At 44.0% G+C, this 71,384-nt stretch overlaps 1 protein-coding gene across 2 annotated transcripts; it reads left to right on the top strand.

The window, feature by feature from the left end:
- Positions 1-27,131: 27,131 nt before the first annotated feature.
- PRKCQ (protein kinase C theta) lies at positions 27,132-66,982 on the top strand. 2 transcript variants are annotated; one of them, XM_059472643.1, is made up of 18 exons: positions 27,132-27,518; positions 28,686-28,811; positions 33,009-33,208; positions 34,416-34,476; positions 36,148-36,310; positions 36,952-36,983; positions 37,080-37,165; positions 38,234-38,363; positions 39,624-39,733; positions 39,854-39,971; positions 40,989-41,164; positions 44,622-44,795; positions 55,726-55,817; positions 57,223-57,285; positions 60,938-61,076; positions 63,614-63,802; positions 64,337-64,465; positions 65,087-66,982. In XM_059472643.1, the coding sequence occupies exons 2-18, from the start codon at positions 28,694-28,696 to the stop codon at positions 65,240-65,242; spliced, it is 2,136 nt and encodes a 711-aa protein (XP_059328626.1). In that variant the 5' UTR covers positions 27,132-27,518; positions 28,686-28,693; the 3' UTR covers positions 65,243-66,982. The 2 variants fall into 2 exon arrangements, with proteins under 2 accessions (XP_059328626.1, XP_059328627.1); XM_059472644.1 differs by lacking the exon at positions 27,132-27,518 and adding an exon at positions 28,466-28,561.
- The last annotated feature ends 4,402 nt before the right edge of the window (positions 66,983-71,384 follow it).

Raw genomic sequence — 71,384 nt, 5'->3', positions numbered from 1 at the left:
AGTTCTCACCATGTGCCTTACGGATGTGCCCAAGTGCAAAAGACACCTGGGAATAAAATTTAGCAATATACAGCAAATAATGTAGCAAAAATACAGCACTAATCTGGCCTTAATTTCTTTCCCTTTTTTCCTCCTCCTGGTCTCCTAACAGGAGTGTGGAGATTTCAGTGCTTCTGTCCACACTTCACTAAATTTTTCGCTGTATATTGCTAAATTTTATTTCCAGGTGTCTTTTGCACTGGGACATGCCTGCAAGGCACGTGGTGACAACTGACAGGCCAGGCCTGACAGGAGAAAGGTGGAACTTGTCCCACTGGAGAGTCTTTCCTGAGGTGTGGTGTAAGTTAATGACAGAATCCCAGAATGGTTTGGGTTGGAAAGGACCTTAAAGATCTTTCCAACCCCTCTGCCATGGACAGGGACACCTTCCACTGTCCCAGGTTGCTCCAAGCCCTGTCCCACCTGGCCTTGGACACTTTCAGGAATGGGACAGCTTCTCTGGGAACTTGCACCAGGGCCTCACTGCTTAAAGAATGAGAGAAACTGCTGCAGATGGTGAAGATTTAGGCAAAGGAAGAGCTGATTTAGCAAGGGAAAAGCTTGAGGAAATGTATCAGGAGGTAGTAGATGTGCACACAGCACTGATGAAGATGTAAGCACCAAACCCTTCACCAAAATGGCATCAGGCGCTTTAGAGGCCTTCACACTCAGTAGTGCTTTTTCCAAGAAAGGCTTTGAGACAAGTCATCAGCAGTTTAGGAAATGGTAGCTGTGCACACAGCACTGATGAAGATGTAAGCACCAAACTGACCTCTTCACCAAATTGTGCTGTCAGTTCTCACCACATGCTTTACAGATGTGTCCAAGTGCAAAAGACGCCTGGGAATAAAATGTCCTGGGATTTTTATGTAATGTGCCTGATTGCCCGAGAGCCAGAGATTGCCCTTCTGTTTCCCAAGGCTTTGATCTCTTATCTCTAAAGGAGGGGAAGGTGATCCTTTTCAGGAGAAGTAAGGATAAATGCATTAAAAACTAGGAGATAGTAATATAGTGGTTGTGAAAACCTTTGGTCCTGCCTTAAACATCTTGTTCTCTCTGGCTTTCCCCATCCAGATTATTTGCTGTCAGAAGCAAACAGCAATAACAAGTGTCCCTTTTAGGACCCAGTACGAGAGGTTTCTGTATTGGACACAGCATTTCCCAATTAATGAGTGATAAACTGCTTTGATTTACTACAGTGTATAGCCCAGAATCAAAGTTATCAGGCAAATCCTCCTACCTCCTCACCATTACATGAGATGGGCAGGCATCTGAGATCCAAATTTGGTGTCTTACTGCTCTTTCTGGCAAACTCTTTCAACTGTGTGCCTACTGAAATTGTACAGATTAAACAAAAAAAAAAATTGATTCCTAGGAGGAGTTTTCAAACCTGCTGTGAGTGCACACTCACTACATCAAATGCAAGAGCCTTTAACAGCTTTTCTTTTGAAGGAGGTGACTCCAAGAACCTCTGTCCCACCTCTGCAAGCATCAGCAGCATCTTCCAGCCATGATGTCCATTTCAGATTCCACTTATGCTGCAGATTCAATCTTAATACAGACCTCAGACATGGGAGGACACAATGGTGAGGGCTGTTGGCAGAAAGGAACAAAATTCAGACATCCAAATCTAAAACTGAAAACTAAAAAAAAAGTCAGCCTCACAGTCATCTTGCCTTTAGAGTACCCTCTAGAGGAGTGAAAAGGATAACAAAGATAAATGCAAGCATACTGGAAATCCTGGTGATCTCTTAACTTCTGTGACCTCCCTGGGCAGTGCCTTCTACTGATTCCAAATGAAACCAACCAAAAAGTCTTTCAATTGGCAAGACAGAGGATGTATAAATACACAACAAAAAGATCCCAATGTCATTGAGATGGATTCTCCATCCTTGGAACCATTCAGAAGCTGCCTGGACATGGTGCTGGGCACTCAGGTCTCTGTGGCCCTGCTTGTGCAAAGAGTTTGGACAAGGTGACTTCCAGAGGTGCCTTCCCAGCTCAGAGGTTCTGTGTCTCTGTGATTTCTAAGCTGATTTTTGTCTGTTGATTTTGCTTCAGGTTTTCCCTGTGCTATTAATTAATGTCACCAAAAGGGACAGAAGTGGTCCTGCAGCCCTCCAGGAGCAGGCACTTTGTCTCCAGTTGTGGTTAAGAATAATTGGAGTGGCTTTGGAGTGGCTTTCCATGGTCCCCATTTTAGGGGGAATTATCAGGGGTGGTGTCTCTGCAGGAGTCAGAGGGGGGATATTGATTTCACACAAACAATGGGAGACTGTTCTCCAGGACAGCAGAGGAGCTTCCAATCACAAGGGACTTTGCATTTTCCCAGCAGTTCCAAAGCAGCTCACCTCTCATGCAGTGTCACCCGGAGGCATGCTCACACACCACGAACCTTTTGTGGATGTCTTCACCCACTCCCACCCCTCAGCCTCTTTGCCCCCATCACTCTGATCACTCAGCCCTTCACAGGGCCATTTCCTATGAAAATGATTCCTCTTACAGGCAAAGGGCAACCCTATTTTTTTTGTTGTCTTTTCATTTGTCGGTTTGTTTGTTTTTTTTTTCCTTTTCATTTTTGCTTTGCTTGTGTTTCTTACATGCAGGCTGTTGTGCTGCTCTGGCTGAGAGCACTGAGGTGATGGGTTGAGTCAGCAAAGTGAGGAAACCATAGCCTGGAGTGACAGGCAGAGGGTACCTTTTCTGGGAAAAATAAGCCCGAAAAAGGACCCACATTAACAGAGGATTAACCCTTAAAAACCAATAACCTGTTGCATATTCATACACCGCATACATGATGCATAAATTCCATTCACACACAGGATTCTGTCTGGTCAGTGTCAGCTTCTTCCTCCTAATCCTGACAGTGTCTTCAGAGCTGAGCAAGGTGGGAAGAAGTTAATTTCTGATAATGGAGCAATAAATTCCCTTTCTCTGAAAGAGTCAGGTGCCCTGTGACTGCTATCTCAGAGACAGGAGACAGGCAGAAGGTGGAAACCAGCAGGTGACGGCAGGCAGAGGCTTTGCCTCCCTCAACCTGTGCCCTAAAATGCATTTTATACACATGCTTAAATTAATTATCTTGAGTGCTGCTGACAAACCAGAGCATTGAGCCCAAAATGACACATAAAAAACGTTGAAACTTTATAAAATCAGAGATGAGCAAACTTTATGGGCTGGGAACACATTTAACATCATATATTCAGCTGATCCTCAACATGAGACTAACAGCCTGAAGGATTTTTTAACACCAGCCCCACAGCTGATTTATTTCTCTTTATGGCTTGAAAGGGACAACACAAATCTCCAGTCAAGGAGTTCCCAGGAAGTCAAGTCAGGCTGGACCCTGTGGAAAGATTTACTCAACGTTTTCTGGTGAAGCCTGGCAGATGGGCATCGTCACACAGCATTTTGCAAGCGGTTTGATTTGCTCACTGCATTTCCTGTCCTCTTCTGGGCATTGTGTAACCTCCAGCTGGGCAGACATCTCATGGAACAGAGATTTGGGAGTGCTGGACCTGCTCTATGGTAAAAGGGATGAAGTGCTCTCCGCTCCTTTCTAAGCAGTTTTGTTTTTTATCACTGCTAGAAGAGACTGAAATGTAAATTAAACCTCATGGTAACATGCAGTGCACTCTTGTGGAAGAAGTAGAAACCTTTGAGGATAGAACCAAAAAATACAAACATCTCTGAAAATAACTTGACCTGCTATATTTTTTCTTTATTCTTCAAACACATTAATTAATTCATTTCAATTAATTCATTTCAATGAATTCAAAGCACAGACCAAGAAGAATATTATATCTGCTTTCACAGCAGTTATTAATTATGTTCCCTTATTATTTCCCCTACCACCTCCTCTAAATTAAGAATAAATTACAAACAACTACCCTTAAAAAACAAACAACAGAGCCCAAATATTTTGAGAATGAAACTCTTCAGAAAGGCCCACTGCCCAGGCAAAATGCTCAATCAGTTTTGGATTTTTTTTTTTTTTTTGTTCTTACTGCAAATGTGGGTGGTTTTCAAATACAGGAAAGAAAACACGATGGCTTGTGGTGATATTTTCCACCAGAAAGATGCAGCTTTAAGGGCGTTTGGTTTCCAGATACCTCCACCCACAGGAGTGGCCTCACCTACTGTAGAACCTGATTAGTTGTAGAGTCGAGTTAAATGACAATAACAATGCTCAGCAGTCATGGTGTGGTTCAGTGGAAGCTCTGTGTAGCTGGGTAATTATCCTGAGTGTGGGTAATTAATATGGCAGCTGCCTCCCAGACCACAGAGCTTTAAAATGATATGCTGTGGGAAAAAAAAGAAAAAAAAAAAAAAAGGAGTGGAAAGAAGTGGAGAATCTGTTCTCTGTATCCCTGGTGGACCGGATGGAGTTGAAGATGTCCCTGCTCATTGCAGGGGGTGTGGACTTTACAGCCTTAAAAGATCCTTTCCAAATCCAACCCATGCTCTGCTTCTGTGATCTCATAAGGAGAAATGGGTTTAAATCCCACCAGGGAAAGTTTAGGCTACACACGAAGAGCAGTGAGGGACAACTTTGGGACAGACAGGTGTGGACCTCACCAGAGGTCTGGAGTGACAAGATGGGTGAATGTCCCTTCAGAAAGCGCTCCTGCTGATTTATTTTCCCTTGCAGCAGGTGTTGGAATCCTTGGCTTGTCTTGCCAACAATTTTCCCTGATCTGAGATCTTGTTCTTGCACAGTCAGATGTTTTGCTGGGGGAGGATGCAGGATCAAACCTTCTGCCAGATTGGAGGTGTGAAAAATGCGTATTTCATGATTGGCTTTTCACAAATATTAAAATGAATGTTATATGTGTTGTGTTAGAAAGTTATGCTGTATTAATTCTCTTAAGTAGTCTGTTAAATATAGTTTTAGGTAATAACAAAATGTTAAAATAGAAACTATGCTATGTAGGATAATTTTTTTCTAAAGAAAGGACTCACAGTGAGACAGCAGCCACAGGACACCTGAATCTTTCAGAGGAAGAGAATTTGTTGCTCCATTATCAGGAGAAACGAACTTCTTCCCACCTTGCTCAGCTCTGAAGATGCTGTTAGGATTAAGAGGAAGAAGTTGACACTGCCCAGACAGAATCCTGTGTTTGAATGGAATTTATGCATCATGTATGAGGTGTATGAATATACAACAGGTTATTGTTTTTAAAGGTTAATCCTCTGTTAACGTGGGTCCTTTTTGGGCTTATGCTGCCCAGAAAAAGGTACCCGGACGTCCATAACTCTTTGTTTCTATTGTCTCATATTGTCCTAAGTTGAATTGTCCAAATTATTATTACTCTAATTATATTACTATTGTTATAACCATTTTATTACTATTAAACTTTAAAAATTTTATAAGCAAGTGATTGGCATTTTTCACAGAGATAAGTGGCCTGGTGCACTGTCTTGTGTGTGATGCATGGACAGTAACTCTGAGCCTAAATATTTGCACACCTGCCAAGTTGCTAAAGGCAAAGGGATCCTCATGGAGCCACCTGCTGTGTCGCGCTCTGACCCCCAGATCATGGAATCACAGAATCCCAGAATGGTTTGGGTTGGAAAGGACCTTAAAAACCATCTCATTCCAACCCCCTGCCATGGTCAGGGACACTTTCCACTAGACCAGGTTACTCAGAGCCCCATCCAGCCTGGTCCTCAGCATTTCCAGGGATGGGATGTGACCCATGTGAGAGAAGCAATGGGGTCAGGGAATGGGGGACACACCGTGGGGCTGCATCCCAGCTGGGGATAGGCCAGTACAGCACCCAAAGCTTGCACCCAGCCCAAGGGCAGGAGATATGCTCCTCTAAACATCAGATTCCTGTGCAAATTTCAGCAACCGCATCAGCCACCAACAGAGCTGAAAACTGAAGCTTGGGATGGGTATACATGGAGTTTTGATTATCTACAACTTGCCTTCAGCTGAGGTGAAAGAATCTATTCTTTTTGTATACTTTTGGTATCAACAGCCCAATATAATGGACTCTGATGCAGACAGGAAGGATGATGTGTAAGTTAATGGGGTGTGAGCAATTAAAATGCAAAATCATCTGCCTCACTAAATGTCTTTTTCTCTCCTGCCAGTGACAGGAATAGGTGTTACAGACTAATTGTCTCAGAAAATAGGAAAGAACCACTCTTTGAAAGCAATTCACTTCCCCTGATTTCCAAAATCCCAACAGCCTTTCCCTTTGCCTCACCTCCCTTTTCTTTATTTTAATGCATAATTTACATTTTAGAGACCAGCATCAAGGGCAAAATAATCACAATTATACTCAAAGGGCCATCCCAGCCTGCTCAAAGTGAACACTTACAGACCCTAAAGTTTCTAAATGATCTCAGACAAAACATCTTTCACAGAACTGGCATGTGTGGTGTTCTGTACATCAGCCTTGTAGAGAAACACTATTTGAGATTCTTCACTGAAGCCTTTGGAGCCACAGAAGGCGGCTGAACATGGCCTCATGTTTTCTGTGGGTACACCAGGGAGCTGAAGGACATTTTTAGGTCTCCTTGCTATAGCTGTGATCAAATTGATCTGTCTCTCAGCAAAGCCCACGGGTCTCACAGAGCTGGTGTGGCCTGTAGGATAGGGAAATTTCCCACTCTCTTCTCCAGAATCCCTTGCCACCACATTTCTGGGGTTTCCTTTCCTTCCCGTGGCTCCTCTCCCATGTTCCTGGACCAGTTTCCTGCTCCAGATCCGCCCATCCATGACCTCCAGCATCCCACCTGTTCTGACAGCACAGGAGGACACCAGGATTCCTGGGGAGCTCAGAAGGTCTCCTAGGGAACATCTTGAGCAAAACTCACTTTTGACACCCTCAGCCCCTGAAAGGGATGCACCAAACAGGTACCACCCATCCTTCTTCCCCACAACAACCTGGTCTGAGGTTCCTAACAGAGCCAAGGACATAACACAGTGGGAGAGATGAATGAAGAAAGGACTTCTCTGCAGACACTCCCTCTGCACCCCTGTGGAAAACGCCACTTGTTTTTAAAATTTTAAAAGTTTAATTGTAATAAAATGGTTATAAAAATAGTAATATAATTAGAGTAATAATAATTTGGACAATTTGAATTAGGACAATATGAGACAATAGAAACAAAGAGTTATGGACAGTCCGAGTACCTTTTTCTGGGCAGCATAAGCCTCAAAAAGGACCCAATTAACAAAGCATTAACCCTTAAAAACCAATAACCTGTTGCATATTCCTACACCTCATACATGATGCATAAATTCCATTCAAACACAGGATTCTGTCTGGGCAGTGTCAGCTTCTTCCTCTGAATCCTAATGGTGTTGTCCTGGCTGAGCCAGGCAGGAAGAAGTTCATTTCTCCTGATAATGGAGCAATAAATTCTTTTTCTCTGAAAGATTCAGGTGTCCTGTGGCTGCTATCTCGCTGTAAGTCCTTTCTTTAGGAAAAAAATTATCCTACATAGCATAGCTTCTATTATAACATTTTGTTGTAACCTAAAACTACATTTACCACACTACTTAAGAGAATTAATACAGCATAACTTCCTAACACAACTCATATAACATTCATTTTAATATTTGCGAAAAACCAATCATAAAATACGCGCATTTTTCACACAACCCCTCAGCAACCCCCCCTGCCAGTCACGACAACAACGCTTTGCAGCCTGGACAAAAAAAAAAAAAAAAAAAAAAAAAGAAAAAAAAGAAAAAAAAATCAGATTGTCCTGTTTGATTATTTTGGGAAAGATCACTGCAGGCAACAGGGACCCCAGCCCTAAGGGACATCGCGCCCAAACAGAGGACACCGGGGGCGTGGAGGGGGTGGTGCCGAGGACGAGGAGGAGGAGGAGGAGGAGGAGGAGGAGGAAGAAGAAGGGCGGCCAGGGCAGCCCCCGTGGTGGCTGCGGGCGGCCCGGAGAGCGCTGCTTCCTTGCGGGGGCGGCGGGAGCGCTGAGCCGGGCTGGGCTGGGCTGGGCTGTGCTGAGCCGGGCTGTGCTGAGCCGGGCCGGGCTGGGCTGTGCTGAGCCGGGCCGGGCTGGGCTGAGCCGGGCCGGGCCGGGCTGGGCTGTGCTGTGCTGGGCTGGGCTGGGCTGTGCTGAGCCGGGCTGGGCTGTGCTGAGCCGGGTTGGGCCGGGCTGGGCTGGGCTGTGCTGAGCCGAGCCGGGCTGTGCTGAGCCGGGCCGGGCCGGGCTGTGCTGTGCTGGGCTGTGCTGAACCGGGCTGTGCTGAGCCGGGCTGGGCTGTGCTGAACCGGGCTGTGCTGAGCCGGGCTGGGCTGTGCTGAGCCGGGCTGGGCTGTGCTGAGCCGTGCCGGGCTGGGCTGTGCTGAGCCGTGCCGGGCTGGGCTGGGCTGTGCCGGGCCGGGCTGGGCTGGGCTGAGCTGAGCTGAGCCGGGCCGGGCCGGGCTGGGCTGTGCTGAGCCGGGCTGGGCTGGGCTGTGCTGAGCCGGGCTGGGCTGTGCTGAGCCGGGCTGGGCTGTGCTGAGCCGGGCGGGGCTGGGCTGTGCTGTGCTGTGCTGTGCAGAGCCGGGCTGGGCTGTGCTGAGCCGGGCTGGGCTGGGCTGTGCTGGGCGGAGCTCTGCCGAGCCGGGCTGGGCTGGGCTGTGCCGAGCCGAGCTAAGTTTGTCTGTGCCGGGCTGAGCCGAGCCGGGCTGTGCGGGCAGGACTGGGTTCAAGCCAAGCCAAGCAGAACTGAGCCGAACAGGACTGATCCGAGCCGAAAGGGCTGATCCGAGCCGAGCCGCGCTGCCCGGGCAGCAGGTACCGCGGGCGGAGCGGGATGCGCGGGGGATGCAGGGCCGGGCCGGGCAGGGTGTCCCGCTGCAGGGCGATGTGCCAGGGCCGAGAGCACATCTCCGAGAACAGGAGAACCTGTGCAGCAGCACCGGGAAAGTTGAGGGCGCTGCTTGGTGCATTTCAGCGTCCCTTGCTCCGCTGCAGCCATGGGCGCTGCTGTTTCGGGGTTTTAAAGGTGATCACTTGGCGTTTGTCCGGAGAGCTGTGTTTTATTTATCATTTTACCTTTAAATAAGAGTTTAAATTGCTTTCGGCTTCTCCACCTGGTGCATCTTGCGAGTGTTTGTGGTTTCGCCATCGCATTTTCCTGCCTTTAAAAGAGAGCGTTGTTCTCTCCCGTGTAGCTTCGTGTAACAGAGAGAAGGGGAAAGTGAGAAACATAATGAAACAACTACAATGAAACAACGAGTACAAACAGCTTTAGTCAACAGAGTGAACCAACTGGGGAAGATATAGAGGGAAAACCCTTTCTCCTGCTGGGCTCAGCGATGATTTGTTGGTGTTTCACGGTTACAGCAGTGTGTGATAGGACAGACAGACAGAAAAGTAGTTTTAGAGGCTTTGCTGCAGTTCAGCGGCTGGGTATGTATCACTTTGGGGTCGAGTTTGTAATGTTCTTGCGATAAGTTTGAGGGCAGATTTGGGCAGTTTAAGAGGAATGAAGCCTCCTTCCCTCCTGCACCGCTCGGGCTGCGTTTCCTTTCGGAGGAGGGACTGAAACCCAGCCCGACTGAATTCTCTGCTACACACTGAACTCGAGCACAGCTACTCTTGGGTGTAATCAGAGCCTTTCTACCAGGCAAGTAATCAGCTTCTCAGCTACACTTTAATCTCCAGGAGTGTGATACTTTTCAGAGAAGAAAGCTTTTTTTTTTTTTTTTTTTTTTTTTCCATTTGTGCCGATGAAAGAACAGTAGCAAAAAAAAAAAAAAAAAAAAAAAAAACCAAACCGACTTCAGCAGCTGAAAGCCACTCAATTGAGTCATGCTAACAGCAGATTATTTAGTAGGGTTACTAGGACAGGAAGAGATAAAGTTTCACTGAACTTGTTATTAAAAAAAAAAAACCAACAAAGGCGGGGGGAGCAGCAGAACTATTTGCAGTGAAAAGGGCAATGTTCAAACTTTTGTGTTCTTGAACAGCCAAGTCCTTGAGGCCCTGCATGTGTGGGGTTCTTTTGTATTTCTCTTTTTATCCTTCTTTCCAATTGAAGAAAGGACTCCACATCTCTGTTGAGGCCACCAGGCACTGTGAGTTTCTGGGGAATGAGCTTTAGGAGCAGAGTTGAGGGAGTAGCAAGGAGCTCCTGCTCCAAGGAGGTTCTTGTCCCACCTGGATGTGGTGGAGCAGGACTGCATCCAGCTGGAAGTACCAGGATGCTCCTAGGATGCTGCTTGCCTGGAGTTCACCAGGGAGCTGCCCTTCCTGAACTCCTGACATCAGAATTGAATCTGAATCCCAGCATTGTTGCCTCTGCCTCTTTTTTGCTGTCTCGGCTGGACATGAGACTTTGGTGTCTGCCAGACACCACTTTGGTGTCTCTTTACTTTCCAAGGCCCCCTGAGCCCTGCTGGACCCCTCATTTCCCTCACATGCCTCTTTACCCAAGCCCTGTGTGGACATGAGGTGAATTAAGCAAGTGATGCTCAGCCTGTGCAGAGGTTTTGGCCTGGAAGGAGAATCCCTGCCTTAAAATGATGCCACAGTTGCACTGGTACAGGCAACACAAAGTTTACTTGGACTTTCCCCTCACTTTTACATGTATTTTATTATTTGTTTTTTAAGGCCTTATTGAAGATTTAGATCTCCCTCCTGAACCTCTACCCTGCAGTTCAGCAGCCCCCTGTGCCCAGGCTGGTTTTGTGCTCATGTTGCTACACTGGGGAAACCTTTTCATTTTCTTTTTCCACCTCGAGGTTATTACACTGCCAGGGTGGAGCTAACTAAGCTCTTTTGTCCCTGCCTCAAGTGTGTTTCCTCTCAAAGAAAGTTACTTGCTTGACTCTCAGAGCTTCTCACAGGAGCAACATGTGCCTCAGTATCCCGTCAGAGATGGAGAGCTCAAAGGAAAGAGGGAGAGGCAGGGAAGGAGGGATGGAGGGAACAAGAGAAGCAGCTTAGCTTTCCCAACCTGCCAAATTTTTATTTTTCTTCATTGGGATATTTTGCAGCTTAGTCTCTGTTTCCACGTGCTCTGAAGGAAGTGATGTGGTGAATATAACTTCTGATGGCAACTTTTTTGGTTTCTTCTCTTATTACCTGAGTTTAATAGCAGAGAGCTCTGTAGCAGCTTAGGAGGGAGGTGAAGGATGAAGCATTTTCCAGGGTTTGGCCAGGAGAGCTGTTCTGCTCTTGGCTTTTTTAATGCATGTGCTTGTGGATCCAAGTTATAACACTTGGCTGCAAGTTCTGCTGTTGCTTCCCATTTTGCTGAAGCCAGGATTTGTGTAAACAGAGTGTTGTTCTTTGCTCAAGCTTTGAGAAAGTGACTCCTAAACTAGAAAAGGAAGAGAAAGTCAATACAGGAATATGAACATCCTAAACCTGTGTGTGTGAAACCATGGAAAGGATTAATCAGAGCCTTGTGCCTGTGGTCACAGGTACCAGGAGCTCTGCACAGCTCCCTCCCAGGGCTGCTCACGGGCCTGTTCTCACACAGAAACGTTCCCCAGGTCACTCTGGTGATTGACATTGGAAGCAGCCAGCAAACACGCACTGACAGTGTGTTTCCATCCCGTGCTGTTGTTCTCTCTTTGCCTCCTTGCCTTGCATCCAGCTCCTGCTTGGGAGGAAAACATTGGCAAAGGCAGCCCAAGCAGCAAACCCTTCTCTGTAGCCAACTGCACGGTGTTTTTATTGTATCATGGCTTGTTTGTGTCAATTTTGTGATTTATCTGCATCGTTGCTTCCTTGTGTTAATATTGTTATTTATCGGGCCTGTTGGAGATTTTTCATCTCTCCCCACCAGCCAGATCACATCCAACAGAGATAACATTTATTAACTGTGATGGTGAGGGTGGAAGGGACCCAAATTACTTTGCAAATCACACCCAGCTGTGTTAGCAATGGACAATTCCTCTGGTTGCTATCATACCTTTTAGCAACACCATTGCTTAGGAGTGGTTTTCTGGGCAGAGTGGTGAAATCCCTTTTGGGGGTGTTTTTATTTCTACCTATGTGTAAGAACATGTGCTGTGTTTGGGGCAGAAATGCTGAGTGGAGTAAATGTGCAGTTTTAAAGGATGTACCCAGGGTGAGATGAAAAGAAGCTGGTGCAGCTTTCACTAAACTGTGCCCCGTCTCTGTCACCACATGTGTAGTGAGGATGTAGGGCTCAATTATCTCTCCAGTGAATTTCCTGATATTTATATGAACTGTAAAGACCCATGAGATGTCCAGGGGATGAGCTCAATGTGACATATTTCTGGTTTGTTTCTTTTTTTAATGGTCATTTCCACCTCACATTTGACCCATTTTGGGCTGGATTATTTCTCAGTAATCAGCTGCATTAATTGTTACAGCATTTAATTTGCTTGGCATTCATTGTGGAGCAGCGTATCCTCCTTTCCTGATCATCCCACTTATCTGCAGGAAATAAAAATAGCCAGAGCATTTGTGTAGGAAATACCAGTGCTAAAAGACAAAAATGTTTCTGGTTGATAAACAAGTGAGGAGAGGGAGGTGATGGATCTTGGGCCATCATGATCATGGATGATATTCAGCCTGATTCTGTTAGAATCATAGATCACAGAATGGTTTGGGTCAGAAGGGTCCTTAAGTTCATCCAGTTTTCCCCCTGCCACAGGCAGGGACACCTCCCACTATCCCAGGTTTTCCAAACCCTGCTCAGCCTGGCCTTGGACACTTCCAGGGGTTCTTAATGAGAAATCTGCATCCATTTACCAAAATATCACCTCCTGACATAGGCAGGGAACCCACAGACATGAAAAAGATCCGTTTTCATCCAAGGTTACCAGACCATGGAGAGTTAAAGGAAAGTATTTGATGTGACATCTAGAGGAGGAAGTTAGAACATCTTCCATGATACTTAAAAAAATCTTAAAGATACTTAAAAAAATGGCATTTAAAAAGTTTTTGTACTTTTCACACGATAATTATCAATACATTTGTCAGTGGGAGGACTGTTCCTAGAATTAAAACTGCCCTGAGAGGAGAGAGGGATGAGATCACACATGAATCCATAAAAATAATTCTATATACATCTACATTCTTACCTACAATGTGTATGAGTGAAAGCAAACTTAGCACAGATAATGGTACATATAGAAGTAGAAAAGGTGAAAGGAGGAGATGGGAAGAAGGAGGAGGTGTTGCAGCCTTGTGTGTAGCCAAATTCCAGCTCTTCTTGGGCACACTGAGCTGCTCCCTGGTGAAGTGTTACAACAGCAGGATCTAAGCTGGAAGCATCAGGGTTTACAGACTCAGATGGCTTTGGAGGACAAGAGAAATTGAGGAGTTTTCCTTTCCAAAACACTGAAGATGGTCAGTTTTGGGGGTTTTTTTTTTAGGTTTTTTAATGGAAAATATTTTGTTCCACAACAAAGATGTTTTGATTCTGAGCTGTTATTGTGTCTTGTAGGAATTTAGTTAAAGATGATGGGTGCATTTCCATTCAGTTGTTTCCTGCAAAGTGCAAGGTGACATCTTCATGTGGTGCAGAAAGGTGTTGGCTCTGTCTCCAGTGTCCATGGCAATAGTGATCAGGGAAGATGTGGATCTGTGGATAAATCTGGTTGGCAGAAAGAATGAGGATATGTGGGAACCTTAGGGATGAGTCATTATGATTAATTTGCTTTGTCAAAATATTCAGACCCTACAGCAAAACCCATCATTTTCCTTCAGAAAATACCCATATTTTTAGTTGGAAAAAGGAAAGTCCTTATGCTTGCCAGAATTTTCTATGGCAACCAAAAGCACTTCTCACCACCTGCTGCCCATGGGTTTCACCATTTAGAAAGGCAGGAAAATGATGTTTGGAAAGGTGATCCCAGACATTGGTAGTAACTTGGGAGAAGGTGTGAGTGTGCCTGCAGAAGTGAACCCTGAGCTGAGGAGGTGATCTAGACCTCACATTTGTCAGGAATGCAATCAGAGGCAGGAAAACACCTGAGTGGAAAAAAAAAAAAAAAAAAAAAACCCTGAGAAAAAGGTGTAAGGAGGTGGGTATAAGATAAGTCTGTGGTGAGAGGAGTGTGTGGGGCTGGAACAGCTCGTACAGGCTGTTCCAGCCCCACACACTCCTGCAGAAACATGAAGGTTTAAGGTATAGATTCAGCTGTGTTCATGTTGGAATTCAGGACATTCCTCTGGCTGTCCTGGACTGCCAAGACCCTGCCAGGGGGCTCAGAGACCCTGGCACAGAGCCCAGCATGCCTGTGATTTTTATTATGACCCACGGAGCAAATTACCAACCTTAAATGAAGATCTGCAGGCCACGACAGTTTAAGTAGAATGATAGTGAATTTATCATGGGGTGAAAAATAGATTTTTTGGCATTTTTAGAATGAGGGTTCGGGGTCAAGATGGAGGAATCTCAGCGTGTCCAGCCTTTCTCCTTCTTCTTCTTCTTGGCCTCCATCTTCTGGGTGATGTTGGCACTTTTGGATTGGTTTAAGGTAGAAGCTCACTGTCTAACATAGTTGATAGGTATTGGTAAATTATTGTAAATAATGTACACATAGTTTTTAGTATAAAAAGATAACACCACCCCAAGGCAGGCAGAATGCCTCTGACTGTCTTGCTGAGTGGACCTTAGCTGGACAGTAGCAAGAATTTTATAGATAAGAAACAATATACAACCTTGAGACTGAGAAATGAAGTGCTCTGACTCCTTCTTCGACCTTTGGGCTGGGAAAAGAGACTTTCTAACACATCTTGGGGTCACTCTGAGCAGCAGAAGCCCCAAGATGTTTAGGTCTGGCACATGTTACCGAAGGGCTTTGGTGGTAAAGATATGGCTGATGAAGCAGTGGAGGATCAGAGCAATGTACAGGAGCAACCTGCTCTAGTCCAAAGTGTCCCTGCCCATGGCAAGTGATCTTTAAGATCCTTTCCAATCCAAACCATTCTATGATTCTGTGACGTGTGAGGCATTTGGAAGATCCAGGAAGAGCACAGCAGGCAGCTTAAACCCTGAAGATCATCACTAAACCAAGCACAGATTCCTCCTCTGTCATCACACTGGGGTGTTTTACTGCAGAGCAGCCACCCACCCAGGCCAGGAAGTGCAATTCCTGCCTCAAATGTCATTGCACCACGTATTTCTGGACAAGCAAATAAACCCAGTCCATCCCAACAAGCAGAAGGGCTGTCCCACCACTGTCAATGCCCCCATTTATGGATATGTGTATGGATTTGGTGTAGCTCATCTCAGGGATGCAGGGATGGAGCGTGGAAGAGGATTCTCAAAGCAGACTAGTCATAGGGCTTTGGCTGAGTTGTTTTGTGAAGTTGTTCTGGGGTTTTCTGTGAGTGAGGAACCCTTCTGACAAATGTTCTCCCAGCTCTGGGCTGACAGCAAGGTTTTTCTTGGGTTTAGTAGGGGGATATTTTATCTCTGTCTGTCCTCATTGGTGCAGTAACTCATCACTTTGTACTCAGTTCTTTGGGATTAAACACACAACAGCGGTTGCCTCATTTGGGCTAAATGACTGTTGGAGAGGCCCTAATCTATACAAACTGCCCAGATATGCGGCCTTAATTTTATTTTTTAACCCAAAAAACCCCCAAAAAAGTAAAACAGAGAGAATTGCTAGAGCGTGGCAGCATAACTGTCATAGAATCATTGAATCACAGAATGGTTTGGGTTGGAAGGCTTCTTCAGGACTGTTCCAACCCCCCTGCCATGGTCAAGGACACCTTCCAGTAGACCAGGTTGCTCAGATCCTGGCCTGGAACCCTTCCAGGGATGGGGAAGGAGGTCACACACTCTCACATAATTTCCTGAGCCATGCAGGTGTGTCAAGGCTTTGTCTTGGTACAAGTGAAGACCAGATTCAGCTGAGTGTTTTAATGACCTTTTTAATGATTTTGTAAATAGCAGATATATATATATATATAAATAATATGACTATATATATAACTATATATATAAAACTATATATAACTATACACACACACACACACACATATATATATATAATATAACAATCCCCAGGGATACTCAGGGACACCAGACCCAGCAGCAGGATGGGTGTCACCTTCCCATAAGGGCCAAAATTTTGGGATCACCCAGTGCCATAAATCCCCAGGAACCTGACTCTAGATTGTTCTTGGAGCAGAAGTTTAACTTCTATTTTGTTTTAAATCTAAACTTATACATGATTAATTTTACACTTGGATCTGAGCATTTTCTTCTGAGGAGGTTTTTGATGTGGTGGTTTCACTTTGCTGTGCAGTTTCTGTGTGCTGATGAGGCTGCTCCTCTTCCTCACTAAATCAGGAGCAAAATCAGGGACAGCTGAGGTGGGAGGAGAGCCTGGGTGAGAGGGGAGGCATTTTGGGGCTATGTCCAGAACAGAAAGAGCAGCTGAGGCTTGTGGAGATCTGCTCTGACTTGTGAATGGGATTTGAAGAAGGTTATCCATGGAAAACAGAGACAAGTGCAGCTGTGGGAGTCACTGCTGCTTGTCTTGAAGGATTTTGCATGTGCTGAGGGCTGAATTTACCCAGGTTTTCCCCTCCCACCCTTACAGTAACACTTGCTATTTATGTTTTGATTTACAACATGGGTGAAATAGTAAAAATGTGCATCCTCCAGCTTCCGTTTTCAGCTGCCCTGTCCCTCTTCCCCCTCATGCCAGGGGAGGCTGTCAGCTACAGACATTGTTATTAAAACAATTAAAACATTGGTTGAGCCAATAAAATTCCAGAGAACAGCCCTTTTTCTCCCTGTCCCCCTCCATCAAAATGAGGTGATTCTCTGCAATGTATTTTGCAGTGAAATTGGAAAGGATGGTGCTTTTACCAAATATCTTCATTAGAAAATTCAATTATACAGCTTCTGTCAGTTTTCCCAGTTCCTGGTCATTAGCATTGTCCTTCTGCCTTATTTATAGACCAGATTCAAACCCCGTGGAAAGTAAATAAAGGTTTCAGAGCATTTTGGTTGTACTTAGGGATAACTGTAAACCATCCTGTTGTTTTGGTTTTTTTTTAACTCCTGGGGGTTTCAATGCAGAAAAAACAGCCACGAGCTGATCCCTGAATTAACTGAGCTTATGGCAGGTGAGAGCCATCCCCTCTGGTGTCAGGAGTGGGATTCTGTGTGAGGACACACACCTCCACCTGAACCAGGCTTCCCCCAGCCCTGGGGGAAGGAGGCATTTGAAGTCACCAGGTATTTGACCCGTTTCTTCATTAGAAAATTCAATTATACAGCTTCTGTCAGTTTTCATAGTTCCTGGTCATTAGCATTGTCCTCCTGCCTTATTTATAGACCAGATTCAAACCCCGTGGAAAGTAAATAAAGGTTTCAGAGCATTTTGGTTGTATTTTGGTTGTACTTAGGGAGAACTGTAAACCATCCTGTCCTCAGCTTTTTTTTTTTTTTTTTTTTTTTTTTCTTTTTTTTTTTTTTTTTTTGTCTCTGTTTGCAATACCTGGGAGTTTCAATGCAGAAAAAACACCCATGAACTGATCCCTGAATTAACTGAGCTTGTAGCAGGTGAGAGCCATCCCCTCTGGTGTCAGAAGCTGGGGTATCAGATACACACCTCCACCTGAACCAGGCTTCCCCCAGCCCTGGGGAAGGAGGCATCTGAGGTCACCAGGCATCCGACCCATTTCAGTCAGCGAGATGGAGACAATGGAAACTGAAAACCCAGCAGATCTCTCTCTTTCTGCTGTTTGTGGAGGGGCCTGGGGTGAACAGAACTCATGCAAATGTGCATGGAGGAGGTGGGAGGGTGAATGTCCAAAGCTGGGGGTCAGGAACTGGTTGGTTTGGGTGAAGAGCAGAGGGAAGGGACCCCCAGTGTGTCCCAGTTTGGGATTTTGTGAGTGCAGCTGGATGTCTGGGTGTGTGACTGAGCTTTTGTGTGGCCTGTGAGGAGGAGCAGCACATTGCTGTGCTCTGCACTGCTGAGGTGAAGCAGATATTGTCTGCATGTCCATGATTTCCCTTTTCTCACAGCGTGAAGATGAACTCACAAAGGTTTGCTTAAGCAGCCATATGGTGATATAAAAAAAAAAAAACAAAACAAAAACCCCAGAAACTAAATTGGAAACTAAAACAACAGCAACAAAACAGCCCCAAAACCTGATTCTCGCCACTTTGGTCTAAAATTAATTTTCTCTGTGTTTTATATTTCCTTCTTCATCCCACTGTGTGTGCTGTATCCCTCCCAGTCAGGGAGATAGCTAAGGGCAGAAGCACAGAAAGAAACTGGTGGGTAAATGATAAAGTTGATGTGAGTTAAATGGTGAGTGAAGTGGGAAGATATGGAGAGCTGGAAAGTCTCCCAGGAACTGATCTGGAGCTCTGACACTGAGAATAGGACACCAAAATATAAATGGGGAGAGGACTTTCAGCATAACTGGAGCCAGGGCTTCTTTATTTAAGTAGAAGTGCTGTTTTAAATTTAAATTTAAATTGAATGTGACTGAAGAAGAGGAAATGGTATATCAGAGTTTATTAAAGGAGGTGGCTGGAGTCCAGAGGCATTGGAGGGAGTGGGAAGAACACAGGAGGTGGAGTTGGGATGGTGCTGACAAGAGATGGCACAGATGTGGCACCTGAAATTGATGGGAGCAACACCAACAACAAATTGAGGGTGATTGTGGTGAAGCCATGGCAGCAAAAATTGATGGAGCAGAGAATAAAGGCAGACACTGTAGCTCTACAAACATCTGCTATGCGAAAGAAAGATTTCCGATTCTGATATATATTTATTTATATATAATTTCTAGATAATCTTTTTGCAGTTCCTATCTGCTGAGCTTGATAAAAAAACATCCACTGCTGCAGAGGAGTGAGGAGGAAACAGTGATTTTCTTTAAATAATGGTGAAAACTCTGGAGAAACATGGGACAATCCTAGATCAAAATTAGTTTCCTAAAATACATACAATTATAGAATGGTTTGGCTTGGGAGGCACCTTAAAGATCATCTCATTCCAAACCCCTGCCATGGGCAGGGACACCTTCCATGGTGAAAAACACCAATCACTTGTTTTTAAAATTTTAAAAGTTTAATAGTAATAAAATGGTGATAAAAATAGTAATGCAATTAGAGTAATAATAATTTGGACAATTTGGATTAGGGCAATATGAGACAATAGAAACAAAGAGTTATGGACAGTCTGAGTACCTTTTCTGGGCAAAATAAGCCCAAAAAAGGACCCACATTAACAGAGGATTAACCCTTAAAAGCAATAACCTGTTGCATATTCATACACCTCATACATGATGCATAAATTTCATTCAAACACAGGATTCTGTCTGGTCAGTGTCAGCTTCTTCCTCTGAATCCTGACAGCATCTTTGAGGCAGGAAGAAGTTCATTTCTCCTGATAATGGAGCAATACAATCTCTTTCTCTGAAAGATTCATGTGTCCTGTGGCTGCTGTCTCACTGTGAGTCCTTTCTTTAAAAAAAGTATCCTACATAGCACAGTTTCTATTACAACATTTTGTTATAACCTAGAACTATATTTAACACACTACTTGAGAAAGTTAATACAGCATCACTTTCTAACACAATACATATAATATTCATTTTAATATTTGCAAAAAGCAAATAATAAAATATGCATTTTTCACATACTATCCCAGGGTGCTCCAAGCCCCATCCAGCGTGGCCTACATCTCCAAGCTGCATTTTGTCACACAGAAATCAGTTACGCATGTCCAATGTGAACTCCAGTTATGATCTGAGTCTCCTGTGACAAATTTGCCCATTTTTTGAGGAGTGTGTGGTAACACCAAGCACAGGGGAAGCTTCACTGCTGACAGATACCTCAGGGAGGAGGTGGACTCAGTCTGCTGGGTGGCAGAGGAGTGAATGAAATGCTCTTTTCCAGCCCAACATTTCTGTAATCCAGGGTCCAAACACCCTGAGCAGATTTCTGGATTAAAGAAAGACCTTAAATACCTCAACTGCTGAATTAGGTTCATCACAGCATGAAACTGTGCCTGCACAAGGAAGGATGTTCATAAGTCTGTGCCCCTCTTTGGGATTTTTTTCTTTGTTTTTAAGAGAAAGAAAAAATAGGTGCAGATGCTGGCACTGGCAGGAAGTCAGTGCATTAAAAAACATCCTGGTACAAGATGGTGAAGTATTTAAGGAACACTCCACCTGTTAAAAAAGCATTAAAAAAAGCACCAAAAAACACCCAAAACACCAGACAAGAAATCTGTGAACCAGTGCCAAAATCATGCAGAAATAGAGAAATTGCTGTGCTAATGAACAAGAGGAACAAAAGGAAAGGACATTGTAGCTACATCTCAGTTTGGGATGTTTTTATTTCCCTGATTACATTGAAAATCTCTTGAAAGAATTTTGTGTTCAGTGTTTTTTAAACAGTGCTCTGCCACTTCTGGTTTGTTCTGTGTTAGCAGACAATTAAAACCTGAAAATATAGTAATAAAAATTATAGATAAGTATAATAGGGATAATAACTTTGAAAACATTTCTTTTGAGCTTGTGTGGTCCAGGTGTTACAGAAATCAAGTGATACAGGAAAATAAATTAACCATAAGTTTTCCAGGAAAATAAGGAAGCAAAATTGACAAGTTGCTCTTAATGCACTGGACCCCAAAAATGCACAAAAAAAAAGATAAAAGTTTTACAAAGTAGAATAAACTAAATAGCTGGGAATTTTTCCAAGAGTACAAGTAACAAAGATTGCTTTGTTTCAGGACCACACGTGACAAAAATTCATTAAATGTGAGGAAAGAAAAGAGATCTGACCTGGCTTGAGGGACAGGACCTGGAAGGGTTTAATGCAAATAAAGATTTGGTGTGTCTGCTCTGGTTCTCTTTCCAGTTTGCACAAATAACAAGGGTTTCAGCTTTAAACACCCTGCCAAGGTAGACAAATTCACATTGTCTGCTGGAAAACAAAAGGCATGTCTGAGAGAGATTCTCCTTCTGGTGTGAGAATTTGTATCCTCTGAGCAAATCAAAAAGTACTCAGGGCTGTTCCTGTGCCTTGGACCCTTTTTCCATTTCTAAGCACATTCCAGAGTGGATGGTTTTGGTGTGGGGTCCTCCCCCAGATATTTTTCACTGTCTCTCCAAGCTGCCATCACTGTTAGACAGGAATGCACCCAGAAAAATCTGGATCCTTTTACCCTGGACAGCTGAACACCAGTGCTGGGATTGACCTTGTCCCTCTTTGTGTAACCATGGGGCAGAAACAGCAGTTCCAGGGTGGGTTTGGGTTTGTTTGAAATACCTTCTTTAGGATGGGAAGATGCACCCCTAGAGAGGTTTATATCTCTGTTTATATCCCTGTCCTGGCTGTTCTGGGAGCTGGGCTGGCAGTCCATGTGTGCAGGGCAGTTGTCTCTGTACATTCCTGTGAATCCACCTTCAATCTCTCCACAGGCAGCCAGGCCATGATTTCCCAGCCTCTTTATCCCAAACAAAAGGCAGTTGCTGCACACCATCCCCCCCCCCCCCCCATCATCATCATCATCATCCTCATCATCATCATCACCACTCCTGCTTAGGACAGGCCTCACATCCTGCAGGGGCAGTCAGAACAGGAGGTGGATGATGCAGCTGCAAACTGGCTGGTCAAGCAGGGAAAAGAGAGGTTCCTTTAGAGAAATCTGCTCTGAAGGGACCTCAGGCTGTGCTGGAGGAGATTGGGAAGCTGCAGAGTGGCAGGGGTTGAAAAGCTGAACAAAATCCTTGGGCACAGCCTGTGTATAGGTCAGGCTGAAGGAATTGTTGTGTGGAGACCCAAGGGGATAGCAAAGCACAAATTCCCTGGTTTTAAGGCCCATGTGTCCCTAGAAAGGTTGAGGATTCCATCCTTGAGTCCATGGACGAGTGTAGTGACCACTGGCATTGCCAGCAGCTATTCCTGCCATTCCCCAGTGGGATGGACACCAACCCTTCTGCAGCTGTAAATGTGTTCACATGTGTCAACTCCACTGTGGTTTAATCATGTTTAAGATCTGAAGATAGACCTAAGGTTCCATTCTTGCCTTGTGCACCACAAAAGCAACAAAAGAAAACCCCTGAGCTCAGCAGAGCCCAGACAGAGTTTGTAGGGTGTATATAGGAGATAGATCCTGTCACCAATTCACACCACTCCCTCCAAACACAGCTCCACAAGACATCCCAGGGGGTTTTAAACAGAAATGTCCATCCCTGTGCCTGACACTGCTCCTAGAAAAGCCTGCAAGCCTCATTTCCAGAGGGGAAAGAAATGTTTTGCCCAGGTCCTCTGTGTCTGCAAGTGATGGAAAGGGTTTATGTGGGGAGCATCAGCTCTGTTTGGAAATCAGGTGGTTCCAGGAAGTTTTGGGAGGCAACAAAACAAAAGAACAAAAATGCAACAAAAGAAAACCCCTGAGCTCAGCAGAGCCCAGACAGAGTTTGTAGGGTGTATATAGGAGTTAGATCCTTTCACCAATTCACACCACTCCCTCCAAACACAGCTCCACAAGACATCCCAGGGGGTCTTAAACAGAAATGTCCATCCCTGTGCCTGACACTGCTCCTAGAAAAGCCTGCAAGCCTCATTTCCAGAGGGGAAAGAAATGTTTTGCCCAGGTCCTCTGTGTCTGCAAGTGATGGAAAGGGTTTATGTGGGGAGCATCAGCTCTGTTTGGAAATCAAGTGCTCCCAGGAAGTTTTGGGAAGTTTGGGAGTCTGATATTGTACCAATCTCATCAGAGACTTCAGTTCCTGCCTTGCCTCACTCTCTCCCTCCTCTGCCTTTGTTGAAGATGGGGTGGCTGAGAACAGAAAGAGGGAAAATCAAAGGGCTCTGCATCTTCCCTCCTTTCCCTCCTCTGATCCACATCCTTGCCAAAGGAAAGTGTGAGAAATGTTGGCTGGCACCCAGAGGGGTTCTGAACTTCCTCCTTCATGGGCAGGCTGGTGTGAGGTCCTTTGGAATAGCAGCTGATAGGGGCACCCAAAATGTGTCTCTCAGGGGAGTTGTTTAGATCCCCATTCCCTCCTGTTTGCTCTGTGGGATAGGAGGAGTCAGGGGATGGAGAAAGGGATTTCAGCCATCCCTGCTGGTGTTCAGGGCTGCTCTTGAAATCTGCAGGAAGGCCTTGAGGTGTGTAATGCTCATGTGCAGGTCTCCACCAGCCTTACAAACAGATCCCTGCAGGGTCAGGACCTGCCTTTTGCTGGGGGATTCCTTGGAAAGGGGGTGAAGGAAAGTTCATACCCTCCGGCTATAACTCCTGGATCCTTTCCCTCTTAGTGATGCTGATCTGGAGATTATGACCTCGTTTTGCAAGAAGTTTTGCCTTAAAAAAAAAAAAAGAGAGAGAGCTGGGAATGTTCCCTCTGACCCTGAGAAAATGAGAGTTTGATGACATTAAAAAGAAGCATCTCAAATCCAGAAATATTTCCCTTTTCAGCTGGGCCTTGTTCAGTAAATTGCCATCTTTACTGTGTCATACATGCATCCATTTTCAGTCAGGGAAAGGCAGAAGCACAGATCCCATCCCAGGCAGCTGTCCTCCATCCAGATCTGCTGCTGACTGGGAGCAGGAACTCATTTCTTCCTCTCTACTTAGCCACAATTAATTAAGGATGTTAAAAGAGTTTATTGCTTCCTAATATCATCTGGGAATGGTTTCCATATGTTGTATTATTCTCCAGAGTGGGCAGAGCTCCTCAGCAAAGTGGGGTGCAGCGTTGCTGAACCCCAATTAGGTTGTGTTTAAGGAGAGGTTGCAGGTGGCCTCTCACAGAAAGCTGCATCTCATCCTTGGTTCCCAGACACCTCACAGGATCCTTTCCACAGGGAAATTAAGCAGACACTCTCCACATCCAGTGCAGCTGTTTGTGGTGTTAAAGTGCTGCGATTGCAGAGAGCCATTCTGGAGCCGAGCTGTTGCTTAATTGTTTATGGCCATGGATGCCAGCCAAGCAGCAGTTCTGGAGTGGCAAACACTGCAAATCTGACCTGAAAAACAGATGTTTGGGGCAAAGCCAAGGTGGTTTCAGGAAAGACAGTGGGAGGAATGAGAGAAAAGCAGGAAACCAGTTATCTGTCTGATTTATTGGGCAGGGTAAAGAAATCCAGCCCAGAGCAGAGTGCTCACACGAGGCTGGGACAGCGGTAAACTCTGGTTTTAGCAAGCTTGAGCCAGCCTTTGCAAGGCTTACGAGGGCAGCTGTTGGTTTATCTGTGCTGATTCTTGCTGTGCCAGACTGTTTGCTCTGCAGCTGGTGGAAAGTTCTCACCTGTTTGCTGGAGGCTGCAGAGCATCTCCTGCAATAAATTGGTTTTTGTGAAGTGTGACGGTGTTCACAGGGATTCTTGGATGAGGGAAGAGACAAGGATCTGACTCCATGTTTCAGAAGGCTGATTTATTGTTTTATAATATATATTACATTAAAACTATACTAAAAGAATAGAAGAAAAGGTTCTCATCAGAAGGCCAGCTAAGAATAGAATAGCAAAGAATGATAACAAAGGTTTGTGTGTCTTGGACAGAGTCCGAGCCAGCTGGGCTGTGATTGGCCATTAATTAGAAACAACCACATGAGATCAATCACAGATGCACCTGTTGCATTCCACAGCAGCAGATAATTAATGTTTACATTTTGTTCCTGAGGCCTCCCAGCTTCTCAGGAGGAAAAACCCTAAGGAAAGGATTTTTCATAAAAGATGCCTGCGACAGTGAAGTCCCAGCACAAGTCTTTCAAATTTGATACATTGAAGGGATCCCTTGAAATGTTAATGGTTTGGGGAATCTGATCAAAACTAAATCTTGCAGTGAAGGTGCTTCATGTAAATAGATCATTCCCAGGTATTCACATTGGCTCTCACAGGAGGGAAATCTCACATTGGTGGTTCCAGTTCAGGAGCTGAGGGTGCCAATTTCCCTCTGTTCCTCTCTCAGGAGCCCAGAGGACTACCTGGCATGGGGATGCAGATGTTGCAGACATCTGGGTCTTGGTGAGATCTATCCCCCTGTGTCTCCACAGAACCTCTTGGGCTTTTAAGTCACCTCTTCTTGTCCCCTTCTTGTCCTCTTCTTGTCCCCCTGCTTGAGCTTTGAAGTGACCTCTTCTTGTCCCCCTCTCCTGCCCAAGCAGGGACACCAGGAGCTGCCCTGGATCATGCCCAGATGGATTTTGAATATTTCAAGAGTGAAGATTCCACAACATCTCTGGGATACCTGATCAGGAGGTGCTTGATTGCAGAGAGTCAAAATGAAGAGTTGCACTGGAGGGGAGGGAGGGAACATCCAGCATTTAAGATGAAGGAAAGTTTTAAATGCCACTGCTCAGGGAGCTGATCCTCAGATCTGAGCAGTAGCACATCCAAGCTGTGATTTTTGGAGCAGTGACAGGAGTATTTAGCAGGACAAGATGCTTTCACAGTTTTACCTATGTTGTGAATACATTGATTTAATTGAAGTGTGACAAATTGCAGCTCAAACGTTTAGTCCTAATTTTATTTCTTTTATACCTGAGTCCATAGTCACCACATTTTATTGCTGAGGAGCCATCAAAAGATCTTTGGATTCTTTTAGCAGCACTCATGTTCTTAGATGCCCAACACACTGACTAATAATTCTGACTGCCACTCTGAGCTTTTAAAGGGGAATTTGGAAAGTCCTGGTAAGGGAATGCTTAACCCCTAGCACTTCCTCCTGCTCCTGCTTGTGGAACAAGAGGTTCCTAAAGCCAGAGGTGTAGGAATTAGGGATTTGGAAGGGGATCATAATTTTCTCTTGCCCAGCAGTGAGCAGAATTGGTGGAATATGGTAAGAAAGGACATTTCTGTTCACACACAGAGATTCAATGAGGATGTTTTCGCTGTTGATTTTAGTCTTTGCCCATCTTTAGCTTTCCACACTGATGCTACAGAATATGCAGCTCCTTGGATTTCGCCTCTGCTGCCAGACACCCTTTGATTTGTTTTTCCTTTTGTCTTTAGACTTCATAGGCGTCTTGCTTTTTGAAACAAAGGAAATGTCTAAGTAATAATACATGTCTGCATTGCACACAGAGGGGGAAAAAATATATTTCTTATTTAATAATATATTTATATTTAATATATATTAAATATATATTATATATATTATATATATTCAATCATATATAATATATAAAATATATTATATATAACATATATTTCTATATAATATATAATATATAAAATGTATATAATATATATTATATATATTCTATATTATATATTTTTATATTATATATTATTATATTATATTATATTATATATATTATATATTATATATATTATATTATATATATTATATGTATTATATATATTATATATATTATATATGTATATATGTATTTCTACTGAAGAGATTTTTTTTTTTCCTTTCTTAGTTTGATCAGGTTTCTCTGCTTCTGACAGTTGAGGCAGAACTTTTAGCCTTTTCTTGCCGTGGAGCACTCACAAACCACTCACTGCACTTCTCTGCAGTGCCACAGGTCTAGCTGTGCTTGAGGATCTGTCTAAATGCAAGTGGCTCTCCAAAGCAGCTTCATCAGGCACTTGGCTAATGTGAAACCTCCTTAAGAGATGCTGCCCTCATCCAGAGGAGAACAGGATTGTCTTGACTGCCTGCATCCAGCCTGACCTGGTGCTTTGCCTTTCCCAGCTTTTGGGACTTTGCAGAAGCTCTGATGTTTTCCTGGTTGAGGGCAATGCCATGTGCAGAGATCCATGGTCTCTGCATTTCTGGAGATACACAATAGACATGAGTCACAGGACATTTTTCCCTTTCTCTGCCCCAGACACCTGATGGTTTTCTTCTCTTTTAAGTGCACTATCCAAGAGAGTTTGTGACTTTCTTGCTGTTTTCCTGAAAACTCAGCCTGGTTGTTGGCTAACACAGCCAGGAGCTCAAATGGGAACTAGAGTCTTCAGATGCTGTTTGTTGTATAAATTGGCCTGATGTAGAGTAATAAATTTAGGGAAACTTTCTGGGAAGGCAAATTCTTTGTCAGAGAACATGGACAGTTGGCTTCATGAGCCATCTGTGTTGGAAAATGTTGGAATGTGGGTGCTCAGTGCTTGTGAGTGCTCAGCCAGAAGATTTGGTGTTCCAGTCCCAGCAATAACTGCAGCACTTTGTTTTATAAAACAGGAGGAAGGAGAAGATCCCATCAGATCCAGGATAAAAGTGGAATAACAACCTGCAAGCTGGCCATGTGCTGATGAAAAGTTGTTCTGGGTTTTGTAGCAGACCCAGACTTTTGTACGAGGGGCTGATGGAAACTCATCGTTCCACACTGCTGGGGAAGAGAGAGGACCCTCAAGCAAAGGGCTACATCTTGGTTCCTCAAGTTCTCCTCTCTCCTTGATGGTCTTGCCTCCTGTGTCTTTGAACAGAGAGGCAGGTTTTGAAATCAGCCTGGCCAGAGGAGCAGGTATTCATTCTGCTGAAAAAAACCTTTCCATGTTGTCCACAATAGTGATGAAAAGAGAAGCACCTCTCAAAGACTGAACTCATCTGTCAGGAAAATACCATTTGCAGGTAAGAAAATGCTATTCCCAGCAAAACACATGGAACTTCTTCCAAGTGAGGCTAGAGAAGCTTCCCTTCACAAAGATCATTTTTTAATGTGTAAAATGCAGAAGTGACTTGGCTGCATCCCACACCACAAGTCGTTCATCCTTTTGCTGTTGTGCTTGAACAATGTGTCCTTGTCAATATATTTGACAGATAGCAGCTGGTGATATCACTGATGGCTTTTAACTCTGGTGGTCCAAGACAGACATCTGCAGCTGAGTTCAGAGTGCCTCTTGCTCCACATTGACTGGAGGAGAAGCCAGGAATGACAGGCTCAGATGATGAGACAAAAGTTGGGTGGTAAATCCCAGTTTTGGGCCCAGATGGTAAAATGATGGGCACTAGCTACAGCAGTTAGTAATTTCTGGTTTTACTAAATCTTCTCTCTGAAGGCTTTGGAAGACCTTGCAGAGGAATTTTTGTAGATTTTCAACCCAAAGGTTTTGTAATGATTCAACCCAGAGGTTTTGTAGTGTTTCCTGGCACCTTGATTGTATTTGTTTCTGTTTTCAGCTGCTTAAAATAAACCCTGAGGTGCTGCTTTTTCTGGTGGGGTATTTTGTTTCACTGTCTATACAGTGTGGTTCATATGAGCTGAACTTTCTCTTTATAGCTTCACTTGTGAATATGGTTCAGCACCCAGGAATGCCTGAGCTCCTTCCCATGCCGCATATAAATAGTGCACAGTTATTTCACAGTTTCACATTCAGCTTGCAGGCTTCCAACAGTATTCCCAAACCCCTCTCTACACCCATAGCGTTCAGGTTCTTGATGTGACTCAACATCCATTACAGCAGAGGTTCACCCCAGGCCAAGCAAGCTCTGATTTGTGACTCCTGTGCATTGTCATCCTCGTTCCCGGCGGCCGGCGTGGAGTCAGCAGTGCTCAGGGCTGCTCCTGTGGGTTTTCCCAGCCCTGTGATGAGTTCAGCTCCGTGGTTAAGCCAAGAGCCGAGTTCCAGTACCTTGGGCACGTCCAGCAGTGCTGGCTCAGTCCGTGCAAGGAGGTCAGAGAGGCTCCAGCTGGATGGATAACTAGCGGCCGCTGCCCGACGGAGATAAGGGGCTGCTCAAACCCAGGGGAAGTTTCAGACTCTGTCCCAAGTGTTGCCTGTCTCTTGTTTGGCACAGGACTTGTCATGTCTCCCTTCCTGAGGATTGGTTTGTCCAACTATGACAGTGGCCCTTACCTGCCATCCCAGGGGGAGGTGATTAACCCCTACTGCGCCGTGATGGTCAAAGAAGCCGTGGAGTCAGGTGAGTGGGGAGGGCTTGGGGGCTTCTGTAATTCATGTCTGTGCTTTTCTGGGTCATTTCCTGTGTGTGGGTAACTAGAATGAGCCATAAAATAGGTTGGCTTGGAAGAGACCTCAAAATCATCCATTTCCAACCCCACTTTGTAAAGATTTGTGAAGCCCTTTATGTGTCCCAGCACAGCACAAATTTGGTTTGGCGTGGTCTGCAAGGCAATCTGATTTTAAGATGGTGCCAGACAAATCTGTATCTCCAGTTTGATGAAATTATCAGCTGCATTACAAGCCCCAGCATGTGACAGAGCAGATGAGCCGAGCTGGATTTGGTTTCACCCTTCTATGACCAGTTGTTGGTTTGTCAGTGGGACTCCAGACAGGTGAAATCTGAGTGCGCTAAAATATTCTGGCAGGGCCATCATTGTTAATCACTTTTTGGGGGGAGACTGACAGACCCAGCCACTTCCATAATTCAAAAAAAAAAAAATAAGGTACTCAAAGAGCCCAGTCTCTGCAGAAATAGTTAATTTATCTGTGTAATTGCTGTGCTGTGTAAAAGGTTCAAAAATGAAACCTCTTGAGAAGCTGTTTGCTGTGTCTGGATCTATGGATTGTTGCACATTTATCCTGGTTGAGCAACACTGATGAGTCCTCCTTCAGAAAACATTTATTCTATGTCTTATGCATGAAAATAATTCCAGTGAAAGGATAAAAAGTTCTCCAGTTGTGCTTTCAAAGGATCATGAAGAGCAAGACCTTCAGTGTTAGGAAGTTACTCATATTGGCTGATATTTGGCTTAAATCTTTGATACATTTCTAATTTGACTGCTGTGATTCTTTGAAAAATAAAATCCACTCAGAAATCCCTATTTATTGAGAATCCCTGTGACTGTAATCCCCAGAGGATGTTAAAGTGGTTTTAAAAAAAATGAGAATTTTAAAATAATTCAGTATTTCACTGGGGTTCCTTTTTTATTTGAGTCAGCATTTATCACATTGAACTTTGTCTTGCCTTAAATGATACTTCAAATAATAATGGAAGATATGGTGAAGTAAATTCAAAAGGAAAGAAAATACTGCATGACAAGATATCCCTAAAATCTTACTTTTATCAGAAAATGCATTCTATTTTAGCTCTGTGCAGAGCCTGGCTGTTTGCTTTAATGAGACTTTTGAAAGCCATAACTCAAATTGAAATCTGTGTCAGTTTAAAAGTGAATAAAATCAATTTGGTCAGAACAGACCTATATTTATTTGTCTGACACAGAGCTGAAAGTGTTTTCTGGTATCCAACAAACACAAAAGTGTTTTCTAAGGGATATCATTTTTGTGCTCCTCAGAGTCAATAATCATTATAGTAATTATATTTATTTTAATTATTAGTGTAATAATTATAATTATTTTAATTATTATTATAATAAATCCTCCACCAACAAAAATAAATTGTGGTTGAGGGAACTTTTCTCCATTAGTAAGGGCTGAGTGTAGGAAAGTGACTTTTTGACATTGGGAGATTTCTGTTTGCTGGGATGAAATTTCATCTGGTGATGGCTCAGAGCATGGTGGGACAGGATCTCCTGGGGCTGATCCACCTCACCCTCCCCTCCTAGGGTGGGCTGAAGCACCTGTGGGAGGTGTTGACCTGCTGGAGGGTGTTTAAATGTGTGGATGGACAACTTTACCTTAAAGGCACTGAGGAAAGTGAGGCCACCACGGAATCCATCCACCCTGTAATTCCCAGGCACTGCTGTGTGAGCACTCCCAGCCTGAGGGACACATCCATGAGGAGTGTGGTGAATCACACCCTGGAAAAGCTCCCCCTGGCCACACAGAGCACTCAGAGGTCTCTGTCTGACGTGCGGGGAGCTGAGCCTGACTCCAAATCCCAGGAATGCTCTCCGTCACCATCCCAAGGAGCTGTCATGCTCTAGCAGGCTTCGAGAAGGCAAAAGGTCTCCAGACAAACATTAACTAAATATATTTGAGGCAGAATCATGGAATCATTAAGATTGGGAAAGACCTCCAATAACGTCAAGTCCAGCTGTGAATCCAACGCTTCTAGTTCCACCACTAAACTGTGCCTTATCCCTGCTTCGTGATCATTTTTCTTTTGGTCATAATTTGCTCTCCAGCTCCCTGATTTGACAAAGAATTACTACTCAGTTGTAATTGGATAAAAAAAAAAAATTAAAAATTTTAAAAATATATATATATCACTGATATACAAATTTTGGCTAAAATTTTGGCTTGACCAAGGAGTAGGAGTGGATCAGCTGCACAGCTGGTGAGAGATGCTAATCACCCTGGCCTTGTGCACTGACACTTGGCCATGAAGGAGTTTTTTAGAGCAGAAATGATTGCTGAGCAGGGCAGGACATGCCTACATGTTCAAGGCCAAGGAACAACCTGGTCTAGTGGAAGTTGTCCCTGCCCATGGCAGGGGTATGGAACTGGATGGTTTTTTAAGGTCCCTTCCAACGTGAACCATTCTGTGGTTCTATGTTAGCACTGGCAAATTGTGGGTTTTTTTGGTTTTGGTTTTGTTTGTTTGTTTGGTTGGTTGGCTGGGTTTTTACAAACACAACAGTGGTAGATGATAAATGTGTTTTTCCAAAACCAGGGAGTTTGACTTTGGGTTCATGCCAAAGGCTGTCCCTTGTCAACCAGCCATAAGGAAAAGGTCATTGGTCCCCAGGGATCTGAGAGTGTTGAACATCCTCTGTGGACACAGGGTTGTCACAGCAAGACCACAGTGAACAATTTCAGAAGTTGTGGATAGATCTTGGGTAGCCTTTTACATTTTTCCACTTGCTTATTTTGTAAAAGAAACCCTGTCACATTATAATGCAATCTGAAAAAAAAAAAAAAACACACCTCCATACAGTTGGAGGTGTTACAGCAATTTATAACTGATGACAAAATATTTCAGAAATTATGTGTGCCTCTGAGATATAAAAAGAGTCTGCCCTTTAAAAGTGGCTTCTGCCTTCACAAGCCACCTGGCCGGGTGCCATTTTGCCACCTGCCTTGGTGACATTTGCTTCATGAAGGCTCCTGCTTCATGTTTGAACTCCGCAAAGCCTCCAGGAAAAGCTCTCCCAGCCACAGTGGAAGCTGCTCCCCGGGAAAGACAGTTGCAATTTCATTTTTCAGGAGCCTGGGGTTGGATTAATCCCTGGCAGAATTCCACAGCCGTCAGCAGGACGCACCAGGGGTGGCTGTCTGATCCCGTATGTTGGGCAGTTCATTCACATTCCAGGGCTTGTTTATTTAAGCCTGGTGTCCTAGAGTGCAACACAAATGAAATCACTTGTTTTGCAAGTGCTGTGTTTCACATCTGTGGCTTTTTCACTGATACAGCAGAGAAATGATGGTCCTTTACTGAGATTTCTGCTTTCCGGGATGCTGGAAAGTTTATGCCTCATTTTTGTCTCTGATTTTTTGTGAATTAGTCCTCTCATTTAGGGAAAATTTTTTTTTCAGCATGTGTTTCCTTCCAGCTGCATGTTCTTTTCCATCTGGGATTATTGGAAATAGCAGCAGGGCCTTTAGATAGGGGTCACAGGTCTGCTGCTCTTTTTCTCTTATTCCTTCAGCTTCAGCATTTGATGGGTTGAATATTTGCAGAGGGTGTGATATAGAACTTACCTTGAGTAAGCATCCAAGACTTTTACAGGGCTGTATGAAGTAAAACTGGCTCTGTGACATAAATAAATCTGGCTGAGATTCTTTTCAGAGAGACCCAGTTACAGAGAAACCTCTGCAAACCTCAGAGATATCCATTTTTTTTACCCATCACCATATTAAGATGCTGTGAAAGAACAGGAATTAAAGAATTAGGGAAAGTTTGTTTCATTGAAAACTCTACATCCCTTTGGGATAGTTACAGATCTGCAAGACAGTTCATGTTTTAACATCCCTTAGCTGGCTACTGGGCTGGACATTAATCCCAAAGTGCACCCAGCTTTTGGGGGGTTTGAAGCAAACCTGTCTCATTCTGCAGTGCTTTGGGACAGGTGATAAACAAGGTGGGATGGGATTCACCTGATTAGAAGTGGGTGTTTATGGTGCTGGAGTCAGCATTAGAGATCTCCTCAACAGAACTGATGGGGTCAAGGGTGGAAATTACATTTTTAGGGTAAATGTCTGTATTTGGTCTCATGAGCAGCCCTCACTGGATCAATTTGTGTTCTCCTCTCAACAGAGAATGGCCAAGTGTACGTGCAGAAGAAGCCCACCATGTACCCACCCTGGAACAGCACTTTTGATGCCCACATCAACAATGGCCGGGTCATGCATATCGTGGTCAAGGACAAAAGTGCTGAAATGGTCTCAGAGACCACAGTGGAGCTGAAGGTGCTGGCAGAGAGGTGCAAGAAGAGCAATGGGAAGACAGAGATATGGGTGAGCATCACTCTCTCCTCCTGCAGGATGTGCTGGGGAGCTCCTGTAGGGTAAGGGGAGGTGTCCTTGTGTCCATGCCAGGCTGTGGTGTCGCCAGCAGCACAGGGGGACTGGCTGGAATAATGTTTGGAGACTACTTGGGCATGGCTTGAGGGAGAGACTTGTCAGAAGAGAAGAGCTTGGCACTTTTATTTTAATTGAAACCTGCCCTGTGCTAGTGAGGATCCTGCTTCAGGTGAGCTGTGCCCACGTATTAATCTTTGCTGAGGAAACCCAGTGGGAACAAATGTTAGTATGACTGGCTGAACATGAGTTATTTTATGTTCTCTGGGGAAACAGCTTTAAAAAATTTTATCTGATATCAAGTAGCTGATTCACAGCTGCCTGAGTTCAGAGTTATGTCAGAGCAACTCCTTAAAAATCGCTGAAGTTATGGTGGTGTAAATTTGAGCAGTCTTCACTGGAATGCTGAATGTGAGGTTGTGTTCCGTGTTAGTCCAAGCAAGAAAGATCCTGGCAGAAATATTTAAATGCAGAATCCAGCTAATATGAATCCAGTGGATTCAGATTTCCAAAGGCACTTGTGGATGATGAGTCAGGTAGGTGGGAATTGCCAAGTCCATAGGGGAGGCTCCAAAAAATGCCTGAATCACACAGAATGACTGGGTTGGAAGAGACCTTCAGGATCATCGAGTCCAACCCAGCCCCAACACCTCAAATGGACCATGGCACCCCAATAATGAGCTTGCAGCATCCCTCAGGTTGACTCTAAAGATGTTAGACTTGCAGAACTGACTGCCTAAAAGATTTCAGCATCACCTGTCTGAAGCTGGCTGGGTTTTTTGAACTGCTCCCACTTTCCCCTTGCAGGATCCATTGGGAAAAAGTTTTTTCTATAGAAAGTGGCGCTCCTAATTTGGTGTCTAAAAAGCTGCCCACATCTTCTGTGCTTTAATCACATTCATCTCTCCTATCATGCTGCTCTGAGTGTTTGATATGATGAGATCAACCCTCCTCTCTCTGTAGCTGCTCCTACCCTGCTTGTTGCCTCACATGGGTATGAGAAACCTGAAAATTAGCATTCATTGCTATTCATCAGTTCCCACTGGGAAAGGGAGATCGCTTGCAAGTCATCTGAAAAGATTTTCCCTTCTCTGAGTGACTGTTTAATGGACTTTTTTTCTTGTTTTTCACTTATCTCAACCAGCTAGAACTGAAGCCTCAAGGGCGAATGCTGATGAATGCAAGATACTTCCTGGAAATCAGTGGCAAGTGATTCTGTTTGTTAATTTATGGCTGTGATTTCTGGGCTGTGGGGCAGACATGGTGTCTTCACTAAAAGCAATGCCTATGTTATTACTGACTGATCCATAACAACAAACATAACTGCTTGAAAGAAAAACTCCAGAAAAGTGATTTTTATTGTGTGGTTACCATTCTTCTGTGATTTGCAAGGCAGATTTTTTTGGCTGGTTTACCACTAAATGGCAGATATTCCCATTATGCTAAACAAGACAGAACAGATACATAAGGAGGCAGCTCCTTCTGAAATAATTCTGCTTTATGTACTGCAGGAAATTCATGGAGGGGCTGGAGCATGTCCAGAGAAGGGAATGGAGCTGGGGAAGGGTCTGGAGAGCCAGGAGGGGCTGAGGGAGCTGGGCAGGGTCTGGAGAACCAGGAGGAGCTCAGGGAGCTGGGAAGGGTCTGGAGAACCAGGAGGGGCTGAGGGAGCTGGGCAGGGGCTGAGCCTGGAGCAAAGGAGGCTCAGGGGCCCTTGTGGCTCTGCACAAGTCCCTGCCAGGAGGGGACAGCCAGGGAACAGGGACAGGAGCAGAGGGAATGGCCTCAGGGAACAGCCTCAGGCTGGCTATTAGGGAAAATTTCATGTAGAAAGGGCTGCATTCTTCTCTGTTGAAGGAAATGGTTAAATTCAAATGCTTGGTCTTATTCTCCCATCTTTGTTGCCAGTATTCTCATACCCTCAGGTGCAGGGTGTAGCTGTGAGGTGCAGATATCTGGAAGGCTCTTCCATTCATAGAAACAGAGAAGCACTGAAAGCAGCCATGGCCATGCTGATATTCTCTTAACCATCCCTACCTTTAATATAGATTGGACTGCTGTTTGTGTGTTAAAAGGGGTTAGGGAGGCCAAAGCATAGAAAATGCAAGCTGTGCTTGTAAAACAAATATCAAGATCAGCATCAGATCACACAGGGAGCCAGTTCTTACAGGTTACCTGAGTGACTCACTGTGCAGTGCAGGAGTGAAACTAAGCAGAGATTGATTTTCTGTGTGAATTTTAGATTTGTAGGCACAAGCTCATGTAGAAGTGTGTGTGAAGTCAGAATTGGTTTGTTTGCTGTCCCAAAAAGTTTAAATAACTATGAATTACAACAAGGGCACAGCCAACAGCAAGGCAAGTGTTGGCATGGAAAAATAAGAAAAATATCCTGGGACATAAATATCTGCTTAATGACACATGTATATGCACACAGAAAGGATTCTGTTAAATACCCATCAATAAAAAAAAAAAAAAAATATATATACACACATATAAGTTTGTGTCCATATATCAGTAATTATTAATTTTTATGGAATTTCATTCTTTTTAGGACATGTTTCTTCAGCCATATAGAGTTTTATAATTAAATTACCTCTCCTTGGGAAATTTTTGTTCTAGGTTTCAAGAGCAATGTTATGAATAGTCAAGAGAGCTCAGTGTCCCAAGTCTAAAGTCATTTCAGGGTAGGAATGGTGGCTAAAAACCATCCAAATGAGACTTTTCATAACATGGGTTTAATAAAATGGTGTTTCTTTGAGTATTCATTACCATCAGTGAATCATCAGCTTCAGTCACATAGTACTTGGGCAATTTGCATTTTCTGAAGGCACCTGATCGGGACAGGGTACACTCAAATACCTTTCCTCTCCTCCCAGATGCGAAGGACCTGGCTGACTGTGAGACTGAAAGCTTCTTCTCCTTGCACCAGCGCAGGGGAGCCATCAAGCAGGCCAAAATCCACAACGTCAAGTGCCACGAGTTCACAGCCACCTTCTTTCCACAGCCCACCTTCTGCTCTGTGTGCCACGAGTTTGTCTGGTAAATGCAAAAGGATCTGGGCTTCTGCTCCTTTGAACCCCAGGAGCCCTTGCTGGTGTCACTGTGGCGCTTGGGAACGTGGCTTAGCGTTGGGCATGGAAATGGGCAACACGGGGGCAACATGGGCGAGATCTGGGTTAATGGTTGGGCTGGAGGATTTTAAAGGTCTTTTCTGGATGATTTTAAAGGTCTTTTCAAGCCTAAAATATTCCATGATTCCCTGTTAAATATCTGTGCTCCTCCTGTAAGACCCTAGGCATTTTACGTGTAGAGTTATTGCATCACTTTAAGGATGTGGTTTGCAGTTGTAATTCCAACTGTGAAAAATTCCCCTCATTTTTAAATTTATTTTTTACAAATATTTTTGGGTTTGGCAAAATGCACAGGTATTTCTCATTGGTCCAGTTTGCTGTTGGGATTTCCTGAAATTCAGGATGTGAATGTGTGCTGAAAAGGCTGTGAGAACCATAGAGAATCACTGCACCATCAGATTAATTGAGGATAATGAAATTAAATAAGCTCTACAATGCGTGATAAAAAGCAAAGCAGTTTTGTTCTCCTTCTTTGATAATCATTGCTCTTCTTTCTTCTACTGAGCCTTTCAGACAACTCAGGATTAACCACTGCTCTGTTCATTTCAGGGGTCTGAATAAACAAGGCTATCAATGCAGACGTAAGAAACTTTCTTTTGTTTTCTTATTGGCATTATTTACTTAATATTTTCTCAAGGAATTTCTTTATTAACACCATGACACCCTTGCTGTTGCAGAATGTAACGCTGCCATTCATAAGAAGTGCATTGATAAAGTAATAGCCAAGTGTACAGGATCAGCAATCAATAGCAGAGAAACAATGGTAGGTTGTATTACTATTATTGTTGTTTTATTCTATTTTATTTTATTTTATTTTATTTTATTTTATTTTATTTTGATTCCCTTTAAAAAGTCTTGAGTGTCACTCAGATCTCTCCTACACCACTGCAAAGCAACTTGTGATGAAGCAAAAGGACCTACTGAGCTAAGGACTCTGTGACCTCATCTGTGCCCTTTGCTTTTTATGTTCCCAGTGATTTCATTACCTCCTACTTAAGATTTACTCAAATGCAGCTGCAGAATAAGCAGTTGCTGAGTCAGAACTGACATTTTTCTAATGCATAAAGTATAACTCAGAGGGAAGTAATGGACATGAGGTGGAGATTTACTGGAGAAAACTCTTCACTATCCAATGTTAAGCTGGACATCAGGCTGAATTTTCAGTTTTGTGCTTGAACAAATCTGTGCTTGTGTTGTCTGAAACAGTCAGTGTGAGATCTGATATCTCTGCTGTTATTTGCTTTATTTTTCTCATGTCAGTTTATTCTAAAATTTTCTTTTTGGTAGGCAAACCCAGATCTTAAACTCCTGATAGCACTATTCCCTTTACCTTGTGTCCTACAACTTCTGTTTACTACTGTTCTCCTTCTACAGTTTTTATAGATGAGATTGCTCTCCCTTCTCTTCTGACATCTCCAGGGTAGATGTAACCAACTTTGTCATCACCTTTCACACTAAGAGAATTACAACAGGCTCTTCCAAGGAGTGATTCATGACAACAAATGTAGGCATCTATTTCAGGATGAGGTGAATGATTTTTAAAAGTACCAATGTTTTCCCACTGAGAATTAGCAGAGCCTGGGTATGTTAATGAGGCACAAGCTGTTTTTTGGTCAAGGCCAGGGATGAAATGACCCAATTCCCTCTGAACTGCAGTCACTATGTATCAAAATTTGGGTTTGTGAGCCTGATAAGCAATTTCTGCTTGGCAGTCATACCCAAGAATAAAAGAGCAGTAGAGAAAGCAACTTCTGTGGTACAGGTTTGTTCTTCCCCACGGCGCCGAGGTGGAAATGAGGAGTGGATTTTCAGCCTGGCTTTTGTCTTGCAGTTCCACAAGGAGAGGTTCAAGATCGACATGCCCCACCGCTTCAAAGTGTACAACTACAAGAGCCCCACGTTCTGTGAGCACTGTGGCACCCTGCTCTGGGGGCTGGCACGGCAGGGGCTCAAGTGTGACGGTGAGTCCTGGCCAGGGTGGCACCAGCTGGGCGTGGGAGAGGTCGCTGTCTTTGGAGGGTGGCAGTCTGAAAATCCAAACCGCATTTATCGCCTTTCTCTGTAAAATCACTATGAGGTGGCCCCCAGGGGGGTTTCTGTGGTTGAGATGGCCCCTGAGGTATTAAAAGTCTTTTTTGCCAGCCTCATGACCAAAAAAAAAGTCGAGATTCCTTGGTTCTGCTTTTTTTTTCTTTTTATTTGCTCTTATCTATTCCATTCTCTCTCTGACCTGCTGAGATCTGTCCAGCAGGTCGGGTTGTGGCACAGTCCCTGCCCTTGGGGTCGTGTAGGCTTTGTATACCAGCAACTACCTGTACTTTATTTACAATAATTTTCCAGTACCTATCACCTACGTTAGACAGTCTGTCTCTACTCTAAACCAGTCCAGAAGTGTCACCATCACAGCAGAAGATGGAGGACAAGAAGTAGGAGAAGGACAGGACACACCCAGATTCCTCTCTCTTGCCTCTTGAACCCCCATTCTAAAACCCCAAAATTGCTCTTTTTCTTTTTTCTTTTTTCTTTTTCACCCTGTGACAAATTCACTATCATTCTACTCAAACCCCTGTGGCTTGTAACTCCTCACACAAGGCTGGTAATTGTTTCCATGGGCTAAAATCAAAGGCACAGCTGTTTGTGACTCTGTGCCAAGGTCTCTGAGCCCCTGTCAGGGTCTGGAATAACCCAGGGCAGCCAGAGCAATGTGCTGGGTTCTGACAGCACCCAGGAGGGTAAAGGAGTGGTCTACAGGACTGTCCTTCAGGGAGGATTGTTCTTCAAGAATGAGGACAACTGTCCATGAGCTGAGAGATGTTTGATCCAGCAGGATGATGAGTTGCTTCCCAAAGGGACAAAGAGCACCACAGTGACCCTGTTCATGTCCCAAGTCACCCCCAGTATGAACTGGCAAGCTCTATTTCCATTGTCAGACCCAAGACATTTCACTGTCTTCATAATTTCAAACTAATGGCAGGATCCTCTTCTGTGATTACAGTTTATCTCTGAGATGGTGACTTGTAATTTTAGTAGCCTGTACCTGCAGAGGCTGATGGATGTGGAAATGCAACTTCTAGCCAGGAGAAAATACAAAAATAGTCTCCATAGGGAACCAAAAAACTCCCTGAGTGCCATCTCAGGAGCTCTTTAGGTGGCTGATCTCTGTCCCTGGCCAACACCTGCTCCTGCCCAACCCTTCATTGTCCTCGTGTTCTCTCTTTCAGCCTGTGGCATGAACGTCCACCACAAGTGCCAGGCAAAAGTAGCAAATCTTTGTGGAGTGAACCAGAAACTGATGGCTGAAGCTCTGGCAATGATAGAGAGCACCCAGCAGGTAAATAGTTTAAGTATTTTTAGATACTCTTCTAGATTTTGGCTTTTATGAGTCACACTCAAGAAGTCATGGTGTTGGCATGTGATTTTGGCTCAAAATTTGCTGGTTTCTGTGCCCCAGGCTCGCTGCCAACGTGACAGTGAGCAGATCTCCAGGGATGGACCTCTGGAAATTGGCTTCCCTGTTCCTGTGAAGGATGTGACACCACTTCAGGCCCTGCCAGCATCAGGGAAAAAAGGTAATTCCTCCTGGTGATACAGGACAGAGCTTTGCTGTTGTTCGGTTGGTAACTGGTGAGTTGGGGGTGACACGAGTGGGGAATTTATTGCCAAGCTCTAAACAGGATATTTGGAATCCTTCTGATCACCATGGCTAATTTTCTTTCTGATTTCATATTTTTGGGTGGAGGTTGAATTCCAATAGCTTTGAAAACTACTGGTAGGCCTCCACTTCACTCACCCAGGAGCTGATCTAGGTGTCACAGCCCTCTATCATACAAGGACAGATGTTTAGGAGGGTAAATGGGAGACTGTGCCCTTTGGACCCCAAGGAAAAATAAATTATGTCCCCCTCTGTGTTTATTTGTGTTCTGTTCAAGTAGAACTGGCTGTGCTGATGTGAAACAGTGAAGCCTCAGGTGGTTTCACATCTGTTTCACGTGTGGGTGAGTTTGCTGAGCAGTGTTCAGCATTTTAGAGCAGTTACAGCAACGGGATAAATCCAGTGAGGGACAAAATCTCTTACAAGTTCTTATAAATCCAGGTTAGTGGAGTATTGGAAAAAACTCAGAGTGATTCCACTCCAGGCTGGCTGGAATGGTTGATCTGGAATGCTTCACATCCAGAGCAGGGGCACAGTGTGAAAATGCCATCCCAGCTTTTCACCCAGCTTTGCCTAGGGTTTTGAAAAGACCTTGAAAAATGAAACTGCATCATAATGGCAAGCAGCAAGAAGGACTGGAGAAGACAAGTGGCCAGAAATTAGGGATTTGGTGCTATAAAACAGAAAGACGAAGGAGTTTGTAACGTGGTTTGTGAATTTTAAAAAAAGCTACTGAAGAAGATGCAGCTTCCACTGGAGTAAAGTTTCCTCTGGAGAGAAAGCAGTGTGGGAGCAGATGTACTCAGAGATGGCCACCACACTTCCATTTGTCTAAAATACCCTTTTAAACCTCTAAGCAGAATACCTGTGAGTGTTCTGGGGATTTTCTGCTCCTGTCCAGAGGTTTATTTGGGTGCTTTGATGTGTGTTGCAGAGCCACAAGGCATCTCCTGGGAGACCCCAGTGGAGGGCACAGTGAAGGGAGAATCCCTCATAGAGTCAGACTTGGGAGAGCAGTCCCAGGAGCAGCAGGAGCACCAAGTGCAGTTAAAACTGACCATTGAAGATTTTGTCCTGCACAAGATGCTGGGGAAGGGCAGTTTTGGCAAGGTAAGAACTGGGACTGGGACACCACTGTGGGCATTTGCGTGTTGCTTTGTGTGGCATTAAATAGATCTGGTTTGAAGGGACACTTAGGGAAAAACACGGAATGGAATCATTTAGGTTGGAATGAATGGAATCATTTAGGTGGGAAAAGACCTCCAAGGTTTTTCCATCCAACTGCTAACCCAGCACTGCCAAGTCCACCACTAACTGTGTCCCCAAGTGCCACATCCACGTGTTTTTTGAGCACTTTCAGGGATGGTGACTCCACCACTTCCTTGGGCAGCCCCTTTAATGCCTGACCACTCTTCCAGTGAAGAAATTTTTTTGAATATCCCATCTCAACCTCCCCTGGAACAACTTGAGGCCATTTCCTCTTGTTCTGTCCCTGTTCCCTGGAGCAGAGCCTGACTCCCCCTGTCTGTCCCCTCCTGTCAGCAGTTGTGCACAAGGTCCCCCCTGAGCCTCCTTTGCTCCAGGCTGAGCCCTTTCCCAGCTCCTTCTGGTGTTCTAGCCCCTTCCCCAGCTCCATTCCCTTCTCTGGACGTGCTCCAGCCCCTCAGTGCCTTCCTTGTAGTGATGGACCCAGAACTGAGTACAGGATTTGAGTTGTGGCCTCACCAGTGCCCAGTACAGGTCCCTGCCCTGGTCCTGCTGCCACACAATGGCTGATAAATCTCAAAATCTTCAAAGAATCCTTCTCTGGCATGGCTGAATCCTGAACTCCATCTTCTCCTCACCTTGTCCTTCTCCCTGTCCCATTAGCTGCTCTCTCATGACAGGACAGGGATGCCCCAGGCAGGGTTTCAATTTCCCCTTCTGTGCAGGTTGATGGATCCCCAGGATGTCGCAGACGTCTTTTTGTGAAAATCCTTTCTTAGGATTTTTCCTGCTGAAGCTGGGAAGTTTCAGCAACAAAATGTAAACAATGATTATCTGCTGCTGTAGAATGCAACAAGTTCATCTGTGATTGGCCCATCTTAGATGTTTATAATTAATGGCCAATCAAGTACCGAGCTATCTCAGACTGTCAGAGAGAGCTGCCTTTTGTTATCATTCATTCTTTTCTATTCTTAGCTTAGCTAGCTTCTGAAGAAACCTTTCCTTCTATTTCTTTTTAGTATAGTTATAATGTAATATATATATATATATATATATATATATATATATATATATATCATAAAATAATAAATCAAGCCTTCTGAACACAGAGTCAACATTCTCATCCCTTGCCTCATCCAAGAACCCCTGTGAACACTGTCACACCAGGATATCCCCAGAGAGCTGGTGGGAAAGGTCTCTGTGCTCTCCCTCTTCACAGGGAGGTGGAAGCATGAGCTGAGGAGCTGAGTGTGGATCAGCTCTGCTCTCAGAGTAGCAGGTCCCAGCTGGGAGCAGAAACTGCTCTTTCCAGCTCTGATCCGTGCTGCAGCCCAAAGCAAATTCTGCAGCAGCCAAGGATTTGTGCTTTTGAAACAAGAACCACCTGTTTTCAGTGGATGCTTTAATCCTGGTGAATTGTGGATTATTCTTCCCCATTGCAGGGGACTCGTGTTACTCAGTGCCAGCACAGAGCTGAGAGAAGCAATTTCAGAGGGACTCCCCATTGTGTTTTCACAGCCAATAAGGAGAAGGAATATGGATCACATTGCCTGCATCCCACTTCTTTCCAAGGGGGAAACTGTGCCTTGACAAAGGGCTGCTTTTTGTCTGCTAAATGATCTGGAGCAATTGCTGCAGCCAGTTCCTCCACTGGTAAAATATTTCCTGTGTTGGCCTTTCACAGAATCATAGAATGGTTTGGGCTGAAAGGGACCTTAAAGACCATCTATTTCCAGCTCAATGCACAGGGAAATTTTCCACTAGAAAGTGTTGTGTCCACTTGTCATGTCCTCAGTTTGCATGGGAGCCAGAGCTGAAGCATCTCACAGCTAAACCAGAGTACCCCAAACCAATATTCCAGACTAACCTGCAATCAAGAGTGTGGATATAATATATAAACATTTTTATTGGAAGTAAAGGATCTCTGGAGGTCTTCTTATCTAAACCATTCCTCAAAAGAGATCTCATGAGAGGTGAGAGGTGTTCATCTCTTCAAGTCCTGAGTGCCTCCATTGAAGCACATTCTGTACCTTGTTTTAGCCCTCATGCTGACATGGACTCTGCAGGTTTCTGCATCTCTCTGAAGTGCACATCTCTGTGGGTGTGGAGAGGATGGGCCATTTTGTGCCTTTCTGCAACAAAAACTCACCCACGAGTTTCCTGTGCTGGTGTCACTCCTGGTGGCCTCATTTGCTTGGAGAGAGATTCACTTCCCCATAGAGGGGACAGGGTGTCACATCTCAGTGCCTGTGTGATCCTGGGGGGCTGAGGGGCAGATCCTTGAGGATATCTCCCACCACCCCCTCTGGATGTGCTCTGGCATTGCCTCCCCTGCTCCTTGGGAGCCACAGCACAGGTCACAAATGCAGCACATTCATTACCCAGCTTCCCCAGGAGAGCAGTGCCCAGCACAAACATGAGGGTAAAAAGGGAGCCTGCAGCATCAGCACTGTGAGCATTTCTGGTCATTCAGTGCAGAGACAGAGGGAGGCTCTACTCTCTGTCTGGTGCCACAAAGTGAAATGCAGCAGTAGCCAAAAGGATAAATAAAACTTTTGTCGGGGCTAAAACGTGTCTGAGCTTACTCAGTAAATAGTGTCTGGCAGAGAACTTCAAAGACCTCTTTGAAGAGGTCTTTAAATAAATCTTACACATTTATTCAGTCTATAGAAACAGGGTCAGCAGGCTGTTAGTGTGAAGATCAGGACTGTCACTGCCTTCCAGGAGAGACCTCTTTGCTCTGTGGTCTCTAGAAACCCTTCTCTGCTGCTCTGGGTTTAATTTTCCCTGCCTATAAAAATAGACAGAGGTTGTAACTCCTCTGGGAGGTGTTTTCCCATTCTCAGAGAAGAACCAGGGACCCAGCCTGTGTGCTCAGACCTGAAAACTGAGAGGAAGGAGGGAAAGACATCTGATATAAAACCAGTCCAGCTACTGGTGGACATCATTTTCCACCTGCTTAAGAGCTGGTGCAGGGTATTTGCATTTCAAATGCTGACAAAGCATTATTCTGTGTTTTATTATTTGAAGTCAGAAAACAGGAAATGTATCTGAGGAGCATTTGCATGGGGATGGTTTCTGTTATCAGAGGTGTTTGGCTCTCTGGCATGTCCTTTCCATCCAGGCATGTACCCTTCTCCTGTAATTGCCAAGATTTTCACATCCTTCTCCAGGGCTCAACTTCATAAAACTATTCTGGGTGTGGGGAGCAAACTCAAAGTCCTTAATGGCAGAATGGGGCCTTAAGCATCGAGGTTTTTAAGGTGTACCCCAGTGAATTCCCAGGAGCTCAGTTCCCACCCTCACATGGCTGTTCTGAGAGAAGATAATCCCTCTCTCTGAGCAGCTGTTTCCATTCCAGGTGTTCCTGGCCGAGCTGAAGAGCACAGACCAGTATTTTGCTGTGAAGGCCCTGAAGAAGGACGTGGTGCTGATGGACGATGACGTTGAGTGCACGATGGTGGAGAAGAGAGTCCTCTCCTTGGCTTGGGAGCACCCATTCCTCACTCATGTCTTCTGCACGTTCCAGACCAAGGTGAGACAAGCATCTGCCACCTTCTTCCACAGGCTGAGAATGCTTTACTGAAATACAGATGCTTGGTGAAGGGCTTCAGCCTGCTGGGGTCCACCTGGGACATGAAGTGGTGCTCAGGGAAGGGATCTTCAGATTAAGCACTCAGAAAATAGCTCCAGAAATTTAATCTACTTTTCCCACATCAGTCTGGGGATGGGATGGTGTATTTGAGGATTATGGCATCCAAGAGTCATTGAGGTAAAATCTGCTGTTAAAATCTGCATCTGGTACCCTGGGCCAAGGATGTGCCAAGGCCACAGCCAGGGTAAGGATGACACTGACTCCTCATGGAGTTATCTGAACCTCTTGGACCATGGAGCATTGTGCTGCAGCTAGCCTGGATCAAAGCCAACTCAAGAAACCCTGGTTTTGGAGGATAAACATGCTGTCATTCACTTCTTTGCCTCCAGTTATTGTTAAATGGCATCAGACACTGGTGGTTCTGCAGCTCAGAGCTCCTGAAACCTTGCTTGTGACTCCAAACCAAAACTGAAGTGACATTTAAGTAATCCACATATTTCCATGGTCCTACATGCCAACAACTGCTCAGCTTCCCAGAGGCACCACCAATAGCCTTAACACCAAAGCACACACAAGGCATAGAAAGTAACCATGGAAGTTTGAGGGTTTGTCTTTGTCCAGCCTACTCAAACCATTCCTGAGAGATGGTTGATATCTCTTAGCTCAATTTCAGAGCAGCACTGTCTCATGGCTGCTTGTTCAGGGGTTTGTTTGGATGCTCCCAGTCCCTGCTCAGCCCCAGGGTTTGGTGGCACAAGGCCTTGCTCAGTGTAAGGTTAGGATCTGACCAGTGGGAGGTTCTTCTGCAGGCTCACGAGAAACAAATACAACCTCTGTGCTACATCCCAGTCATCTGTGGATGTGGCACCTGTTTAAAGACAGGTTAAATTTATAACAGGGAACATCTGGGAACTGCTGTAGGTGCTGTAGGCATTGAGCCCAGGCATTCATGTTTAACCCCTTTGGGACTGAGAGTGGGGATAATGTGTGCTGGGAATGAATCCTTTTAACTCCCTACTTGAGGAGGGCTGGTTTTCAGAGGAAAATATAAATGCCACAACTCCAAAAGCAAAGAAGATCAAGATTTAATTGAAGAGAGAAAAAATTGACAGCAGTCACAGCTCTATGAGGGAGATTTTACTCCAGGGATTGCTGCCTATATCTCCAGAGGGATGCTGACTGAAGCCAGCAGCAGAGCCATGCTGTCTGTGCTCCAGCCTGGTCTGGGAGCTGTAGGTTGTGATGATGTTCATAAAAGTCTTAGGATGAGGGAAGAGATGATAATGTTTCAGAAGGCTGATTTATTATTTTATTATATATATTATATTAAAACTATACTAAAATAATAGTTATATACTATATATAGTATATATATACTAGTGTATATATATATATACTAGTATTATATACTATATACATATATATACTAGTATATATATATACTAGTACTATATACTATATACTATATACTATATACTATATACTATATACTATATATATACTAGTACTATATATATTAAAAATATTATATATATACTATACTATATACTTTTATAATAGTATATATATATACACACTAGTATAAAACTATACTAAAAGAATAGTAGTATACTAAAACTATACTAAAATAATATATTATATTAAAACTATACTAAAAAACTCCATGTTTCAGAAGGCTGATTTAATATTTTATGATATATATTATATTAAAACTATACTAAAAGAATAGAAGAAAAGATTTCATCAGAAGGCTAGCTAAGAATAGAAAAAGAATGATGACAAAGGCGTGTGACTGTCCAAGAAAGTCCAGATCGCTGGGCTGTGATTGGCCATTAATTAGAAACAACCACATGAGACCAATCCCAGATGCACCTGTTGCATTCCACAGCAGCAGATAACCATTGTTTACATTTTGTTCCTTAGGCCTCCCAGCTTCTCAGGAGAAAAAACCCTAAGGAAAGGATTTTTCATGAAACATGTCTGTGACAGTAGGTCAGGGTCAGGATGGTGCAGCAGGGACATTCTGGAGTCTGGGTTCAGGCAGTGCAGGCATGCAAGTGTCCCCTCATGAGACCACAGCAAAAAGAGGAGAGGCCAAATGGGGTGGTGTCAGGATCCAGGTGGGATTTACTGACTGTTTAAGGGGAAAAACTGAAGGATGGAAAAGCAATGAGTGCCTGAAAAATTCATGGGTGCCAGGCTCAAAAAGCCAGATGATTTTTTTTCAGCACTTCAGGGCAGCAGCACAGAATTGCCCTCCTGTCATGGAGAAAGAATTCCCATCCATCTCATCCCAAGCCATCCCTGCCTCTTTATCTCTGTGTGATCTCCCCATCTTGGCTCCACAGACAGGAGCTGGGATGGGGCTGCCCAGGCCAAAGCTGCTCTGGGCTCTGGTTGATTTTCTCCCCTGTATTTTCTCCCCTGACCTTTGCAAGCCAGCAGAGATCACTCAGGGCAGGAAAGTCACCCAGAGCTGGGAGCTGTGACAACCTTGGATGGTCCTCCAGGGCTCAAAGCACTGTGGCTGTCAGAATGTCTTTTATGGCAATAGTTTTAGGATCATGGAATGGTTTGGGTTGGAAGGGACCTTAAAAATCACCTATTCCCATCCCCCTGCCATGGGCAGAAGCCACAGCACTGCTGTGTAGAGTCCCTCTATGGATTTTAATATTGAAAATATGACATTTTTTTGTTTCTTGGAGTTTCACTGGATAGATAAGTAAACAGAAACACATGTGCCAATGCCTTTCTGAATGCCTCATGCTTTGGCTTCCTGAGCTGCTCCAGGTGCTGTGTCTCTGCAAAGGACAGTAAAACCAGGAATATTCCTGCACCAAAGCAAGGACCTCAATAGTCCACATGTTTCCAGAGGGGGAAAAAGTCCTTTAATCTGTTGGCAGCTCTCTGAGCTCTGGAATGAGTTTCTTCCTCACCTCCACCCAGGTAATGAGTGACTGCTCAATTACATAAATCTGGATGGCCCTTCAGACAGGTTTTTGGAGTCTGAATGATCGATGCTTTCAAAACTCTGAATACTTTTCTTGTTTTATTGCATGAGAATAAATACAAGCCCACAGTGTTTGCGTGGGTTTTTTTTGTCCAATCTTTTTTTGAAATTTTCTGTTTTATTTTACTGCAGTCATCTTTGTATCCAGATACTCAGCTGGCATAATTACATACTCTGAATTTTAACAATAAGCTCAAAGAGCTATTCTGCTATTCTGCTGTACTAGATTTAAAGGGATGCTGTTATGTTAAAGAGGAGGAAAAATATATTTATAATTCTGTGAAATCCCAAAATCAGTAATGCCAAAATAATGACTAGGCATCCCAGAGCTTATGTTTTATTCTTTTTTGCATTTCACTGATCTTCTGCCATAAAAATAGGCTTCCCCTTTTTGAAAGTCACTTTTATTTCTGTTTCTTTACCTCATTGACCAAGTTTTATTAACACCCTTTACCTAAATGCAAATTAAATCTTGAGGCATTTTGACTTGCAGCACAAAATAGCATCAGAGAAGATTATCTCAACCCAAAAGAGAAGTAATGGTTACTGCAATTTAAAAGAAAATATTACAGAAATGTTTATTTTCTGCTTAGTGTTGTATTACGTGTTTTTTTCCTGGTGGTGAGCCTTTTTCTCATCCTCTGTTGCCCTTGTGTGCTTAATACTGACTGAAAAATCTCTTACACCGGCAAGAAGGAGAAAAGAATTGTAAAAGAAGTGTGGTCATAATTTGAAAATTCTTTGTTTTCCATGGGTATTTTCAGATTTTTCATTAGAATATCTCCTCAGAGGTTACTTAAATTCCTGAAATTATTTTTTTTTTCCAAGCATGATTTCAGTTTTCTTCTCTCTCTGACTGCCTCTTGAGGGGCAGGGCTGATTTCTTTGCCCTGAATCAGAGCATGGGGTTGGCATGGGGGCATTTCACACCCTTGGCATGTTCAGCTCCTCTGCCTTGTGGTGCCAGGGACCTCCTGAACATCCCTAGCTCCATCCTCCTACTTTTTCTTGGAAATATCTGTCCATCCCTGTAGTATTCTGAGTACTTTGTGCTTGGAAAAAAATCTGATTCAAGGCCAAATTTGAAGCAGCTGATGGGAAATTTTAGGAAAGCTCTGAGGATTTTGCCTCTTGCAACCAACAGGCAGGAAAGCTGGCAAGGTCTTGTTGGATCCTGGCCAAAATTTCAACGTGGTTTAGCAGAAATAGCAACGCCTCAGCAGAGCTTTGGGATTTCTACAGGGTTGTGCCAGAGGAGGTGTGAGCAGCTGTAATTAAAATATCAAATATGTGAAGTTTTTGTAAGATACTTCTAGGTGATGTCAGCCCATGTGATGTGAACTGGGGGAAGGAATTGGCCAGGAAAAGAGGAGGATAGCTCAGAAGTGGGGTTTTTTAAAGTAAAAGATGAATGCCATATTCAATACACATATTGTCATTGCCTCCCCATTGTCCAGCCTGAGGAAAAGCAGCCCAAAATGCAGTCAGCTTTGCCTGAGATTTCTAAAAATCTGTAGTCTAGCTGCACTTTATCCTGAAAAAAAATTACTTCCTAAAATAAAAGCATTTAAATTTTTTTCTGTTTTTCAACGGCTAAAATATTTACGTTTCATGGATTTGGCTAGTTTTTGTTTCGTTTTTGGTCTAGTGATTTTATTTTTTTTTTTTAATCCACAAAACTTCAGACAAATCTTTCTGTAGCCTTGAGGAAATCAGTCTCTCTCCAAGATTCTGCTGGACACTGATAGGGAGAACCACTTCTCTTGCAAGACCTGGGCTGCTGGTGCCTCAGTTTATCAGTGAGTGATGGGCTCTGTCTGCTCTGAGTGTGAGGAAAGGTCTTGGGATCTCAGAGCTCGAGTGGAAGCCAAGTCTGCACCTTCCTCTCTGCAAATGTATTTTATTTATGTGTATAAATATATATTTATATGTATAAATATATTCCTGTGCTTTGTACCAAGCAGATGGGCACATCATGCTGAGCATCCCAAATGAGCAGCTCGAACAGCCAGGAATGCTGAGAGTGCAAGGATTAGAACAAGGAATAAACACTGAGAGAAAAGGCTGGGTTGGATTATTGGGCAGCTGTAAGAAATGCTGCCATCTCCAGAAGACTGGCTGATATTACACAAGAGGGTGGGGAAAAATATTTAAACCAAAAAAACAGAATTAAAGCTTGGATTGCTCTGGTGCAAATTCCAGTGGAGGTGAAGGAGTAACCCTGTGTTAACTGTTCCTTGTGACAGTGGACACAGAGAGGACTGCACTGCCCTCTTTCCCACTGGATGGGATGCTCTCAAGGGATTGCAGCACTCAGTGATGTGGTGGAAAAGGCTGGAGAAGCTTTTGGCTGCCAGCTTTCCCATGAAATAAAACAGATCCAAGGTGTGGATCAGCATCAGCATCCAGGCTGTGCTGAGCTGCATGAAAAGGTGAGAGCAGAGCCAGCTGCAGGAATTGCATCATGTCCAGCCTTTCCCTTATCTAGGGACAGCCTAGTTCAATGGGAATGCAGCAGGATTGATCTAGAGCCCTCTCCACATGGAGGCATTTGTTAGGGTAACTGATCTAAACACAGGTAAATCCACACTGTCCTGCAGCATTAATTATTCTGACATCCATCCTCCTGGAATCCCTGGGAAGAAGAATTTTTGCTCCTCGGTAAATGGTGTTAAATTGTGTATTTGTATGTATGCAAGTGCTTTCAAAATGCAAAGAAAACAAAAATCTGAAAATCTCTGCAGAAAAGTGCTCTGGAGGGCTTCCAGCTGGTTAAAGGACTTTAAGAGCCTATTAAAGGATGTACCTTCAAAAGATCCATTTAAATGCTGCCTGCTTTATACTCATTGTTTATAAAGTTGAAAGCATCTCTGATAGTGCCTATTCATTCTCCCAGCAGTGCAGCAGAGCAGGTTGGTTTAACCCCATCCCTGCCATGCCCTGGAGAGGGAGCAGGTGGCTCTGTGGGGAGGAGCTCAGCACAGGCACTGAGGGATTGAAAGGGCAGGGAAGTGAGTTCCTGCAGCAATCCAGGCTTTCAGCACTGGCAGGACTGGGGAGCAGTGTTATTTTGTGTGCAGGAGCTGTGCTATGCTGTGCAGGACACTGCTGCCATGTCTGTGTGTTGTACAACCTCATGTTGTAGGGCTCTGTCTGCTGCAGGAGCAGCACTTCACCCTCCCACAGAAGGGTTTGTCCTGTTCCCAGTGCTGCAATGGAGAGAGATGGGAGATGGCCTAGAAGTAGAGAATGGCTGATTGTCTTGGTTTGGAAAGACAGGAGTCTGCTAAGGAAGGCAGAAGCCTCCCCTGACTGAAGTTGAGAACGTAAACCCTCCCCCCCCCCCCCCCTCCAAATTGCTAGAAATTTTAATTTAAAGGACTTTCGGGCAAAAATATGGAAGCAGGAAATAACAGTTCTTTAATAGGAAAGGAAAAATAAAAGAATAAAATAAACAATGCAGTACACTAGAACAACACTGACAGAGTCAGAACCCAACCTGACACCCTGTGGGTCAGGGTGTTGGCAGCAGTCCCATTGGAATTGTGCCTGCAGCCCTCCTGCAGTGTCAGAGGTGGTTCTGTTGGAGCAAGGGGGATTTGTAGAGAAGGATGTATTCTTCCTCTGAAGATCCAGTGGGAGAGGCAGCTGCTGTTCCTCTGGGGAATCCAGTGGAGAAGCTGTGCTGGTGTTCCAGAATCTCTAGATTATATCCAGGTAGGAATGCTTGGCTCCTCCCTCTGGGCACACATCTCCCAGTGGGAAGCTGTAGTTCTTATCAGCCATGCAGTGACATTCAATAGCTGTTATCAGCAGATGTCCCCTCCCAAGGGAGGAGTGATTGTGAGCACTCAGAGAGAGATAAGGCAAACTGCCCACTTGACAAAGGTAATCTGTCATACAGATGGCAGTAGAATACATCTTGCATTGCAATCTGGAACACTGATATATGGATATTTATTGTCATCTTATTGCGGGGGTTCCATACTGTTGTCTCCTGTCACAAAAGTTCCAAACCTTCTTGGTGTTTCTCATGGGCAGCTCCTCCCAGCACTGACTCTTTCTCCTTCACAAAGCCCTCAACTGACTCCAGGTCCCTTCTTACCCAGCCACCCCACTCTTTTATAGCATCTTCTGCTCATTGCTTACAGCTGTGGCCTGTTAAAGTCAGGCCTGTTCCTGATCTTTGATAATTGGCCCAGCTGCAGCTCCTTAGGGGTGAGATTACTTTCTACACTATCTTTATTTTCTTATATTCTATCCCCCTACAGATATTCTGGTGTTAAATACATCAGGAAGTGTTTGGACAATGCTCCCAGGCACCTGGTGTGATTCTCAGGGGTGTCCTGTGGCCAGGAGTTGGACTGTGATGATCCTTGTTGGTCCCTTCCAGCTCAGAATTTCTATGATTTTATAACTACCCTGGTGCAGTGTCCATCTCTGAGTGAAGGAAGGGCCTTTACAATCCTCCTTGAGCTCTGTGGTCACAAAAGATGGTCATGAGGTCTGTCATGGCACCAAACTTTTTCTGTTGTGTGAGTCCAGAACCATGACCAGAAGTTTAGCTTGAGCATTTGCTACCCAGGGATGCTCCCACAGGTGGTCAGCACTCTGTCTGTCACCTGCCTGCAGGACAGAGGAACAGGACACTCTTTCCAAGCCTTCTGCAGAGCTGTGTGGGTCTCACATTGAGCAACAACATTCCTGTTGTTTGCTCAACATCCACAGGCAGGACTGCTGAATTTGCAGGCAACTCCAACATGGGAAGAGAGGAGAATCTTTCATGTTTCAGAAGGCTGATTTATTATTTTATGATATATATTAATGTTAAAAGAAAATGAGATATTAAAACTATACTTAAAGAATAGAAGAAAGGATTTCATCAGAAAGCTGGAATGGAATGGAATGGAATGGAATGGAATGGAATGATAATAAAATCTTGTGACTGACCAGAGAGTCTGGGACAGCTGGACTGCGATTGGCCATTAATTAAAAACAACCACATGAGATCAATCACAGATGCACCTGTTGCATTCCACAGCAGCAGATAACCATTGTTTACATTTAGTTTCTGAAGCCTCTCAGCTTCTCAGGAGAAAGGATCCTAACAAAAGGATTTTTCATAAAATATGTCTGTGACACAGGACCGCTGCAGGGGATAAGGGCATGGCAGAGCCTTGAGAATCAGGGAGTGGTTTGGGCTAGAAAGGACCTTTAAACGTCATCTAGTCCAGCTGCCCTGCAGTGAGCAGGGACATTTTCAACCAGATAAAACCCCCTTGCCTGCTCCAAGTGCTGACAGGCTCCAGAGCCTCCCAGGACAGGCAGGAGCCATCAGCCAACTTTCCCAGGACAAGGGGCAGTGAAGTGGAGCCTGTGTGCAAGAACGTCCCCCCCGCCACTCCGACCCTTTGACCTCAGCTCTCTCTTGAATTTTTGGTGGTTTCTACAACAGGTTTTGCCACTTCCCATATTTAATGTGCTCTGCAGATCTCAGACCTAGGAAGCTGACTGCAGCAAGTTGTTGCACTTGGCCTTTCTTGGTTACACCTCACCACTTACAATGACGTAGGGCTGATCTCAACCAGTTCTCTTCCACGAGCTGTTCCAGGAATCTGCACTTCTTAAGAAACAAGGGGAACTTCCAAACCCCTTCCAAGAGCAGGAAAGTCAGAGTGATCCTGTCTGTCTTTTCAATAGAGTTTTCTATAGCACCTGATATATCATAAACTTCAGTACCAAACATTCCTGAGTAAAGTTTGTATTCTCCAGCTCCATGACTTAAGGAGCAACAGGGTTTGTATATGTGGATGTAAATTATTCTGAGGGGTTGCTCCACCTTTTCTTCCCTCAAGGATGCTGCCAGAATCTCCAGTTTCAAGTCAGAGTCCCTGGGTTCATTTAAACAAGTACATCAGATGTTGCTCAATCCATGAACAAGCAGAGCATGACTGCTCATTCTACTGGATAAACAAGGATTTCAGGCTACAATTAGAGATGTGTGATGAGATGTAGCCAAAATCAGTGGACTTTACAGGGGAACTGAGGGTTTTTTTTCCTTCCCAGACCCCTAAAGCTGAGTCTGGCCCATTTCAAGCCCCATGAGGTTTCTTCAGTCCCAGCAGGACACACATGGTTGCTGGTGTGTTGTTGGCTAAACCCCATCACCTCCCTGTGCACCTTCCCAAAGAGCATCTGTTCATGTATTTTCCTGAGCTCACATTGCTTCCAGCATTTATACATTTCTTCACTAAATTTCCCACCTTCCTCTGGCCTTTTTTGCTTGCTGAAACTCATTTATGTGCACAGCCCCCTGCAGGTGCAAGAAACACTGAAAACCTGCACCCATTTGGTTGAGTGATGGAATTTGTATTCTTTCCCCAGGAGGCCAGATCTGGCTTTGAGCTTGTTGGATAACAGGTGGGGTTTCCAGTGAGTCCATTTAAATTAGAGTGCTGTAATTAAGAGGATCTGGCTAAAGAAATTGCACAAATTAGAGCAGACAGCTGTTGTTTGAAAGGAACAAGCACTTTTGTGATTTTTGAACATAGCCAGCTCTTGGCTTGCTGCCAGAGATACTTTTTATGGATAAAAACCTTCAACTGTTAAAAATATAAGTGAAAATAACTCTATTTCCCCCCCAGAAAAAATGTAATGGGCAATAGGCAACACAAGGAAGATATTCATAAACTTTATAGCATAGCCTAGAGATGACTGACTTCAGGTGTGTACAGAACAGAGAGAGGCTTTGAGGGGGAAAAATACCACATCCATTTTGTTTTGTTCCTGCACTTATGCACAAAAGGTGAGATTCCCAAAACAGAAGTTTAAACTGGGACCATAGCTCAGTGTGCAGATCCGTTCCTTCAGAAAAAGGTGCCCTTTCTGCTTTGTAGAGACAATTCAGAGTGGAAGGCATCAATCCAAACCAGCTTCTGCAGGGTTCTGGTGGTGAGTTTTGGCTCTTGCAGCTGTGAGTGGATCAGTGTCATGGACATGAGCAACCTGGTCTAGTGGGAGGTGTCCCTGCCCAGGGCAGGGGGTTGGAACCTTAGGGGTCTTTAAGGTCCCTTCCCACCCAAACCATGCAGTGATTCCATGATTCTGTATCAAGGATTGGAAAAGAAACCTCAGTGATCAGTTCTGCTCATTATATATAGAGAGATTCCATCATTTCTGTGTGCCAGGAGGAGAGTTTTTCACTGCCCTGGTTGAACAACTGATGGTTTCTTGTAACTGGGGACAACAACTCGACCATGCTCAATGGGTATCTAGAAACATGATTAATTCATTACTTTCCCCACCAGCAAGTTACATACAGCAGCTTTCAGGCTTAAAATCAAGCATGTGCTTGGAACAAATGGCTGTGTCTGGCTGGTGTCTCTGATGACTTGAGAGAGTCAGCCCCAGGTGCCTCCACAGAAGCTGTGCAGGAATGCAGGTGACACCAGCTTGAAGTGACTCCTCTGGATGGGTACTGAACTGGGATGGGGACCAGAGGAGAGCTGGGAGTGATTTTTGCCTTTTCCACTAGAAGCTTGTCCATCTGTCCTTCTGCTGTACGGGCACTGTAAAGTCACTGACCCCTTTCTGTGAGCCTGGAGCTCTGCTGGTAAAAATCCACGGCCCCAGCTGGTTATGAAGGGGCTTTGCAGTGTTTGCTAGTGGTGTTTATAGAAATCACAGCAGGGAATGTGAGTTTGGGCTTAGGGAACCAAGAGGAGAAATGAGGAATCTAAAAAAAAAGCTGTTTTCTTTCCAAAACCCTCACAGTAACACTTTCCTTCCTCTTTTTGAGTGCTTTCTGAGCAGTTTGATTTTATTATTTATTATTTATTATCTCCTTGTCTCATTCTCTAGGAAAACCTCTTTTTTGTGATGGAATACCTCAATGGAGGAGACCTCATGTTCCACATCCAGAGCTGCCACAAGTTCGACCTCCCCAGAGCAACGTAAGACATTTACCATTGCCTTTGGGCCTGATTTTATTCCCTGCTCTGCCCCTGCCCTGCAGAGGAAATCTTGGGCAGATTATTTCACCTCTCTCCACCTTGCCCAGCTGAAAAGTGGGGATGATGCTTGTGCTGGAAGCCTCTCTGTCCCAGCTGTCCCCAAACTCAACAGACCCATACAGGACATTCTCCCAGCTCAGGGAGGGACTGGAGTGAGTCACTTCCCATCCTCTTCTCCCTCCCACAGAAGACTTTTAGTCTTGGTTTCACTCAGACATGACCTTGCTGCTTTTCAACACCCTGTAGCCAAGCTGCAGGACCTGCTGAAGCTGAGGTTCCCAGCCCAGTGGTCAGAGGTGAAGCTGTTGTTTGTCAGAAGTAATGGGATTTTCCCTTTTTTCCCCACTTAAAGTTCAAGGGGGTGGGGTGAAAACCTATCAAAAGCACAAAAGGTAAATTTAAACAAAAAATTAATATACCAGCAGAGAATTAAATATGTATTTAGCTTTGATTAAAGCAAATAGAAGAATTAGAATATATGAAAGGTGCTTTTGATCCTTCTGCAAGCAAAAGGTATTTTGAAAGTCAACATTGAAACCACTATAGGAATTACGTTTATTTAATAATTTAATAATAAAAAACCCACACCATCTTTTAAATCAGTGTTTGGTGATATTTTTCAAATGAATTTGAACATCCAGAGTTAAGGGCCAATGCATTGAAGACTGAGGGAGCAGAGCTGTGCCACACTGGAGTGGGATATGATCCTGTGGTTTCATTCACTTCTGGGACAGCACTTTCATTCTTCACAATGATGGCCTCTTTGACCTTTGGGTCAAGATGTGCTGAGAACAATGACTTCGAGCTCAAAAAACAACTCCAGAGAAAGGCCACCAGCCTGCTGGATAGCCCATATTATGGATAAGCTTTCAAAACCAGAAAACAATTTCTTTACTGAAAGTGTACTCAGTCATTGGAACAGGCTGTCCAGGGAAGTGGTGGGATCACTGTCCCTGGAAGTGTTCAAAAAATGTGGATGTGGCACTTGGGGATGTGGTTTTTTAGTGGTGGTTTTGGCAGTGCTGGGTTAATGGCTGGACTCAATGATAGAGGGGTTTTCCAGGCTAAATAATTCCAGAATTCCAGGATTCTTTGAAAAGCAGGTCGTAAATCTGGGCAGGGAGTCTGTCTGTGCTCCCCATCTCAGATTCCCCCTGCTTTTGGGAATCTCACATCACCCATCAGGAAAACACAGTCACCCCAAGCCTTCTGGAGACACTCCAAACCTTCTGGAACCTAAAGAAATTTTGGCTCTTGTGGGGACAAGGTTTTTCTCTTTTTGGGTCTAATTGAAAAAACCTTTGGGAAGAAGCTCCTGTTCTGACCTGTGCCTTCTGTCATTCAGGTTTTATGCTGCTGAAATCATTTGTGGGCTCCAGTTCCTCCACTCCAAGGGCATCATATACAGGTAATTTTACTCTTTAGTGTAATTAATATGCTAAATGCTAAACCTTTTTTGCTTTTTCCTGCAATGGCAGCAGAGAGGCTGTTCCTTGGCTGTACTTACTGGCATTGCAATTCCCTGCACATTTCCCTTCTACATAGTTTGGGTGCTTTATTTTGAAGACTGTAGAAAAGGCAGTTTTGATCCTTCTTTCAGAACCCACTTCTATTTCAGTTAACAGTAAAACAAATGGATTTATTGGGATTTAGTTTTTACATTTTGCATTTACACAGAGCCATTCACACAGCACCCAGTGCAGGCACCTGGTTTAAGCTTTCAACATATCAAGGTATATTAGGGTTGAGTCAGAAACAAGAAATTTGGTACATCTGCTGTGCTGGTTACCTTGGGACAGTGGTGACAAGCTCAACCCTAGTAACAAAATCAGTGAGACAGTGATATATCTTAATTTTGGATTAATTTTGTGCACAGTGGGGAGATGGGATTCATCTCATCATCATGAATCTGAGTTGTCTGTTAAGTTCTTCTTGTAATAAGCAGAGAGCAGAGGGCATTTTTAGGTTCATCAAGCCTGTGTTAAAATGTGTATGGGAAATGTCCAGTTCTACCAGAAATTAGGCCACAGTCTGATTTCCCATGGCCAAAAGGAGGAACTGAATTTCTGGGGAGCTCTGGTTAAGCTCAACCTCATGGCAAAATTCAGTTATTACATTGCAGCCTTCTTTAAAAGCAGAAAACAAATAACTTGTCACAAATAAATGAGCAAGCTCCCTACAGCAATGATGTTTGCAGAGCCCAAAATGAGCTTATTTCAGTGTTTGTCATGTAGCATGAACATTAGAGCAAATGCTGAAAGTGGATGACTTGCTCACAATCCATTCTCCCTTTAAAACACGAGTTTTGATTCTTATTAGTACTCATGTGGGAGCCATTTATAGACTTTATTGACCAGTGATGGTGATTGCATAAACATGAGATCAATATCAGTGGCATTAAGCTAAGATGATCTCTGGGGCCTCAGCAACTTTTCTGTCTCTAATTACTATTCTCCATGAGTGAAGGGAAAAATTTTCTGAAGTGCACAAATCACTTGGCCATGTCTGTTATTTTTAGTCAGTCTTCTCAGAAAATCTGATTAAAAATATCTGCAGGACGTGGTGACTTTATGGCAGAGCTCCTAATGCTGACATTTTATTTATAATTCACATTTTTACTTGGAATCACTGTGCCAGTGCTGTGCTGGGGTTTGGGACCCATTTCCTCCTGAAAGGAGAGGGGTGCTTAGAGTCTGGAACCTTGGGAATTGAGGGAAAATTGGCACATCTGGGCACTGGGTAACATGTGGATAGGAAGAAATATCTCATTCCCAGAAGTTGGTGATATTGCTTTGGGTATCAAGCATTGAGAGAAAAGATTTAACCAGTCCTACTCTCTTTTCCCTTTTTCACTGAAAACAATGACAACAAGGTCAGCTGAGAACACAGAGTCATCAGTATCTCTGTCAGAGCAAACTAAGCACTTAGGAAAGTGAATAGAAATAATTTTTGAAGCTGCATCTCTTGTGATGTTGTAAGAATAATGAATCCAGCTGTTCTGTCTCATGCACCCACGTTTGGAAACATTGCCTTAAATTTTAACGAATGAGCCGAGGTGTTTTTTGGCAGAAACTCCAGTCCCTGGAGCCAATGAGTTTAAGACTCATCAAAATAATGAAAGGGAACTGTAGGTGATGGGTTTTTTTGTTTTGCTTCAATCTACTAGATGAATAAAAGCAGTGCTGGCAGCCCGAGATTGATCTCAACGTTGTAACTAAAATAAGTCATTCCAGCTGGAAATTGTGACAACATGAGTGTCTGCCACTTGGAAGGCAAATGTTTCTCAGTTTTCTCTTTATTTCTCTTTGATTGATGACTCCCATTTTGTCTGGGGCCATATTCTTGCAGCACACAACAATTTAGTGTGTAAACACTGCAGTGTCCCCCACCCTGATGGGGACCTGGCCCAAGCAGGACAAGGAGCTTTGCACAGAGAGATTCTGAAGAATCACCTTCCCTGCAATTGCAGGCCATTATCCCAGGAGCATCAAGCACTGAAAATTACTTTCTTTGAGGGACATTTCTGAAAAACCCCACATTGTAAAGCAGTTGTCAGAGGGAGGGCGTCCCTGCAGTAGCCTTGTTGTTGGGCCTCTTGCCTGAAATGTGGAAAATCACAGAATCACAGATTCACAGCGTGGTTTGGGTTGGAAGGAGCCCTGAAGATCACCAGCCCCCTCACCATGGGCAGGGATGACATCCACAGGATCAGCTCCCATCCAACTTGGCCTGTTGGCCAAAATATGTGTAGGCCCTGAATTACTGTGAATAATAACAATTGCACCCTCAGATGTGGGTGTAATTGTTATTTTTATTTATTATTTTTATATATTATATTAATATATAATAATTTTTTAAATATATATATTAAGACACACAAATGTGTCTGGGTGCTTTGGGAGAAGGAGCAGTGATTGCCAGCACAAACCAGGCAGTGCAGGAATGTCTGTGCTCAAAGACCAAGTGAACCAAATTCTACCCACATCCCCAGCTGAGTGCAGCATCACTGATCCAAACATTTTACCTGGGTCACTATCTCAAATCAAAACAAAACCTTTAGGAAAGATTTAAGAAAATTAGCATGGAATCCATGCCACTCTTCCTTTCTTTCTGCTTTTTCTGCTTTACAAGTTTTTCTCTCCTTTCACAGTTAGTTCCCACTTGAGCACCTCTTTGTTCTCCACCAAGGGTCATGATTCATCAGCTCGTTTGCTTTTATTTCCTTCTCTGTCCATTTCTGTTTTCTTCCTCTCTCTGGGCTCTTTGTTTCCCAGAGTAGCTGAGAGCCTGAAAACTGAGACAGCAGCCTGGCAGCTGAGTGTGAAAGGCTTTCTAAATCCTGGGGTTCAGATGGTGCAGCCCAGCAGTGGTGGGAACTCTAAGATTATTCTGGGATTATTCTGAGGTTATTCTGGGATTATTCTGGGGTTATTCTGACCCTCTGCAGGGCTTGTGAGTCCTTACCTCTTGTGGCATTTGTAGAGTCTGCACTACAAGGGAGATCTGGCAGCAGCTTCAGAGAAAATATTGAGATTCCCAGGGGAGGAGAGAGTGAGAATTACCTGCTCTCATTCTCCAGACTGTGTTAGGGAAGAAGCACCAGCTGGCACAAAACCCTTCTTAGCTTCATTATTGTGCATCCTTGAAGGAAACAGCTTTTAGAAGATGTCTTGGGTGATGTGATCCTTGGAAGTATCCAAGGCCAGGTTGGATGGGGTTTGGAGCAATATGGGATAGTGGAAGCTGTCCCTGCCCATGGCAGGGGATTGGAACTGGGGAATCTTTAAGGTCCCTTCCAAGTCAAACCACTCTGTGATTCCATGATTCTGTGTCCTCTCCAGCAGATAAATCAGATAAATCAGTGCTGCAACAAGAGAAATGCAGGAGGGGAATGCTGAAGCCCAAGAGAGCAGTTCCTCATTTGTCCCTCAGCCTTCCTTTGTATTTCCAGCATGGAGGCAATACACAGAGGCAGAGAATGAGTGTAATAAGTGTAACCTGCTGAAATAACTTGTGTGCTTCACACTTTGAAGAAATTGTTTTCTTCTCTTCCTCCACAGAGACTTGAAGCTGGACAATGTCCTCCTGGACAACGAGGGGCACATCAAAATTGCCGACTTTGGGATGTGCAAGGAGAACATGTTTGGAGATGCAAAGACAAGCACTTTCTGTGGCACTCCCGACTATATTGCCCCTGAGGTAGGTGTGGGGCACAGGGAACGCTGTGGGACAGGGAACATCTCCAGACATGACTGCTGTGCAGTGGTGGAGGTTACAACGAGCAATAACCTGGTTAGGAGCAGTTCCAGGCCAGAAACTGGATTTCAGCGTGGCTCAATCTGTGTTACTGTTTGTCATTGCTTATATTTTTTGTGGCTAATTCATTTTTTGGTGCAAGTGGAACTTGGCTTAAACCAAGGAAGAGAATGCTCGATGGAAATTCTTTTTGGACCATGGCAGAAGAAACTCCAAGAGGTCCTGAAATTGAGGGACAGACACAGCCTGAGGAATGCTGACTGTGCCCTTTCCCTTATTTCAATTTTTACCCAGACATAAGCTTGTTCTTTATTTAAGCTAGAAAATTTAGGTGTTTTGGACTAGATGTCTCCAGAAAAGAGAAAGTTTCCTTAACTTGATGGCTTCACACAATGATTGATCCTACTATAGAGTGGCTTTGACTAATCAGGTGGCCACAGAAAATATTTTTTTAGCTCAGAGAAAAACCTACAAGTCATCCATGCATCATGTCTGACATTGGTCTGAAATCCATTTATTTACCTTTCAAGATCCCATTTTGTAATTTTCATGTTTTCATGATGGATATTGGTATTTTCCAAAGAGTTGTCAAAACCTTTAGGGTATTTTTTCCCTCTGCTGTAATTCATTGGTCCTTCACTGTGCACTAAGGGCTCGAGTCTGGCTGAGGTTACACCACTGCTGGCTCAAGGGTCTCTTCAAATCAATTGGATTTCTATTGCCTAAGAATGGGTGTAAGTGTGCTCTGCAATCAAGCTGCAATTGTCTTTTATTCCACTTCAGTATGCCTTTATTTAAGAAAAAAAAATGCTATTTTTTGCTCCTAAAAAACAAAAGCCAAGAGTTGATCCATTATATGTGATTTTATTTTATAGAAAAGAGAAAAACTGAAGTAGCTCAGAGTTTTATTTCTACGCTATGTTTATTTTAGGGATTCAATGAGTGCCTATAAAACATTTTATCTCCAAATTGAAAGCACTTCTGGAGTTTATGGATCATCTCTCCTGCCACAGGCAGGAGCACTGGACTCTGTCAGTATTTCACTGCTGTAAATTTTTACAGACCCAGCACCTTGGCCACAGCTATGCAAATAAGGGGGGTATGGGTCAGTAGACAAGCAATTTTTTTTCTTTTCAAAAAAATCTGACCAGAAAAAAGACAGCCTGAAATTAAATTAATGAGTTTATTTTTGTCCCAGAGAATTTCAAACAAAATAAACCCTTTTATTTCTGAGTGCCATAAAACACTTCAATTTCAATTTCCAGATACTTAAGACTTTTAAAGATAAAGCCTTATAAAAATAATTTATCTTTTCAGAAGGAAAGGTTGGGATGATTTTGTTTGTAAGTGATCCAGAAAAAAATATATTAAGGGGTCTTGGTGATTTTTATTTTTTTTGGCTCTGAGTAGAATTGTATATATTACAGCATACTGTATATAGTACAGCTCATTGTATATATTACAGCATATATTCAAATCTATTTTTTGTCCCTTTGGCATCTCCCCTTCTGGAGACAGATGGAGCGTAGAGCATCCCACTGCAACCAAGATGTGGGCTCAAGAGTAAAGATTGTGGCTCAAAATTAAATTTTCCCCTCTACAGCTCTAAAATTCTGATAAGAGTCCTACGCACCACAGTCATCACGTGAACCTTTAGATATCTGCAATGTAAAAATCTATATATGAGCAGGTTTTTGAGGCTCTTTGAGAACCAAAGGAGACACACAGGGGTTGTATTTTACAGCAGGTAGATATTTAATTAGATGCTTAAAACTGGATGAATTCCCTTCCTTGGCTATAAAAGGAGCTAGTGATAAGTGGTCCAGCTCTAGATATCTCCACAACAGATACCTAAAAGCAGGTGAGATTAATTTTGCTTCTCCAGAGAGGAAGTTTGAGAACTTGGTGAACAAACCAAGGGACTGACTGAGGACAAATTCCCATTCCTCCATTTAAAGACGTCTCAAGAGGACAGACCAGCAACCCCTTTCATGTTTTTCCTGGGGAAGATGTTGCTGGGGTAGAGTCACACTCTTTTAAGTGACTGATAGTCCCCAAGTACCTTTAAGCTGCCACATTTGTAATTTAAAACTCAGCTTGTGTCACTGGAATCAATCCCAAGATGCTGATTCCTGACCATTTGTCTTCTTGGACTTCACAAGCCTGATTTGAACCCTTGGAGAGCAGGCTAAAGATGACTCGTCTCATCTTTTACATTTGAGATCTCATTGGTAGCCAAGGATTTGTTCAAGTAATGTAAGAATTACATGCAGCTTGTTGTCTGTAGTGCCAGGGACTGTTTTGGCACCCAGGTGTGGCTCCAAATTTCCAGTGGCAGAATTCTGGCTCCTGCTGCAGGCAGGGGGAAGCACCTCTGACAGAGCAGCTGTGGCAAGGCCATGGTCTGCCTGCCCTCCTGAAGCTGAAAAACTCATGTCAGACATTTGATTTCTGCCTTTGTGTCTCCTCTTTCTGGGCAGATACTGCTGGGGCAGAAGTACAACACCTCTGTGGACTGGTGGTCCTTTGGTGTCCTCCTGTATGAGATGCTCATTGGCCAATCCCCTTTCCATGGCCAAGATGAGGAGGAGCTTTTCCAGTCCATCCGCATGGACAACCCCTTCTACCCTCGCTGGCTGGACAAGGATGCAAAGGACATTCTGGTGAAGGTAAGAGTCAACACCCATCAAATGAAAGCCTTTCTGCCAGAATTATTGCTTTGTCTTCAATTTGTTTATCCTCAGCTGTTGTAGAGAGGAACAGATGTAGTTTAGTCATTGTCTTTCCTGTACCACACCTCTCCCATAAGGAGATTTGGGTGTATTCCTTCTCCTGATATCTCCTCACAGACACCTGCAGAGATCAGTTTATTTGCAGAGCAATCCCTAAGGTTTTAATGAGAAAAGCTCATTAACTCCTGGGAAAAATACTTCAAACTAAGGGTTACATGAGTCTGAGATGTTGAACATCTCTTTTTGGGGCACATGCTTCCATCTTTCTGCCCAAACACCCTGTACTGGTGTAATCTGTCAGGATTAGAGGTAAGAATCATCTAAATACCAATCAGTAAACTTCCTTGTTTAGGAAAAGAAAATCCTAACATTTTCTCAATTATGGCCTCCTCTCTGGATAATTACACATTCCGCCCTGCTTTATGCCTGTATTATCATCAGAGAATTTAACCTATGGGATCAACATTCCAGCTTTTTGTAAGAGAGCCCGAGAGGAGGCTGGGGGCGAGAGGGAACATCCGCCAGCACGCCTTCTTCAGGGAAATCAACTGGGAGGCTTTGGAAGAGAGAAGGATGGAGCCTCCTTTCAAACCAAGAGTGGTAAGGATGGATCTTCTTTCACTTCCACCCATCTCAGGTCTTCTAAACCGTGTATTTCTACTGGCTGATCCTCACAGCACTGCTTGGTGGTGGCTGCGAGCCCAGGTCTGGCACACCCACACCTGGGAAACCATAAATTACTCACTGCTTTCCCAGTTACTACAGCAGGGTAACACCTTCCCTTCACCTCAGAACTGCAGCCCATTCTGAAGGGATTGCCTTTCATTGTACTGCTGAAGGTAAAACAGCTCAGAAACCAAGTGTTTGGCTACATCAGAATAATCCTGACTATTAATAACAGTCTTGTTAAATTATTAAAGTCCTGTAAATAACAATAATAGAATTTATTTGACAAGCACATCATATTTTCATTTTACAGTCTTCCACAACTGTTATGCAATTGGTGAGTTCAGTCTGCCATGTTACAAAGCTGTAACATCCCTGCCTGGCAGAATTCCTGGATCACAGGCTCAATGCCTCCTTTACAATATTTATATTTACTGGCTCCCAGCTGAAGGTTGAGCTGAGCCCATAGGAAGGAGCCTGACAGAGCCAGTACCATGGTAATAAAGATCTGACTATTAGTGGTTTAACTTTTTTTTTTTTTTTCTTTTCTTGAAGAAATCTCCAAGTGACTGTAGCAACTTCGACAAGGAATTCCTAAATGAAAAACCCAGACTGTCCTGTGCTGACAGAGCACTGATTAACAGCATGGACCAAAATATGTTCAGCAACTTCTCTTTTGTGAACCCTAAAATGGAGAAAATATTTTCCTGAGATCTGCCTTACTGAAGGAATTCTCTGTAATGATTTGAGTAGCACTTTGTCAGCTGAAGACTGTGCATGGTTGTTTTTATCAAGAACCCTCCAGAAAGAAAGCACCTCAGCGAAAGTTTGTACCATGCCTGGAGGCTTCTGACTTTCTCCAGTCCATGGCAGATGCCAGCCCACTCTTCATTGATGATAAAGTTTCTTTGTGGTATCTTTTGGTCTCTCTTCTCTCTCTTCCTAATGTTCTTGAAGTAGAAATCGTTTGAAAATGAGGAGGTGCCAAAACCTGTTCCCCACTATTGTACACTCAGTCAACAGGTTTCTCTGTAAGAAAATATTAATATATTTAAGCATTCTGGTGATGTCAGTGCCCATTTCTGCAACTCTGACTCAGACCCACCTTCTTCTGAAGGAAAAGTGGTTTGCTCAAGGCCTGAGGGTATCAGGGAAGACTCAGGTTGGATGCTTTGGTAACCTCCACTTGTACATGTGCAGAATTGCCAAAGTGTGCACAGCTTTGAAGAAAGAAATTTGCTCCCTACATCCTTTAGAAATGCTGTTCACACGTGTTAGGATTCAGTTTTTCTCCATGGGACAAAGAGACTTTTTTCAGGTGTCCATTCCACATCTCAATGGATCATTACCAAAGAGAGTGCCAAGATTGGTACAGAAAACCAGAGGTTTACACTTAGTGACTGAGCAGGAAGGATGGGAAGTTGTAGAATGTTTCAAGAACCCTGTTCTAAAGCTTTAAGTGTCTTCTGACACACCAGACTCAGGGCAAGATCTCAATGGGGCTTTCTGACATTTTACCCTAAAACCACATGAGAAAAAGGCAACATTTCCTCAAACCATTGTTTAAGCATTGCAAATGTGGCCTTGCACTCCCAGAATTGGGGTATTTAAGTTTAAAGGTGCTAACTGGTCCTGCAAAGGCTGATTTACTTATTTCTGTAAATGATGTCCCAGCTCACAGGTCAATGAGCTGCACACAATGGTCACAGGGCAGGAGACACCTCAGGTGAGGGTGGTCCTCACCCACACCTTGTGACATTTTGCTGTGTGTTCTATCCAGTCTGTGGGAATGTGGGTGGGTTTAAAAAAATGTCTTTTCCATGATCCTTTCATCATGGGATCCTTTTAAATAAAGGTGCACTGTTTTCTGAGGTTGGAGATGCGTGAAACCACTTGTCACTGAGATACCCATGAAAAGCTGCGTCAAAATCAAGTCAGAGTCTAAAAAGAAGATTTTGTATCAACTTGGGCTTAGCCAGTCTCTCAGGCTGGTGTTGGAATTTATTTGAAGAACATACATTTGGAGCTTTGTTGCATCAGCCTCCAGCCCATGGAAAATAAAAGCTCTGGCAGGTGAGTTATCCCAAAATCTGGTTCCCTTTCAGAGGTGCCTTCCTGGTTCTGCTGGTCCAGGCTGTCAATTTGGAGCTCCCAACAGGATGAGTGCAGCCTTGCAGGCAGTGCTGGGATATCACTGGCAGTGGCTGCAGGCACAGAATCCAGCAGGAGCAAGGCTTGAAGTCAACAAGAAGAGCAGAACACCCTGAGAGAGGTTTCAGTCCAGTGACTCTGATGAAATCCTTGTTTGTGCTGTGTGAAATGCAGGAGGGGGCAGCTGTTCTCACAGTTTGTGGAGCTGGTCATCATGTTTAATTAGAACAGTTGACATGAATTTTTTAACTGCCAGTGCTGTTTGTACAGTTTAATAAAATGTTGTGTATAATTGGGAAATGGGCATTGAAGTGATTCAATAGGGACAAAGAACAGAGGTGTTTAGAAAAGCTATTAAAATGGCTCTGTGCTGTCTGGGAAACATTCTCCAGGGGAATTTTGATCCATAAATACACATCAGCAGCAAGCACTTGAACAACTACTACTCCACAGGGCAACATCTAGACCAAGGATTTGGTGCTGTGCAAAGGTACCCAGGAAGAGAGTGAAATGTTCCTTTTCACTACCAGAAGGTGACACAGCTCTCAGTGGGGTCTGGTATCTCTGAGGGGTTGCAAAGGAGATGTGCAGAGGTATTTATTAAAAGAGGGTGACTTAGGACATGGTCCTTTGACACCCAGATGAGGGTGAGCCAATTCACATGAGGGCCTGAGTGTGTCCATGACTCTGATGGAGTCTGGCCAGCCTCATCCAGACTAGAAACTGCATTTCTAAGCATTTGAAGACTGGCAGTATCCCTGGAAGAGTTTTAGGGATGTTCGCTTTGCAGTGGAAGAGCATTTTGGTCTTGACTCCAATTCAGGGACAACCCAAGAGCACAGACCAAGGGAGGAGGGTGCTGGCTCACCTCTTGTGGTTAAGTCACTGAAGAGAAACAGGTTTTAACACCTCTGTGATCAGAAGGAGGGCTCTCTGCACTCCAGCTGTGGTCCCATAGAACCACAAGCATGACTTGTGAAGGAGCTGCTTGAGTAACTGCTAAAGCAGGCACAGCGTGAGGTTTAGTGTGAAGCTTTTGATGCAAACCACAAGAAGCAGCACCTGCTTCTCTCTGTGAGGCACCTCCAGCTTGAAAACCCCACAAACCCACTGGGGATGGGGGTAGGGAGAGGGGGAGGTGGGTACAATGCACCACAAATGTGCTCACTGTGTGTCCCAGCTGTGCCTGGGGGTGTGAAGAGTGACGTGGGAAGCAGCAAACGCTTTCCTGTGGTGACAGTGATTGAGAGATATCAGCCTGGGAGGGCTGAAAGCACCCATACAGAAATGAGCCCAGGTACCCACAGAGATGCTCCTCTGCCTTAGCTGAACCTGGCACCTCCATTTCCACCTTATTTCTCTTTCTTTCTCTCCCCTCCTCCATGAAATATTCATTTTATGGCATAGTAGATTGTCACAGACATGTTTTATGAAAAATCCTTTCCTTAGGATTTTTCCTCCTGAGAAGCTGAGAGGCCTCAGGAACAAAATGTAAACAATGGCTATCTGTTGCTGTGGAATGCAACAGGTGGATCTGTGATTGGTCTCATGTGGTTGTTTCTAATTAATGGCCAATCACAGTCAGCTGGCTTGGACTCTCTGTCCGACCCACAAGCTTTTGTTATCATTCCTTCTTTTCCTATTCTTAGCATAGCTAGCCTTCTGATGAAATCCTTTCTTCTATTCTTTTAGTATAGTTTTAATATAATATATATCATAAAATAATAAATCAGCCTTCTGAAACATGGAGTCAGATCCTCATCTCTTCCCTCATCCTCGGACCCCTGTGAATACCATCACAGTAGATGGGGCTTGACAGGTTTGGTTATTTGTTTGCTGAAGGCTCCATCCTGTTCTGGAGCCCTGTGGGATCACAGCACTGCTGCAGGACCATGGCACCAGCAAACATCTGGGCCTGACCTCCAGCACCACCTGCTTCAGCTCAGGTTTTGGGAGTCCCAAGTGCTCCTTTCTCAGTCTTGCTGCCTCACCTGGTGGATGTATGGATTCCTACTTGTTGGCATCCACCAGATCAGGATGAGTGGGAGTCACCTGTCAATGACAGCCCTGATTCCAGCACTCCTGCAAAGACCTCCAAGAGGAGCTGGGTTGGTCTCACAGCTCCTCAGCATTCAGAAGAGAAAACCAAGCTCTGTTCTGCACCCACCACGCTCTTTGCAGCCTGTGCTGAAAGACAACTTTGCCCAGTTACTACAAGACACTCTTGCAGTACAAAGGTGTCACCAGAATTCCCTGTCTGACAACACAACTCCAAAGAGGGGGTCCTGGCAGTTGAACTGCTCTTCCTTTTGTAGTTATATTTGTACCTTGGACATATAAAACCCACATTAGAGATCCCAGCTGGGACCTTACCTGCTCCCGCACTCCAGGGATGCCACATCACCTGCAGCCACCACATCATCATCAGTGTGTGGCTCAAAATGTGTCTTGTGGTGTGAGGCCAGCAGAGGTCTCAGTGCAGAGCTCAGGAAGCTTTTCTACCTTCCTTGCTTACACAGAAATTTTATCTCTGCTCCATCACAGCACAAGCAGAGCTGGTGAAATACAGGAAGTAAATGTAATTTTAGCTCTTCTGTAACTGGCAGTGAGTGCAGCCCAGTGACTGTACCTGCTGTAGTGGGGTCCATTCCACTGTTGGTAACAGGAAATTTGGAGTCCTTTATCTTCTACATCATCTCAATATTTATGTACACAAAGATAGAATTGGAAAATAGATGAGATGTGAAACAAAGCATTGAACTGTGGAAGGTGAAGCAAGCTGTGGAAGGTGAAGGTGAAGCAAGCACAGAAAAGGCAAGTAAGGAAAAAAAGAGGGATACAGGTTGGTGTAATGTTATGTAACACTTCCCTCATCCATTGGTCTCAATTAGAACTCTGCTGTTTTCCTTCAAAGCCATCAGCACCATCCTAGAGTTGCTTTTGTTGCCAAAGCACAGAACTTTTGGAGATTTCAGAGGATGGGACAGCCTGAGACCAGAATGGCTCTGATCTGGCCTCCCAGGCAGCACAGAGCTGCAACCCCTGCTCTGACATCTCCCCTAGAAATCCAGACATTTCTGCTTTGAATCTGGATTCAGGTCCCAATGCAAGTATTTTAATTAGGCTGTCTACAGCAGAGGAATGCAGTTTAACTGTTTGCTTTTAGTCAGGTAGCACCTCTGAGACACCCTGGGTTATCCTGGAGGACTTTTCCTAAATATGGGTCTGCCCTACAACCTGTGACTTACCCCACAGCCCTATTTCCTCCAAATACCCCCAACAGCCATGGACACCTCTCTGTGAGCAGTCAGGCCTGGAGTTCACCCTCCAGCAGGACCCTGCACTCATCCAGGCAAGTCTTGTCAGAAGAAACATCAAAAATTAGTTATCAACTTGTTTTCTGCAGTTGCTAAAGAAACTTCATGAAGGAAATCCTCCATCCTCCTGGTACATCCTCATTAAGAGGGACCAGAGGGCACTGCATTCCCATTTTCACTGCCAAGCATGTTCCCTGCTCCCACACTAAAGCAGTGATAATGAGAGAGACACCAAGCTCAGTAGTTATGGTTTTTTGAGAACTCTTTGCTCTTGAAGGGGAACACTTTTAAGCTGAAAGAAGGTAGGTTTAGATCAGATGGTAAGAATTTTTTTTTTTTTTAAGATGGTGGTGAGGCCCTGGCACAGGGTGCCCAGGGAAGCTGTGGCTGCCCCTGGATCCCTGGAAGTGCCCATGGCCAGGCTGGATGGGGCTTGGAGCAACCTGGGACAGTGGAAACTGCCCCTGCCCATGGCAGGGGGTGGAATGAAATGGGCTTTAAGGTCCTTTCCAACCCAAACCATTCTGTGATTCAACCACAGGAGATACATCACAGGGGGTGCTCAGTTACAATTAAGCTCAAGGGCATCAGTTCTTTCTCATTCTGCATTTTCACATGTTGAATTAAAAAAAAAAAAAAAAAACAACCCTTAATCTCTCTTCCAAGAGTCAACTGGATTCTGCCTGTCTGGGACCCAGCAATCTCCCAACTCATGCTGCTCCTCTGCCTAAACAAAAACCTGCCAGTGCACAGCAGCTGGGGAGGTGAATCATTATTTTAATAATCACCTAGAGGAAAACATGCTGCTTGAGTGGAGAGAAAATAAAAATTAAGTATCACATTTAATTTATGATGTGGCCTTTTATTTTAAAGGAACATAAACTGAAAATATTCAGACATCAAAGGAAGAATCTCAGCTTTCACTTCTAAATTCTATTTTATTATTGCTGTTAGCCTCCCAGTAGCAAAGGAAATGAGTTCTTTGGTAATAATTTCCATTTAATTTTCAGCTCCCTTCTGTTGATAGCATCGTGTGTAACCTTTTTTCTAACAGTTACTTTAAATTGTGTATTTTGATATTCCATTCAGCTGGTGGAGAAAGAAAAATCAGTTCTAAAAAAGCCATTTTATCTCTGCTGTACATGAGCTCAGCAGGATAATGTGATATCTTATTTTAAGTTATTTATTTATTTTAAGTTATTGGTATTTTCCACCAAGGTGAAATTGTTCAAGATATAACCTCCCATTACCTCCCCTCTTCCTGCCCAAAAAATGTCATGGGGCCAAAGCAGTGGAGAAAAAGGAACAAAATAGCAATGCTCATTGAAAAGGAACAATAATCCACCCAGCAAATCAACTCAGTTCTGGTCATTCTGGGCAGGATG

Source organism: Ammospiza nelsoni, chromosome 5 (assembly GCF_027579445.1).
Source record: "Ammospiza nelsoni isolate bAmmNel1 chromosome 5, bAmmNel1.pri, whole genome shotgun sequence".
Taxonomy (NCBI): Eukaryota; Metazoa; Chordata; class Aves; order Passeriformes; family Passerellidae; genus Ammospiza; species Ammospiza nelsoni.
Note: the sequence above shows the minus strand (reverse complement) of the source record. Positions and strands in the feature narration are given on the sequence as shown.

What these genes read in the sequence shown, in the direction of transcription:
- PRKCQ (XM_059472643.1), top strand. Translation starts at nt 28,694, where the DNA reads ATGTCTCCCTTCCTGAGGATTGGTTTGTCCAACTATGACAGTGGCCCT. An exon ending in GCAGGGGCTCAAGTGTGACG is followed by an intron (nt 38,364 to 39,623) that starts GTGAGTCCTGGC and finishes TCTCTCTTTCAG; the next exon opens with CCTGTGGCATGAACGTCCAC. An exon ending in CTCCTTTCAAACCAAGAGTG is followed by an intron (nt 64,466 to 65,086) that starts GTAAGGATGGAT and finishes CTTTTCTTGAAG; the next exon opens with AAATCTCCAAGTGACTGTAG.